Source organism: Labeo rohita, unplaced genomic scaffold (genome assembly GCF_022985175.1).
Source record: "Labeo rohita strain BAU-BD-2019 unplaced genomic scaffold, IGBB_LRoh.1.0 scaffold_54, whole genome shotgun sequence".
In the NCBI taxonomy this organism is placed as follows: Eukaryota; Metazoa; Chordata; class Actinopteri; order Cypriniformes; family Cyprinidae; genus Labeo; species Labeo rohita.
The window spans coordinates 666,742-731,930 of NW_026129462.1; the positions used below are offsets into that span (position 1 = coordinate 666,742).

Genomic DNA, 65,189 nt, shown 5'->3' on the forward strand with positions numbered 1-65,189 from the left:
AAGAAAGTAAATCAAATGCAATGATTTTAATAATAACATTCTGCCAAACAGTGTAGTTCCTCAGAAACAGTTGTGGCTGCAACAAAGTAGAGCAACACAAATGTAGAAACAAAGAGGTGTATGCTGTAATTTACAACAGCTCTGAATGAGGCTCAACCAGTCAGAATCAAGGACTGGAACTGTTCGTTCTATAATTTAGCTTTTAGCTGAGTTTTACATCACTTTACTCCAGATCAGCCTCACATCAGCTCATCTGTCATTTCAATACTCAACCAGTTTTGAAGAGTTTGTCTTTTCATATTTGTGCACTGAAACCGCTGAAGATGTTTGACAGATTTTGGGTCTGTTTGTGGCTTCTGGCTGGTGAGTTCAAATGTGTTTTTATATGTTTGTTTTTTCTAGTTGTGTTTTACATAAAACACTGAAGCTCAAACAGCTTTATTTTCAGTTGTGATGTGATTGTCATCTGAAGTAAATATAGTGTTTTCTGTGTTTGATGTGTGGATTTACTGATCATGCGGGATCACTAAATATGTTTTATTTAAAATCACAGTAAAGATGCAGTTTTGTTGTTTGGATATTTTTGGTCGCAAATGTACATTTTGGAGGATTGGACGATTCTCAAATGCAAACTGTGTGTTTTGCCTTGAGAGCAACCATACATTTGTGTTGTGTTTTGCTTTCTTTTTATATATTCTTCATTTATTCTTCATTCATTTATTCATGTTTAATCATATAATAATTTATAATAGTAATTATACTCATTTATATATTAATTTTATTGATTCATTAATTGATTAGTTATTTATATTATATTACTGTAATGTTGTTTTTTATATATTTTTTTTTTCCATTGTTCTTTAGTCTTATGACTGGTTTCAAGGGCTGTTTGTCTTCATGAAGAAGAGATACAGGGGAATGTTTAAAGAAACTCAAGGTTTATGGGATGTTGTTGTGAATCAGTTTGGTATAACAATACTTGTTGGTTTTGTGTTCTTCAGACGAAGTCTGAGCATTGAGACATACGCAACTAAGACTATTCAATAAACTCTGCTCCTTTTTATCATCATTACTTCGTCTCCTGCTTCTGCTCTTCACTTTCACTGGTTTTTCCTCAGTCAACTTCTTGGCTGATAGAAGACTGTTAATAGTGTTTTGGGTATTTTTGGGTACCACACAAGACCTTCTGTTAACAGGCTTTGGGTATTAGACTACTCTGCTGACGAGTTGTTCTGATACCGGACAAACTGATATTTTCTGACGGGATCTGGTGTCCGGGGCTGGATCTTAATTGTCTAGGCATGGAGACAGTGATCTAACAATTTCAAACAGTTTACTTCAGTAAACCATTGTAAAGTTATTTAAAAGTTTTAATCTATTTCTATTTGTTCTTCAGGTGTGTTTGTTGATTCAGATGCAGTGAAGTCAGTGTCAGTGATGGAGGGAGATTCAGTCACTCTGCAGGCTAACACTGAACTACAGACAGATTATGTGATTGCATGGACATTTGGACAGACTCTTATAGCTCAAATAGATAAAAAGGATGGAATCTTCTCCACATTTGATGTTCTTGATGGGAGATTCAGAGACAGACTGAAGCTGGATCATCAGACTGGATCTCTGACCATCACAAACACTAGAACCATAGACTCTGGCCTTTATGAAGTGGAGATCATCATTGGGGAAAGAAGAGACACCACATATAGATTCAATGTCACTGTCTCTGGTGAGTCATAATTACACTCTTATTTTATGCTGCTTCATAATAATTTAAAGTATTTTCATGAATTAAAGTCAACAAAAACCAGATATTTCCAACTTAAACCAGCTGATTTTAGCTGGTTTTTAGCAAGGTTTTCTGTCTCCCATCCTGACCAGCTAAGGAAGTTGCTAAAGCCCTTCTAAAACCAACCAGCTGACCAGCTAAAACCAGCCAACCAGCTTACGCTGGTTTTATCTGTTTTTTGTTGTTGTTTTATTTCTGTTTTTCAGCAGGAAAGCCTGAACACAATCTCTGTTGTTTATACCTTTGTTTGAAAACATTTATTCAGAGGCCATAAAGATGCCAAATCTTTAGTATTATTTTATTTAAATATTTGTACATTTTGTTGCATTTAACACTTTCCACTTAAAAATAAGCTTGGACGTTTTTGTTCACTAGTACCTATGTGTCTATTTAAAAGTGGTGTTTCTAATTAAGTGATTAAAAGCAGTTGCAAATGTTTTTTTTTTTTTTTAAATGTAGTCATACCACTAAAATGTGCAACATTTTATGTGATATGTGATGTATGTGTTCTAAATACAATAAGCTGAATAAATAATCTTTCTGTTGATGTATGGTTTTTTAAGATATAGGATAATATTTGGCTGAGATTCAGCTATGTGAATATCTGGAATCTGAGAGTGCAACAAAGTTCTTAGCAATGCATATTACTAATCAGAAATTAAGTTTTATTATATTTACTGTAGAAAATCTACAAATTACCTTCATGGAACATGATCTTTACTTAATTTTTGACATAAAAGAAAAAGGAATCATTTTGACCCATACAATGTATTTTTGGCTATTGCTACAAATATACCTGTGCTACTTAAGACTTTTGTGGTCCAGGGTCACATGTAAATATAATTAAATTAACTTACACTGCAGAGTTTTTGGGGCACACAAGTTCCTGAACACGATGCATGATGGGATATGCTTTAAATACCACTCTTGAAGTGCTATTTGAGATAGTTCAGTTTTGAAACATCAGAATTTAATTTGCTAATGTTTGTGAATGATATATAAGCATATAACTATTTACTTCAATTTAAAATAATAAACATAATAATAATAAATTAAAGTCTGTAAGGAAACCTGTTTGTTCTTCAGGTGTGTTTGCTGATTTAGATGCAGTGAAGTCAGTGATGGAGGGAGATTCAGTCACTCTACAGACTAACGCTGAAATAAAGACAAATGATGTGATTACATGGACATTTGGACTTTCAGAGACTCGTATAGCTGAAATTGATAAAAAGACCAGAATGTTCTCCATGTATGATGTTCTTGATGGGAGATTCAGAGACAGACTGAAGCTGGATCATCAGACTGGATCTCTGACCATCACAAACACCAGAACCACAGACTCTGGACTTTATCAAGTGATCATCAGGAGCAGAAAGGCCACATACAGATTCAGTGTTACTGTCTCTGGTGAGTCACAACTATACTGTCATTTGTGCTGCCAGCCTTTATAAAACTATTCTGTTCTATAATAAACATCTGATTACAGCAGTGTTTTCCCTTCTAGCACAGATATTCAACATTCTGGTATGTTTATATTCATCGATTGTGTTTATCAGAGAATGTTTTTTCTACACACAGTTCTAGCAGGTGATCTGTTCCTGCTCCATTAATCTGAAATCTGTCTAAGAGGAACAACAATTGACACATTTGATCAGATTTGATGAGAGCAGAGCCAAACACTCTTAGGATCTCATGATCACATGGCTGCTTCAAAACACTTTTAACCTCTCTATAGTCACTGATCATGTTATGATCAGTTTATTTCTGTAGAAAATTGCAGAACTGAACAGAACAGGAAGATGTGGCTTACTTGAATTTAAAGCAGTCAGGTTAATGTTGTGAAATGAGCAAAAAAAAAAAAAAAGAGAGAGAGAGAGAGAGAGAGAGAACACTGAAAAAATATGCAGCTATTTTAGTTGACACGAGTTTCACATGACTTTACTACAAAGCAGACTCACATCAACACATCTGTCATTTCATTAATCAGTTTTGTGGGTTTCGGAGAAATTGTCTTTTCAATTTTGTGAACTTAAATATCTGAAGATTTTTTACAGATTTTGGTTCCGTTTGTGGCATCTGGTTGGTGAGTTTGAAATGAGTTTTTATATGTTTGTTTTTTTCTAAATGTCCTTTATGCACAAACACTGAAGCTCAAACAGCAGCAGCTTTAGTTTCAGTCGTGATACTCATCTGAAATCAAAGTGTTTTGTGTATTTGTTTTTGTACACAAAGACTCAGTTATTCATCAGTTTTGTTGTTTGGATATTATTGTTCTCAGATTTCAAAACATTTGCTTTCCTAAACCATCATGAAAAAAAGTCTGTGACAAACCTTGTTTCTGTTTGTTCTTCAGGTGTGTTTACTGATTCATATGCTGTGAAGTCAGTGATGGAGGGAGATTCAGTCACTCTTGTGTTACTGAAATACAGAGGATTTTGATTCATACAAACGCATCTGGCGCCATCTTGTGTCTCAGTTATTACTTAAGTATTAATATTAAATATTGTTTCTGCATGTAATTGTAATCGTGTTCTTATTGTTAAGCCTATTGTTTGACATTGCACTTAACTGTTAGTGGCGCAATCAGTGTTTTATCATAACATCTCTTCATCTCTCGGCCTGTTTGTTGGAAATCAAGGCTTGGATGAAACACAACTTTCGTAAGCTTTGGATGGTGGTGAGTTTACAATGTGTTGATGGTGGATAGTGAGTTTAAAATGTGGTTTTATGACCTCAGTTACTTTTGTTCCAGTACCATGTAATAAATTACAGATTAAATTTGTCAGAGTAGATTATTATTATTCTCATATTCCCATGTGCAGGTACACCAGCGCTGATATTAATGTTGGTATTAGCGTTTATTGACTGAGCTGAACTCATGTTTAATGTTTTTATTCCTTTTTATTCCTTTTTATTACTCTGTCAACACTGTGGGTTCTACTGAAGCTGTGATCCGATTGGTCCTCTCTGCTCTGGTGGGCGTGGCCACGGTCGTTATTCTGGTTCATGACATCAGATCCAGAAGAGCTGAACAGGATTGAGCACATATTTATTTCAAGGTACTTAATTGTGGTTATTTTTTATATAACTTGGGGACTGTCTTTGGTGAGTCACAATTACAGTGTACTGCTAGTCTTCATAATAATTTTATTCACATAATTAAGCAAACCTAGTATTATACATATTTATTGATGTAACCTTACTGCTTTTTTAAAATAGTTATTCATTTGCTCATTATTGTGTGAAGCTGCATTAAAACTCTCACTATACCAATATGATTATTAGCACAAAAACAAATATTAAATAGAGCATTTAATAGAGCATATAGAGCATTAAATAGAGCACAACTGCTAACTTGAAAAAAAAAAAAAAAACTGACTGGAGCTCAAAATGGTCATGTTAACATGTTGCGAAATGAGGGAAAAAAACATGCATCATCAGTGAAACAGAATTGTGTCATCAAGGTCACAAACATTATCAGTGCCAAAGTTTACAGTGAACTATGGGCATTGGCTGTTATTAATTCACTGTAAACCATGGCTTATTGCTTTTATTAAATGGTTAATCCATATATGTAGGAAGGTTTCAGAAAAAACAAAGTAAATCAAATGTAATGATTTTAAGAAGAGCATTCTTCCGCCAAACAATGTAGTTCCTCAGAGGTTGCAACAAAGTGACTGCCGAGCAACTAAATGTTGTGTATGTGTATGTTGTAATTTAAAACAAACCAATCAGAATCAAGGACTGGAACTATCCAATCTATATTTTAGCTTTTAGCTGAGTTTCACATCACTTTACTACAGATCAGCCTCACATGAGCTCATGTGTCATTTCAATACTGAACTAGTTTTAAAGAGTTTGTCTTTTTGTATTTGTGGACTGAAACAGTTGAAGATGTTTGACAGATTTTGGTTCTGTTTGTTTTTGTGGCTTCTGGTTGGTGAGCTTGAAATGTGTTTTTATATGTTTGTTTTTTTCTAGTTGTGTTTTACATTTTAGTTATGTGTTTTCCGGCGGTTTCTGCTTGTTCTTCAGGTGTGTTTGCTGATTCAGATGCAGTGAAGTCAGGGTCAGTGATGGAGGGAGATTCAGTCACTCTACAGACTAACACTGAACTACAGTCAGATTATGTGATTTTATGGGCATTTGGACAGCAACAGACTCTTATAGGTCAAATAATTAAACAGGCTGGAATCTTCTCCACATTTGATGTCCTTGATGGGAGATTCAGAGACAGACTAAAGATGGATCATCAGACTGGATCTCTGACCATCACAAACACCAGAACCACAGACTCTGGCCTTTATGAAGTGGGGGTCATCGTTGGGAGAAGAAGAGACACCACATACAGATTCAATGTCACTGTCTCTGGTGAGTCATAATTGCACTGTTATTTTATGCTGAGGGTCTTCATAATAATTTCAAGTATTTTCATGAATTAAAACCAACAAAGCAGAAACACCTGCTAACAAAAACAGCTAAATCCAGCCTAAGCTGATTGGCTGGTCTTGGCTTAAGCTGGAAATAGCTGGTTTTAGCTGGTAATTTTAACTGGTCTCCCAGCCTGACCAGTTAAGGAAGTGGCCAAAACCCCTCTAAAACCAGCCTGCTGACCAGCTATGAATAGCCAAAACCAGTCAACCATCTTAGGCTGGTTTTAGCTGTTTTGTTTCAGTAGGGAAGCCTGAACACAATTCTCTGTCTCTCCCAGGGTTTCCAGGTTTTCACAACAAACCCCACCCAACTGCTATTCAAAACTAGCCCAAAAGTAGCCCAATTGCGTTTTGTCCCCCATTAAAAATCGCGTTCCGGGGGGTAAAATACAAGTTTTTTGGCAGAGTTTCGCCTTGTAAAATTACTATTTCAGGGGCTAAATAACACGTTAATGGGATCGCTTCAACCCGCCGACGTGAAAGACAACCAGCGGCAACAGTGTTAAATTCACCTTTGAAGTGTCCAGCTCTGTAGTGCCAGTGTCACATGTCTAAACAAAGAGCACGTGCTGTCAGTTATTTCTGCCACTAGAGGCAGCTCTCAGGCTGTATAACTGTAACGAAGTCACGGAAGAATCCGGAGGCGTTGGATCCATTTGCAACAGCTTTATTAAACACTCAGACGTAAACAACAAGCTCAGGTCAACAACGGCGGACAGGTGTGGTGAAGGTAAATCCAATCGGGTAGTCAAAGTCCATGCAAGAGGTCGGGGCTGGCGGCGATCAAAGGGAATAATCCAAGGGGAGCGCGAGGGTCGATAAAAGGCAGGCAGCAAAGGATCACACACACGATAAACAGTCCGGTTGGCAACGAGTAGGCAGTCCGAGAAAAGAACGCTTAGGATTGATAGCATGACTAACAAAACTTCGCGAAGCGCCAGCCCGCGCAACGCTGTAAAATGGCCGACAAAGGGGAAGTGAACCGGGAGACCCGGAACCGGAAGTGGCAGTCCCAGGCACGGAATTATGGGAAAGGTAGTCTCTAGAACTCCGGTGAGGGTTCCCGTTGGTGGGGGATAGAGGGAGCCACAGAGACCGTCCGTGTAACAATAACAAAGCCTTTGGGGACTTTGCTGTATAATGACGATCTTCTCAGCCGCTCCAGCAACGGACCCAACCTAGAAACAACTATCGGCATGGATTTTTGCGGTAACCAATGGTTCCGCCAATCAACTATAGGTGCACCTGTAAAAACAAATAAACTAAACAAAACATTGTTTATGTCTTTGTTTGAAAACATTTAAAGGATATATAAGGGTCAATTTATATGTCCAATTTATACCTCATATAAGAATTATATTTAAGTATCCAGTAGTAATATATTTCAGTCATAATTTCTTCAAGTTAAACCAGACTTTTATTTTGGCCGATTGTCCTGAAGGTCTTTCAGTTTCAGTTTTAGTTTGTATTTGAGAGTAGTTTTTTCTCTAATGAAATGACTCTCAGAGCAGCTCTACAGATTGAAGTTCATATGTTTTTGTCATCATATAGTTCTTTGAAAGCTGAATAAATAAGCTTAAGGTTTGTCAACTACTTCAATATATGGAATCTGAGGGTGCAAAAGTTGTCCAAAAGTTCTTAGTTCAATAGTTCTCTAATCAGAAATTAAGTTTTGATATATTCACTGTATGGGAAATTTACAAAATTACAGAATTTCATTTGATAATGTTTGTGAATGATATACTGTATGAGCTGATAACTATTTACTTCGATTTTAAATAATAATAATAAATTAAAGTCTGTAAGAAACACCTGTTTCTGTTTGTTCTCTAGGTGTGTTTGCTGATTTAGATGCAGTGAAGTCAGTGTCAGTAATGGAGGGAGATTCAGTCACTCTACAGACTAACACTGAACTACAGACAGAGGATCGGATAATGTGGACATTTGGAATTTCAGAGACTCGTATAGCTGACATTGATAAAAAGACCAGAATGTTCTCCATGTATGATGTTCTTGATGGGAGATTCAGAGACAGACTGAAGCTGGATCATCAGACTGGATCTCTGACCATCACAAACACCAGAACCACAGACTCTGGACTTTATCAAGTGATCATCAGTAGCAGAAAGGCCAGATACAGATTCAATGTTACTGTCTCTGGTGAGTCACGATTATACTGTCATTTGTGATGCCAGTTTTATAATAGTTTCACACAAACAATTAATATCCATAAACAAACCAATTCATCATTTAAGATCACATTGATGCACTTATTTTTCACCTTTTTGCTTAATTCAATCTACTCTAAACTGATGAAAAATAAAACAGCTGTAACCAATATTTAACATTAGGTAACACTTTAGAATACATTTACGTCATTAGTGAATAACTACACAGAAACAAATGACTAATGTACTATTAACATTCTAGTAACTACTGTTGACTAACAAGAAACTCTGATTAGCGAATCAGTAAGTAATAGTGCTCATTTGAACATGGTAGTTCACTATTAGCTAATCAGTAACTACTATTTTTTCATATCTCCCAGAGAACTACTAAGAACTACTATAACCATGTTCATCATTAATGTGAATGATGCAAAGTTGTTGTGGCGTCACACCGACAGAGGCCGCTCCCATGATAGTTGATTGACATGAGCTCTTACATCAGATCAGCTGTAACAGTCCACCCACTTTGTTTCGATGCCGGAGCAGGGATGTAAATTAGTCAAGAATATCTCCGATTGAGCAATTGAGGTGTTGTGTTGCTGGATGTAATAATGAACATAGTGGTCATCATTTACTCCTGACATCTGAGCCACTGAAGATGCAGTGGATTACGTTTGTTTGTGAAGGGAATGTGTCTCCCGATCTACATATATCCGTCTATGTTCGCGCAAATCATTCGTGATCCGGCTTCACTTACAGCAGAAGTGAGTATAAGCGTTTTTTATGAATCTTTGCGATCGCCTTTCCTAATAATGTGCTAGTTAACAAGTTTAGTGGCTAAACGCGGCTAAAGTAAACAGGCTAGTCTCTCCACAGAGAGAAGAGAGGGGCGGGGTGAGCAGAGATCATTTGCATTTAAAGCAGCCTCGACCAGAAAGAGATGATTTTTGCAGAGCTGATTTTGGCAAGGTAAAAAGGGTGTTGTTTTACACTACCATTGAGAATTTTTAACCAAAGTATATTATATACTTTTTTTATTAAGACCCTAAAGAATCATATCAACTTGTGGAAAATGGGCATCCGATGACCCCTTTAATAGTACATTAGTCACTTGTTCCTGTGTAGTTATTCATTAATGAAGGATCTGTATTCTAAAGTGTTACCTAACATTTATTAACTGCGCTGAACTCATGTTTGATGTTTTAATTCCCCAGACTCCCTCCGCAGTTGTGATTCTGCTGAAGCTGTGATCCGATTGGTCATCACTGCTCTGGTGGGCGTGGCTGCTGTCACCGCTGTTGTTGTTCTGGTTTATGACATCAGATCCAGGAGAGCTGAAGAGGATGTTTGATTACTGTTTTTTTCTTAAGTCTTTCTAAATTCCCATTCCTCAAATATTTAAATCTGAACTTTCTTTGTTAGTTTAAATCTTAATTTAATTGAATGTTCATGTCCACTCTAGATATTCTAGTCTAGTTTTTTTTTTTTTGTTTGTTTGTTTGTTTTTTAATTAATTTATTATTATTATTATTATTGTTTTTTTTTTGTTTTTTTTAATCTATTCTGTAATTAAAAAATGATATGATTACAACAGTATTTGCTGTTCCTGGCACAGATATTCAACAATATCCTTGTATGTTTGTGTTCATATTATTATATGAAAATATAAGGGAACACGTTTTTACACAGTTCTAACAAGTGATCTGTTTCTGGAACATAAAGACTTTAGAGCAGTGTTTTCAGCTCTGGCCTTCGAGGTCCACTTTCCTCCAGAGTTTAGCTCCAAACCTAATCAAACACACCCGAACAAGCTAATCAAGGTCTTCATGATTACTAGAAGGTTAGAGGCAGGTGTTAATGGACAGAGTTGAGAATTGCTACATTAGAGAAACACTGAAATCAGTCTGAGAGGAGAAATAACTGAGAGATTTGATAAGAAATGAACAACAAACGGGCTGAAGACAGGCAGCTTGAAAACATTTTTGACTTCTCTACTCAGTAATCATGTTATGGGTTGTGTTTCTTGTTACCAAGTCATATGGACTTAAATTATACTTTTGGGCATAATCCCAAAGCATAAACCCACGATTAATCAAACATCAAATAAAGCAAAATCACAGGAAACAAAAGATGGTAAATTACCCATCAGGTGCCATGTTCAACACAGCGTCATCTCAAGAGATCTCGGGCCTCATTTATCAATCTAACGTAGAAAGAGAGCAGATCTGAGAGGAAAAATACAACAGAGTTCACGTGTGATTTATGAAACATTCGTATGCCACCAATCCTTTCGTACGAAAGACCGTACGTTGATAAATGTGATGGGTTAGACGGCCCTAAAAACACCCCGGTTTAGAAGCCTTGCCCCTGGAGTTTTTGAACAGGAGAAACGTAACCTGGTCCAAAAGAGGAAGTACTCTCATGAAAAAGAAATTGGTCTTACTTTAAAAATACCCTTTAACTATATAATTGCAAACATTCCAGTAAATATAAGGAAACATTTACATAAATTATAAACAGTATACAGCCCTAGTAGTTCCCCTTAATCCACAACAAACCCTTTAAATGTAATGTTATTATAGAACAAGAATGAAAAAAATGAGTAGCTATAAAATTGTATATTAATCTATAATGGAAAACACAAATTTTGCTATGTTGGCATTCATTATAAACAGAATACAAACGTCAAGCTAAAATGAGTTTATTAAGCGAAACTAAACACACTGGGCTCAGAAGTCTCTCTCTGACTGCCAAATGTTTCCATTTTTGACATGCAACATTTGGTTGCTAAACTATTATCTGTGATGTAAACAAGACTTTGTAATTCACTTGATTTCCAATATCCACACAAAACATCATCCTTCACATGCGCAAAAAATGTTTATCTCGGCGCTGCACACGGATTTTACAGCGGACCTTTTACATTGAGCAGTGTAACATTTATGTTCGGTTGACTGCATTTTAGTTTGATTAATGGCTGGAATGTAAAGTTAGCAACGCTGAAATGTGTGTGTGTGTGTGTGTGTGTGTGTGTGTGTGTGTGTGTGCGTGCGTGAGGTGTCTAGGTGATCAGTTAAATTTAATAAAATAAAGATATAAAGAAAACAAATCGAATGCATTAAGAGTGTCACAAAAACGAAAAGTGGCCTATACTTGGTGCACACTTTTTTCCCCTCTCCATTTTATTGATCTGTTAATTATTTAAAAGAAACATATTTCAAAAATCCAGGCTAACTCAAAAACTTGCTTGCACGAGCCCAGACCTGACGTGAAATTTGATCGCAGCCACCGCTTACGTCCATATTGATATATTCCAAGTTTTGCGTAGAAACGACCGTACGCCCAATTTTCTGACATACGTTCGTTTTATAAATGAGGCCCATCGAATCAACTAACAACGGGCCTATTATTGAACTAATGTTGTTCAAACGGGAGATGCGACCGTGTTTTTGAAACAGTCATGACTACCTTAGTTTCCACAACATTGCATCGTACTATGGTGGTTAATCAGCGAGTTAGGTCGTACGGGAAACGCACCCCTGATCTGCAGGAAGTTGAAGCGTACTGGAGCTCAAAGCAGGTAAAGTTCGCATGTTGTGAAATGAGCAAAAAAAATAGGTAGACGGTCGCACTCATCAACAAAGAATAAACAGGCATTTATTTTAGCCGAGATGAGTTTCACATCACTTTACCACAGAGCAGCCTCACATCAACGCATTTGTCAATGTATTACTGAAACTGTTTTAAGAGTTTGTCTTTCATATTTGTGGTCTGAAACATCATTCACATTTCGTTTAATTTGATTTCCTACCGTATTGGAGAGAAACTAGAGGCACGTAATTGTTTTCTGTGTATGATGACTTCCTGCATCAGTGAGTGAGTTTTATTAAAAATCACCACAAAAGACTTTGATTATTAAGAATTTTAAAACGTGCATTTCAAGCCGTTTAGTTTAGTAAACCATCATAAAATTATTTAGTCTTCATCCGTGCCAAACTCTGTTTCTGTTTGTTCTTCAGGTGTGTTTGCTGATTCAGATGCAGTGAAGTCAGTGTCAGTGATGGAGGGAGATTCAGTCACTCTAGAATCTGGTGTTACTGAAATACAGACAGACGAATTGTTAATGTGGACATTTGGTCATCCAGAGACTCGCATAGCTCAAATCTATAAAGAGACTGGAATCTTTTCCACATATGATGGTGTTGATGGGAAATTCAGAGACAGACTGGAGCTGGATCGTCAAAATGGATCTCTGACCATCAGAAACACCAAAACCACAGACACTGGACTTTATCAAATATTCACCAGAAGCAGGAAAGAGACCACATACCGATTTAATTTTACTGTCTATGGTGAGTCACAGTTACAATGTTATTTGTAATTTTATGCAAATGATTAATATTATAAAACAAACCAATTAGTTATTTAAGATCATACGCAGTCACTGATGGACTTTATTTTTCATATTATTAGTATATGCCATTTTCCTCTCTCCTGGTGTAAATCCATTAGAAATTTTGAGAAAATTACTTATCGTTCATTCTTATGTTTTTTCAGCTCATCTGCCTGTTCCTGTCATCAGCAAAGACTGTTCATCATCATCATATTGTTCATTGTTGTGTTCAGTGTTTAATGTGAGTCAGGTGACTCTCTCTTGGTACAAAGAAAACTATTTATTGTCCAGCATCATTGTGTCTGATCTCAGCATCAGTCTCTCTCTACCTCTGGAGGTGGAATATGAGGATAAAAACATCTACAGCTGTGTGATCAACAATCCCATCAGAAACCAGACTCAACGTCTGAACATCAGCAAACTCTGTAACACATGTCCAGGTACAGCAGTGCTGATATTAGAGTGTATATTAGTGTTTATTGACCATGCTGATCTCAGTTTGATGCTTTTTGATCTTCAGGCTCAGTTCACTGTTGCTCTACTGAAGCTATGATCCGATTGGTCCTCTCTGCCTTGGTCGGCGTGGCTACTGTAATTATTCTGGTTTATGACATCAGATGCAGTAGAGCTGAACAGGATGGAGCACATATTCACACCAGGTACGTAATTGATATAACTTCTCACAGACCATTTTTGCACATACAAATACTTGAGGGTTTTTTTATTATTTATGGCTTTATATATTTTCATCTTTTTCAGAAACAATTGAAATCTAAGTCAGAATGCAGAATTTTAAAGGTTCTTCAAAAGTAATTTTGTTCCTCAATTGTTTTTGTCATAACTACTGGTGATTGCTTGACGTTGTTTCGCCTTTTTCTAATCCATTTTAAAAGGTCTTATTGTTTATATTCTCCTCAGATAGGATATGCAGGTCTCACTTTACCATTACTGCTATCTACATGCCTTATGCATCTGCCTGCAATTATCAATAAAGTTTTCTCTAAGGTTAAAGAGGCTCTCCGTGTTTTATTACATTATGTCAGGCGCTACCTGGAGGAATACCAATAAGTTCAGAGATCAGTAGAGCGCCACATATAAAGCTTTACATTATTTAACCCTTTGAGCGGTACGGTCCCACATATGGGATTTAGAACGTTCGGTGACGTCATGCAACTGCCAAATTCAAACTGTGTTTTGGCGCGTTGTCTGACGCTGAGCCAGAGAGAGACGCTTGCTGCGCTTGTCATATAAACACAATTGAGCAGTGTTTTCAACGACTTAATGTTTATTTTAGGTTTCAGGAATTTAAATAGACAGAAGTACTAGTAAAATAATACATTTAGAGTTTGTAAAATACACACGGATGTCTATGGAAGCAGCTATAACAATCCATTCAAGTACAATTTGCCGACGTGTTTGATTTATATCAGATACACATAATGTAAGTAATGATATAATTCACTCCATTCCTTTCCCACTTCACCAGCTACTTACTTGCATTTATGTCGGGAGAAATTGGTGAATTTACTGCTGTAAATCCGGCTGACAGGAGTCTCTGAACAGCAGCGCGAACAAACATGGCGGCGCCCATCTCACGTTATGGATCACGATCCAGATCATTTATAAAGGTTTTAAAACGGCAAAATACACTCACTTACACGTATTCGTGAATCGGAATATCAGATAGTTGAAGACATGGTAAGCAAGTGTGTGAATATTTTGAATAAAAAAGGAAAAACGAAATAAAAGCGATACGTCTGTGGCACAGCGCTATAGTGGCTGCGGTGTCAATCATGACGCGTCGCCATGGAAACAATAAAGTGAACGTTCTAAAACAGAGGTTCTCAACCTTTTGGAACTAAATCCCCCCAAAACCTCCCCTATCAGGTCTGGGGGCTCTATAAAGTCTGTAAGATTGTACATTTTACATGCTAGTCTACATTTTAATATTAAAACAATATTAATAGTATAGTTATTAGTTACATTTTTTTATTTAATTTTATAAATTAGTCCATTTATAAATGTCTAAAATGTTATAAATAAGTCCGGGCTTCGAGACAATTTTCAAGTTATAGTTCAGACTCAGGACGGGCCTCGGGTCTGTTTTAGGCTTTTCCTTATTTTGATATTTTATACATACACCAATTATGGTGATGAACACAAATTTCCGCGCTGGTGGAAACACCACGAGACTTCACTTTTGCTTTAGGCCAGACCTAAAGCGTTTAGCTCGGCCTGTAGCAGCAAATCAGCGCAGCTGGAAGAGATCCGCGTTCAAACGCACGCAATAGGCTGAAAATGCCACAAAGCACAATCAAACATAATTACAATGAATGTTCGGGGGGAAATAAGAGGATATTTGAATTATTTATTAATAAACCAGTGTTAAGTAATAATTTCAAGCTTTCTATAGATATATGTATCATGTCTGTGAGGTATGTATTTGCTGAGTTTCTGTATGTATTTGCTCCTGTTGAGGCAGCAGAAAGCGCATCATGTTTGTTTTCTTTATTTAATAAAAGCACCTTTTGCAACGTTTTGTTGATGCTGTGAATGCACACAAATAAAAGTTGACCCTTAACAGTTGCAAAAGATGTATTATGAGCAAAAATGACAGAATATTTTTAAATTGTTTCCACTGAAAAAATAAAATGCAAGTCATCGTGCTGGCGCCTCAATGTCCTGCAATGCGCCTTTAGCTTTCACTCTCCGCACAAATTTGGGTATGTGTCTAATAGCGCACATTTCTCTAAGTTAAACGTTGCAACTAACATTGTTTTATACTTGAAATCTTTTGGGCCTATATCTATAGATTTTATTTTAAACAAGTCGTGATGATTTGAGAAGGCAAAATTGATCAAACAGTCCTTACTTTAAAAAAAACAAAAACTTTAGCTTATATTAAATGAACAAAAATGCTCCAAACGTTTTTCTAAATTAACTTAACAAAAGAATGAAACAAAATAAAATCACTTTGTCATCACGCCATTGCGCGAAAGCATGTTTAAATATTCCGATGTGATTGCGATTTCAAAGGTTTTATAGGCATGGCGAAATCATCATCATAGCAGTCTATAGCCTATGTATTTTTGTATGTCATAATTTGCACCAGACCTCAAAAGTTACCCGCGCCCAGGCCCGGGCGGCCCCCCGGTTCCGCGATCCATGATTTGCGCCCCCCTTCCGATGTCTGTGGAAGCGCGTCATCACAGTCAGTAAATGTTTCTCTGTTCTTCCAGCAGGGGGCGCTCGGTGTTATATACCGTTATATAGTAAATGTTTAAACACGTGAATTATTGTCTCATTATAACGTAACTTAATCTGAAAACATGGATCAAGGCTTCTACACTTCTTCAGAAGGACAGACCAAGGTTAACTCACATGGTCTTCAAAAAGTTATACCCAAGTTTACAGAAAGCCAGAAATCCAGAAATCTAAAAATGAATTCAAGCATTTCTCATCATGACTAAATCTCACAGGCAGACCAATGCAAATCTCAATTCTTGTTTAGGTTTAAAATAATAAACGAGATCTATAGTGGCTATTTGTCCATAAACTTAAGCAAAACTAATAATATCAAACTTCAAGCAAGCTCACAGACATTTCTGCTGCCTCTCTTTCGCTGGTAAAAAACCATATGCCCTCGCAGCCTCCGGTCCCTCCCACCTTGACCTACTTATGTAAATTAACATAGCACCATGTGACCAATAAACAACAATGTAAATAAACAAGAAAATAAGCATAAATGCAAAATAAAGCAAATTAACTTTAACAAAAAAGAAAAAGAAATAAATCAGCTATAACTTAACTTAAACCTAAAATAAACAAAGTGCAAAATAGCTCCAACAACCCAGCCCCTAATTGTGGCGGTACTTTACCCACAATTAACTTTAGCTTTAGCACAAAGGAGCTATTTTCTGATTATAGCCTAAGCACTAAGCTAGAATCTTTGCATCTTCAGTTTCTCCATGCCTGAAAGAAACAAATAGATGTAGAAAAGAGATAGAAGAAAGATAGAAGAGATAGAAGAGAGAATGAACTGCACAGTCAATTGTTGGCCTCCAAGAGAAGACAGAGCTTGATTATTGGTCTGTCCAGGATGCTGGTCTTCTTTTGTACCTTCACAGAGCGGACCAGTCCTCTTGAATCAGCTGTGGTGCTTAAGACTCTGCCCATCATCCATGAGCCTCTTGGAGCTGTAGCATCAGCGATTACAACAATATCTCCTGGGATGATGTTTCTCTTTTGCTTTGTCTATTTTTGTCTTTCTTGCAATACAAGCAAATACTCCGATGTCCACCTTTTCCAGAACAGCTCTGCAACATACTGCGCCTGCCTCCATCTCCTCTTAATGTACAGGTCAGATTTTTCAAACAGGCCTGATGGCAGAATGGGCTTGCCTTTTAGCAGGAGAATGTGATTTGGAGTGAGTGCTTCCAAGTCATTGGGATCTTCTGAGACCTTAGTTATTGGCCGGTCATTGAGTATTGCTTCTACCTCACAAAACAGTGTCTGCAGGCCTTCCTCGTCCAGCAGTTGATGTCCAACAACAGAGGTAAGTACGCTACGCACAGAGCGAATCAGACACTTCCAAACGCCACCTTGGTGAGATGCAGCTGGGGTGTTAAAACTCCACGTCACTCCTTCCTGCACAAAAGTCCTTTCAATTTTAGAGTGATTTAAAGCAGCCAGAGCCTGCCTCAGCTCCTTCTTTGCACCAACAAAATTTGTGCCGTTATCTGACCTTATACTTCTCACAGGTCCTCTTCTGCAGATAAATCTTCGCACAGCATTGATGCAGGAGTCTGTGTCAAGGGAGTGTGCCACCTCCAGGTGTATTGCACGGCTACTCAAACAGGTAAATATCACTCCATATCGCTTCAACATAGTTCTCCCTCTCTTCACATCCAGTGGTCCAAAATGGTCCACTCCCACATTTGTAAAGGGTGTGTTATCAGGCACAACTCTTTCCAGAGGGCTGTCTTTGGAAACAGCCTTTGGGTCATGTTTTAATGAGGAAATTTCAGTGCTGAATCTTTGATTTTGTACAAACTGAATTATTGCCTTTTCGGCTTCCTCCAAGCGCTCTGGTGTCAAGCTGGATTTTCCAAGTGCGGCTTTAAATTTTTTAAGCTCCTTTTCCACATTTTCATTCTGCTTGACCACATATTCTTTTCTCTTGCGGCTCAAAAGTAAAAGTCTTTCTTTCAGCTCCAACAACCAGGCCACTGATGTTTTAAGCTTTCTCCAGGATGAGAAATAGTGAATGAGCTGACTGAGGGGATTGTTACTGTGTGTTGTAATAACATTCACTTTAAGTTCCCTTTTCACCTCTGGATCATCAGATGGGATGGAGGAGGAGTCCAAATCAAGTTTCGGCCATTTGGCGGCAGGCAAGTACAAAAAGTCTGGTCTTTTTAGCCATTTTCCTTTTCCAAACTCCTGAGCTCTTAATCCTCGAGATGCTTCATCTGCAGGATTATCTTTGGTATTTACATACCTCCACTGATCTTTATCTGTGGCTTCTCTTATAATGCTGACACGGTTAGCAACATATGTGTGAAAACGCTTCGTTTCATTGAAGATATACTTGAGAACAGTAGTGCTATAGGTCCAGAAAAATGACCTTTGCAATGGCAAATGTAGCTCCTTCAACAGCATTGTGTTCACTCGAACAGCAAGCACAGCTGCAGCAAGCTCAAGGCGTGGGATGGTTAGTTGCTTTAGAGGAGCGACACGAGCCTTGCCTGTGATGAATGAAACATGCACACTGTCAGTGCTCTCCAATCTCAAGTATAAAACAGTACCATATCCTGTTTGACTAGCATCTGAAAAATGATGCAGCTCTGCTTTCAATTGTGTTCCAAAGTCCTTGGGTTTGATGCACCGTTCCACTTTAAATCCACTCATATGCTGGAGTTCAGAGAGCCACTCAGACCAATATCTGGAAAAGGCGCTAGGGACTGGCTCATCCCATTTGAGGTTTATTCTGCACAGCTCCTGTAACAGTAACTTAGCAGGGATTATGAAAGGAGACAGAAAACCCAGTGGGTCATAGAGAGAGCTTACCACAGAAAGGATGCCCCTCCTGGTGTGTGGACGTTCCCGCACTGCAGTCCTGAAGCTCAACGTATCTCCTTGAACACACCATTGCATCCCCAGAGCTCTTTCCACAGGGAGTTGGTCCCTGTCCAAATCCATATTCTCCAAACCCACTGCTCTGATGTTACTGGGAATCAGTGCAAACACCTTTGGGCTATTTGTGACCCACTTTTGAAGATGGAAACCGCCCTTTTTACAAAGAGATGTTAGTCCATGTTTGAGCTTCACTGCATCTTCCTCTGTCACAGTGGACTTGAGACAGTCATCCACATAGAAATTTGTTTTGACTGTGCTGAGGACATCGGGTGAATATTGTAATGCATTATCCTCAGAAGTTCTTCTCAGTGCATAGTTTGAACAGCTTGGAGAGGATACGGCTCCAAACAAATGCACGCACATCCTGTTTATGACCCAGCCAACTCTGGTCCTCACCGCATACGGTCCACCACATTGACTGTTTATTAATTCCCATGGCTCCAAAACTTTGGGAAAATCAGTTTCAATGAGCAAGTCCACATCTGCATCTACCTCATGTAGCCTAATGCTGCTCAAATACGACCACTTGGCAACATCATCCTGACATGGCACATTGACTCTGGATACAGGCATTGTTGTTTGTGTCAGAACAAATGGCAGCTCAATAAAGTCCTCGGTGTCAAAACCAGACACCTCCAGACCAGTTAGTACAGTGGTATTAATGGTTTTAGTCTGTCCCATTGTCCTTAATAGTATATTACAGTTTTTACCTGATACTCCCAGCCTTTCAGCCAGACTTGCAGTGCAAAAGGTACCAGAGCTCCCAGAGTCCAGGAAAGCATAAGTGTGCACAACTTTATTATCTTTCTGACTTTTCACCCGCACAGCCACAATGGAGAAAACAGCAGTATCCTCTTCACCAGCCCCAATATGACCACACGTCTGCTGCTGCTCAGGTACAGTGCTCACAGTTTCTTTAGAGGTTATCCTTGTAATATCCTCCTTCTCCACATGCAGGACAGATGGGTGTTTCCTGTGACACAGTTCACAATCCAAACGACTCCTACAGTCTTTGCTTGTGTGTCCATATTTCAAGCACCCAAAACAAACACCTTTCTCCTTTAGAAAGTGAATCTTATCCTGTTGTGTCTTTCTTTTAAACTGAAAGCATTTTTCCAGAGTGTGATTGCTGAGATGACAGAACAGACATTTGAGCTGGTTACTGTGAGCTGTTAAATTTTCCTTATTTCCTTATGTCCATTCTTTATTGCATTGACGCTGGTGGCAAAGGTACCACTTTTCCTTTTCTGTTTAGCTTGAGTAGATAGCTTTGTGTGGCTGGCTGGGGGAACATCATTAATATATCCAAACAGCGGGTCTGAAACAATTTTCACTTGTTTTTCAATAAAATTTACAAAATCAACAAACACTGCTCTGCTTCCAGTTTGTTCCAATATGTCACATGCCACATTCCTCCACTTTTCCCTTAGCTTGTATGGGAGTTTCATTAGGATTGTCCTGAGGTTGGCTGGCATGTCCAACTCCTTCATGTACTTTATATGATATACTATATTGGAGCAACCTCAAAGGAACAAAGCAAATGACTGCAGAACGTTAACATCCTCAGATTTTATTGAGGGCCAGTTGTTGATTTTGTCCATATAAGCAGAGGAGATTTTGTGTTCACTGTCAAAATGTTCAATCAAAAGTGCTTTTGCTCTTTGGTAACCAGATTCAGAGGGCAGATGCTGACAGCTTCTTACAATGTCTCTTGGTTGTCCCCTAGTGTACTGTTCTAGGAAGTACAAACAATCACTAAAATTTTTTGTTTTATCCTCAATACAGTTTTCAAAAGCTCTAAGAAAAGATTTGAAATGCAGGGGATCACCTTCACCTACAGGTATACTTCTCATAGGCAGAGCAGAGGCTGTGTTTTGTTAAACCAACAGGGCAGTAATTTCATTTTGACGCTGCATAATGTTCAAAATGTCCAAAGAGTTGGTAGATTGATTATTGTCATGAGCATTTTGCAAAACCAGTGCTTGTATATGGCTTTGTCCTTGAGAAACAGGAATAACATTAGGTATAGGTGGTTGTATTACAACATGTTTGAGTTTAACACCGGCAGGGACAGAATTTAATAAGCGACTGGAGGGAGGTTCAGAATTTTTATTGGTGGGCATGAAACGTTCAGCATTTGGATTTAGTTCATATGTTTCTTGAGTTTCTGACCTTTCCAAGTAAAAGTTCATGCCATCTGGCGTTTTAGATGCACATTTTGACACTTTAGAGCCACACTTTGAATTTATTTCCAGAACCTCCAATTTTGCATTTGTCACCTTTAATTCTGCCTCCAGAGCAAGTTGTTCCTTTTCTCTCCTTAAATGTTCCCATTTCTTCCATAATTCCTCTTGGTCAAGTCTTATTTGTTTCTCCTGCACCTCCAAAATATGCTTTTGTTTTAGAGCAGCCATGCGCTCCTGTAATGCTGCTTTCTGTGCTTGTGCTAATATTTTTGCAGATGCACTGGATGAAGTCTTTGACAGTTTAGAGCCAGCTTTAGAACGCGCTGCAGAACCTTTATTGGATACACTGTCCTCAGGCCCTATATCAATTTGATTATCAGAAGATTTGATTGGAAGTTCATATGAATGGCCTGCATTTAATAACCACCCTTTGACATCAGCAATAAAGTTTGAAAACCGAATTTCCTTTTGCTCAAAATATTTATTTTGTTTTTCCTTTTCGTCCTGAGGTATGTTCAGTGACACAAATGACAAATGATGTTGTTTTGCCTCATCAACACATGTTATCATTTGATCCAAAAGAGACTTGACTGCATCAATATTGTCTGCAGAATGCATCAATTTATCCATTTCATTCATGTACGATTTGGCTTGTCTACATTTCGTCGATCTCTTTTCCTGACACGTTTGCATGAAAAACATCATTCCTTTAGCGGTGAAACTTATGCGCCTTCTTGTGGAAAGCGCCGTGTCACTTGTGGCTTTGGATGCTACGTCAGACATTTTTACCCCCTTTTTTAATTAATATTGGCCAGGTGCACACACAGTTATTTGCAAAGGTTAAATGGAACACATACCTTGCAGAACTTTGTTTGCAGCGGTGGTTGCCTTTGCGCACGGAGTTAGATGCGCGCAGTGATTTTTGTTGCGCGCAGCCGTGCGCGTCACCTGTGAGGGCTTTAGGCCTTTGTGAATCCAAACTGCGACAAATATTAATCCTCCACTCCGTAAATGCAGCTCCAATGCTACAATAGCGTCACCGTTATCCAATACGGTGTCCAGGGAAGCTTTACACTGTCGGATGGATGGATAGGATTATTTGATGTTTGCCGCGCCGCCGCCACTCCTAGGCCCAGCCTCGTCTTTATCTCCAGCATCCAGGTGAGTAATCCACTTTCAAAAAGGTAATCCAACAAACAACGAGTCCAATTTCCAGGTAAACCAACGATATACATCCAGGGACAGGGTTTTTTACTTAGTATAGTGGCTATTTGTCCATAAACTTAAGCAAAACTAATAATATCAAACTTCTCAAATGGCCACTGAGGCTACGTCATAGGTCAGGCTTTACGCAGGTTTAGAGGTACCAAAGATAGACTAATGTCCATAACAAAAGATGAGTTTGAGGAGGTTTATTTACACAAGGAAAGCAAGCTCACAGACATTTCTGCTGCCTCTCTTATGCTGGTAAAAAACCATATGCCCTCGCAGCCTCCGGTCCCTCCCACCTTGACCTACTTATGTAAATTAACATAGCACCGTGTGACCAATAAAACAACAATGTAAATAAACAAGAAAATAAGCATAAATGCAAAATAAAGCAAATTAACTTTAACAAAAAAGAAAAAGAAATAAATCAGCTATAACTTAACTTAAACCTAAAATAAACAAAGTGCAAAATAGCTCCAACAAGATCTACAGGCTATACTTCTAATGAACATTCACTGTTTAACTAGTAGTAGCAACACTGATAAATGCAATGAATGTAGTGTGACAAATGTTAAAACAGTTGTGTTCTGATATATATTTGTAACTTATGCTACACTGCAGTCAATGTATCTGTCAGTAGTTTGTAGGCTTATTTTTCTCTCTTGATTATATGAACCAAACATTTTTCCACTCTATACAAAACGTCATATGAAAATATGACAGAACAATTTTATACACACAGTTCTAGCAGGTGATCTGTTCCTGCTCCATAAAGCCGTTAGAGAAACTTTCAGATCAGTCTAAGAGGAGAAACAATTCAGACATTTGATAAGAAATGAACAATAAATGAGGCGAAGACAGTTACAGGAAAGACCAGAGACAAACACACACGGGATCTCATGAGATCAAACGGCTGCTTTAAGACACTTAACTTCTGTAGTCGCTGATCATGTTATGGGTCAGTTTATTTCTGTTGAAAACGAAACAACTGAGCCAAACAGGAAGCTGCGGCCAGGAAGTGTCGATTTTCAGAATGTGAATTAATCAGCAAAAGGAGCTGGATGGTCATACTGTCATTTTAACTGAGAGTAGAGTTTAACATCACTTTACCACAGATCAACTCATCTGTCATTTCATTACTTAACCAGTTTACAAGACTTTGTCTTTTCACATTTGTGCACTGAAACTGCTGAAGATGTTTGACAGATTTTGGTTCTGGTTCTGTTTGTGGCATCTATTTGGTGAGTTTGAAATGTGTTTTTTATGTTTGTTTTTTCTAAATGTCCTTCATGTAAAAATACTGAAGCTTAAACAGCAGCAGCTTTAGTTTCAGTTTGTGACATGATTCTCATCTGAAATAGACGTGTTTTGTGTATGATGTTGGGGAGCTCAAACTTTCTGCATCAGTACTTTTTTTTTTTTTTTTAGAGTTTTATTTAAAATCACCACAAAGATGCAGTTATTAATCAGTTTTTTGTTTGGATACTAATCATTTCAAATGTAAACCATTTACTTTAGTAAACCTTCATGAAGTTATTTAAAAGTCTTTCTGTTTGTTCTTGAGGTGTGTTTGCTGGTTCAGATGCAGTGAAGTCAGTGTCAGTGATGGAGGGAGATTCAGTCACTCTAGAAACTGGTGTTACTGAAATACAGACACGTGACCTGATAACCTGGACATTTGGACATCCAGAGACTCACATAGCTCAAATCATTAAAGAGGATGGAATCTTCTCCGTATCTGATGGTCCCGATGGGAGATTCAGAGACAGACTGAAGCTGGATCATCAGACTGGATCTCTGACCATCACAAACACCAGAACCACACACTCTGGACTTTATACACTAAACATCAAAAGCACAAAACAGACCATATACAGATTTAATGTTAGTGTCTATGGTGAGTCACAATTACAGTGTCATTTGTGCGGTCAGTCTTTATAATTAGTATACACAAATAATTAAACAATCCTAGTCTTTTACATATTTATTAATGCATTATACTTCTGGCTCATTTGAAATAGTCTTCCATTTGCTGATTATTGTATGACATTTTCCTCTTTTCAGTGAAGCCGGTTCCTGATTACTTAACCTTAGTGTCAAATTTCCCCATTGTTTCAACATTCAAATTTTCTCTCTCTACTGTGCTCTGCTCTGTCAAATAAAGCAGGGTGTGAATTACGACATTCAGGAGTCATTACTGCAGTGTTACCAATTCATGAAATAAACCGCAATCAATAATACAACACTTCCATGATTGGACTGCATAATGACTGAAATTCTAACTTTATTTTTTAAACCGAACATTGTATTGCATTCTGCATTTCAGTTTCTGTCATTAATATTGTAGTTAATTCAGCAAAGAGCTGGCTTCGTACATGCAGTTAAAAAGGTTGCATTAAGTTTAAATGGACAAACTTTATAATTCAGGGGGATCCAAAATTACAATTTTGAGGGTTTGAGAAAATAATTAAAATGAAGATTAACAGAATCTACATGAAACACTCACTGGCTTATTCTCTTGTTTTCCAGCTCCACATTTTTCAGTTCCTGTCTTTAGCAGAATCTCCTCCTCCTCTTTATATTGTTCATTGTTGTGTTCAGTGTTTAATGTGAGTCATGTGACTCTCTCCTGGTACAAAGGAAACAGTTTATTGTCCAGCGTCAGCGCGTCTGATCTCAGCATCAGTCTCTCTCTACCTCTGGAGGTGGAATATCAGGATAAAAACACCTACAGCTGTGTGATCAACAATCCCATCAGAAACCAGACTCAACATCTGGACATCAGCAAACTCTGTAACACATGTTCAGGTACGTTCAGGAATCTCTTGATTCATACAAACGCATCTGGCGCCATCTTGTGTTTCAGTTATTACTTCAGTATAAATATTGAGTATTGTTTATTAGTGTAGCCATGTTTTTATTGCTTAGCCGATTGTTTTGACATTTCAGCGTTCGCGGAATATATACAGGTATTAAGTCAATATAAATAATCGCGCTCTGTATTCGGGTTTCGATCAGCTGAATGGCTTTATAAATTGTTATTTTTTAAAAAACTATTAAAATGTTAAGAAATCTCAACAAATTTACAGCATTTTACAAAGAACCAGACAGAGAAAGTTAAAAGTATATAATGTAATCATGATTTTTTACTATAATTATTTTTTTTATATATAAATTGCCATACTTAAGCCTACTTTATTCGATCTACTTAAAACCGATGACTAGGAAAACAGCTGTAACCGTTATTTAACGTTAATGAAGCTAAACTCATGTGTAATGTTTTTATTCCTCAGACTCTTTCCGCGGTTGTGATTCTACGGAAGCTGTGATCCGATTGGTCGTCACTGCTTTGGTGGGCGTGGCTGCTGTAGCTGCTGTTGTTCTGTTTTATGACATCAGATCCAGGAGAGCTGAACAGCATTCTTGATTAGCCTATACTGATTTTTAATATTTTTCTATATTCTACAAGATGTTTGATGTTCATCTCCTCTATATTCACTCTAGAAGATGTTCTATTCTATTCTATTCTATTCTATGTTATTCTACTCTATAATAAACATTTGATATGATTATAGCAGTATTTCCTGTTCCTGGCACAGATAAGCAGTATCCTGGTATGTCTGTATTCACTGACTATGTGCATGTGAATAATAATCATGTTTTCATATCAGAGATAACTTTTATACAGGCAGTTCTAGCAGGTGATCTGTTTCTGCTCCATAAAGCCATTAGAGAAACTCTGAAATCATCCTGAGAGGTAAAAACAATTAAGAAATTATCAACAAACAAGCTGAAGACAGTTACAGGAGAGAGCAGAGCCAAACACTCTCAGGATCTTATGATATTATGTTATGGGTCAGTTTATTTCTGTTAAAAATGACGACACTGAAACAGATCTGCAGAAATTGAAGTTTAAGAGAGCAAAGCAGGTAAGGGTGCATGTTGTGAAACCACAAAATAGGTAGACGGTCACACTCATCAGCACAGAATAAATAGACTGTCGTTTTAGCTGAGAGTAGAGTTTCACATCACTTTACTACAGATCAGCCTCACATCAGCTCATCTGTCATTTCAATACTGAACCAGTTTAGAAGAGTTTGTCTTTTCATATTTGCGGATTGAAACCATTGAAGATGTTTGACAGATTGTTGTTCTGTTTGTGTTTGTGGCGTCTGGCTGGTGAGTTTGAATTATGATTTTATTTCTGTCATTTGCTTCAGATGAGGTTATTAATAAGTTTTGTTACTTGGATATTATTATTCATTTTGTTTACTTAAGTAAACCATCATAAAGTTGTTTAAGAGTCTTAATCTCACTTTATGTTCTTCAGGTGTGTTTGCTGATTCAGATGCAGTGAAGTCAGTGTCAGTAATGGAGGGAGATTCAATCACTCTACAGACTAACACTGAAATAAAGACAGATGATCTGTTAACATGGACATCTGGACTTTCAAAGACTCTTCTTGCTCAAATTATTAAACAGGATGGACAGTTCTTCACTTATGATATTCCTGATGGGAAATTTAGAGACAGACTGAAGCTGGATCATCAGACTGGATCTCTGACCATCACAAACACCAGAACCACAGACTCTGGACTTTATCAAGTAACCATCAGCGGCAGGAGACAGATCAGACACAGATTCAATGTTACTGTCCATGGTGAGTCACAGTGTCATTTCTGCTGCAAGTTATCATAATAAAATATGTTAAAAAATATTTCCTTAATCAAAAAAAAAAAAAAAAAAAAAAAAACAGAAAAGCCTAAACAAAATGTACTTAAAAAAAAAAAAAAAAAAATATATATATATATATATATATATATATATATATATATATATATATATATATATTAAAAAAAAACTTTTATTCAGAGACCATAAAAATGTCAAAGGTGCTCAGAGACAAAATTATTTTGACATTACATCATTTTCTGTCATTTGAAATATTTTTACTCATTGTTTTATGGAGTCCCAGTAAGTGGCGTGCAAACATGTTAAACTTTTTCTGATAACAATACGAAAATTATGAGAATGAACATATTATAATAACACATGAATTTGTTCTTGTGTCTGTCCAGTATCTACAAATGCAGTCTTTGGACTTGACTTCTTGTCTACTTACACATATACGTGACCCTGGACTACAAAAGAAGTCATAAGGGTCAATTTATCTGCTATAATTTATCAGATTATCTGAATAAATAAGCTTTCCGTTGATGTATGGTTTGTTAGGATAGGACAATATTTGGCAGAGATACAACTATTTGAATATCTGGAATCTGAGAGTGCAAAAAATCAAAATATTGAGAAAATCGCCTTTAAAGTTGTCCAAATTAAGTTTTTAGCAATATATATTACTTATCAAAAATTAAGTTTTTATATATTTATGGTTGCAAATTTACAAAATATGCTTAATATCCTCATGATTTTTGGCATAAAAGAAAAATCAATAATTTTGACCCATACAATGTATAGTTGGCTATTGCTACAAATATACCTCTGCTACTTAAGACCTGTGCTACTTAAGACTGGTTTTATGGTCCAGGGTCACATATTTCCTACATTTGGCCCAAGTGTTCAAGTGGTTGTGAAGACTACAAGTGTGCATAGAACTTTTTTTTATTAACCAATGGGACACACTAGCCATCCTAAGTGAATATGACTTTCTTGTTTCAGATGAATACATTCAGAGTTACATAAAAAAATGTCCTTGCTCTTCCAGGCTTTATAATGGCAGTGAATGGTGTTCCAGATTTGTAAGCACAAAAAAGTGTGTCCATCCATCATAAAAAGTGCTCCACATTGCTCCGGGGGTTAATAAAGCCCTCCTGAAATAAATCGATGTGTTTGTGTAAGAAACATTTATATATTTATAACTTTATGAACCGTAATCTCTAGCTTCCACAACTGAGTAAAGCTATCAAATAAGATAATAGTAATAAATGTGCCTACGATTGCCATTATGTAGAGAACTGAGGAAAAATACCTTTAAAGGGGTCATCGGATGCCCATTTTCCACAAGCTGATATGATTCTTTAGGGTCTTAATGAAAAGTCCCTAATATACTTTGGTTAAAAATTCTCAGTGGTTGTGTAAAACAACACCCTTTTTACCATATCAAAATGAGCTCTGCAAGAATCATCCCGTTCTGGTTGAGGCTGCTTTAAAACCAAATGAGCTCTGCTCGCCCCGCCCCTCTTTTCTCTCTGTTTAGCCGCTAAACTTGCTAACTAGCACATTATTAGTAAAGACGATCGCAAAGATTCATAAAAAAAAAAAAAAAAAATACTCACTTCTGCTGTAAGTAAAGCTGGATCACGAATGATTTGCGTGAACATAGAAGGATATATGTAGATTGGGAGGTGCATTCCCTTCACAAACAAATGTAATCTACTGCATCTTCAGCGGCTCAGATGTCGGGAGTAAATGACAACCACTATGTTCATTATTACATCCAGCAACACGACACCTCAATCGCTCAATCAGAAATAATCTTGTCTAACTTACATCCCTGCTCCGGCATCGAAACAAAGAAGGTGGACAACTGTTACACAACTGATCTAAGGTAAGAGCTCATGTCAATTAACTTACGTGGGAGCGGCCTCTGTCAGTGTGATGCCACAACGTCAGGCATCTGAGAATGGCTCGATTTGAAAAAGGGGATATTATTTTTACAGATTAATTAAAAACCACTGCATGGTTTTTTATCATTTTAGGGCAGATTTGTACATACACTGACAACACACATTAATGTTCAAACAACATGTAAAAGTGAACTTAGCATCTGATGACCCCTTTAAGGATTGACTAAAATTATGTCACTATGACCTTCTACATCTTGTTTTTATCATATCTTACAGTTTGATAATTAAAAATCGCCCATTAATTGGCCTGATTTAAATTCCATAGATAATTATATTACTTTAAAAATGTATGTATGTTAAAAACCAAAGCAAAAATGTAAAACGTAATGCAAAAGTTTGTTTCTTTCCAGTCATGCATATAAAATGCATTAACAATATAGCTTGTCTTATGACAACAGCATAAAATGTCTGAGATCTCTTTCATAGCTCAGAACGTATCAGTTCTTGAAATGTCTCAGTAGTCTGTTCTTGAAATGTCTCAGTAGTCTGTTCTTCCTGATTAACCTTATTAAGGTTTCTTGTCTCTCTCTAAAGTTCCTGTTATTCTTTTTTGTCAGTGTTTGTCGACAGAGTGTCCTCTCTATGAGGTGTTGGGGAAAGTTACTTAAAAAGTAATGCGTTACAATGTTGTGTTACTCCATAAAAAGTAACCAATTACGTTACCTTTTTTATATGAAAAATAATGCATTATGTTACTTTTGTGTAATTTTTTCTTACTTGTATTTTTTTAACATAAAAGTTAGAATTTTGGCAAATGTACAAGCCCTTTCACACCAAAAGTGAAATGAATAAGCCTAAAGTAATGTTTTATGTTACTTTTGTGTAATTTTTTCTTCCTGATCTCCTGGAGCACCAAAGGGTCCTAAGATCTGGAACACACAGGTGTGGCCCTGGAGTAGGTGCTGAAAGTCTTTAGTTTGGACTTGGAGTGTGAAATGTCTGCATCTGTTTTCTAGACAGTAGACTCAGAACATTGGTCTTTCTGCTGTGTCTCACCTTGACAGGCAGGAGACTGAGACTCAGAACTTTGTTGATCTGCTATTGTTTTACCCTTGTGGGGCTCAGACTCAGAACTTGGTATTGGTTTTTGCCTCCCCTGTAGTGGGCCGCAGGCTCTGAATGGTTGTGTCTTTTATTATCTCCTGCCATGTAGGCTGGAGACTCAGAACAGTGTATCAGTTACTGTCTCACCCTTGCAGGGCTGAGACTCAGAACTAGGTGTTTCTTTTGGAAGGGTACAGGATTTTTGGCATTTTTCAGTTTCCATGCTGTGATTGTCTGTTTCCATCAATGTGTGGGACATGGTGCGGTCCACCCTTCTTTCCTCCTGTGGAACTTATTTGCATAGTCCAAACACAAAGATAGAAAACTGTCACTAAAGTTTCAATGGTGCATTTCTCGCTTTCCAAACCACAACCATATTACATTTGGCAATGTTACGAACACATTAATTCCAAACATAAAACATTGAACTGTCATGCATGCATTCATTTGTCCATTAGCAGCTGAGTTTGTGTAAGATGTTGCATTACACATCACTGTCACTAAGAATACTTATTTCTCTGAAGAAGTACATGTGTGTGTTGTAGTGTGCATCAGTTTTAAGATTTGAAAACATTTTTAGGAACAGATTTGGATGGATCTTGAGAGACTTAGCGGATCAGAGAGGGGCCATGCTACTGGGCCCTGGAATGTGCTGTGCACTACAGGTGTGATGTAAACACCCAATAATTGTAACATTTGCTCATTTTTTTATTAGGGCCTGAGCATTGGTGGTGCGAGGACCCTATTCGAATTGCTCAGTTTCTTCTTCTTGTCCAAAATGAATTCCATTTTTGAAGGCCTAAACATGATCAAAAACTCATGAATCTTTGCACAAACGCCAAAAGTGATGGAAATTTACATCTGATATGGGTTTCAGAAGTAAGTAAAATGGCTAGATAGCGCCACCTATAAAATTTCAGTGAGGTGCCCCTTGAGCTCTATTTCACATACATTTACGAAATTCGGTACACACATGTAACACAACAATACCTACTGTACAAAAAAAAGTCTGGTACCCTGGTACAAAGTCTTGTGGGCACTCCAACTGGAGATTGTGACAGACATTGAACTATTTACATATAAGGAAAAAGTCATGAATGTATCATAAATAGTCTTTATCTGTTTCTGTTTGTTCTTCAGGTGTGTTTGCTGATTCAGATGCAGTGAAGTCAGTGTCAGTGATGGAGAGAGATTCAGTCACTCTAGTATCTGGTCTTACTGAAATACAGACAAAAAATGGGATAATGTGGACATTTGGACTTTCAGAGACTCGCATAGCTCAAATCTATACAGAGGCTGGAATCTTCTCCACATTTGATGTTCTTGATGGGAAATTCAGAGACAGACTGAAGCTGGATCATCAGACTGGATCACTGACCATCACAAACACCAGAACCACAGACTCTGGACTTTATGAAGTAACCATCAGCGGCACGACAGACACCACATACAGATTCAATGTTACGGTCTCTGGTGAGTCACAGCCACAGTGTCATTTCTGCTGCCAGTTCATAATAACATTTAAAATATTTTGCTTAACCAAAAAAAAAAAAAAAAAAAAAGCAGAAGAGCGTGAAACAAAATGAACAAAAGTTTAAAACAGTTTGTTACATTCCAGTCATGAATATAAAATACATTAACAATATAGACTGTTCCATGACAACTTAAAATATATGATATCTCTTTTGTAGCTCAGAATGTCTCTTTTCTTTAAATGTCTCAGTAGTCTGTTCTTCCAGATTGACCTTATTAAGGTTGAGGTTTCTTGTCTCTCTCTAAAGTTTCTGTTATTCTTTTTGCCAGTGTTTGTCGACATGAGTGTCCGCTCTATGACCAGTGTTTGGGAAAGTTACTTAAAGTAATGCATTACAATATTGTTGTCACGTAACGTGGAAGGAAAGGGTGAATGAAGATGACGGTTCAAAATAAAGTCTTTATTATAATTCACAGGTAGTTTCCAAAACAGGTAAATCCACAGGCAGGGTAGCTTACATAAGTATCACGTTGATGAGACCGGAAGACAAACACAGAACTGAATTCAACTTATAAAGGGTGGCTAATAATACACAAACAGGTGAAGCGAGTTAACTAATTAGGACACAACAAGGGCAGGAAGAACCAAATATCGGCACAGCAGGAAGAAACCAACATAAACAGTCCAAGGGGTGTTACATTACTCCCCCCTCCTGGAAGGCGTAACTTCGCGCCGTGGAAAAAATGAAAACAAAGGAGTGGACGTGGGATGGCAACAAAGTCATGGTCGGAGGAGGCTTAGGTGGTGGACGGACTCCCAGGAGGAGGACAACAAACAAAGTCCATGGTGGAGACGACGGAGGGAGGAGCCAAGGAGGAGACAGAAGTGTCAAGGGTGGATCAGACGGAAGGAGGAGCCAAGGAGGAGACAGAAGGGACCCGGAGCAGCAGGTGCCAAGTGAGACCCAGGCCGCAGCCATGATGGTAGCCCACAGCGGAGCCGACGGAGGGAGGAGCCATGGTGGAGGAAGGGCTGACGACTCCAGGGGGCCGACTGACGGCGGTGGAGCAGGTGGAGATGGAGAGCCGATGATCCTGGGCGACATCGAGGATCCGGAGGGCCAAGGCGGAGCCCAAGGCTCTGGCGACCGAGGCAGAGACGAAGCTCCAGAGGACTGAGGTGGAGCTGGAGGGAGGCGAAGCCGGAGGAGCTGAGGCGATGGCGGGACGACGACTGACCAAGGCGAAGCCGGAGGGACGAGGGAGCCCGGTGGAGCTGGTGGGCCAACGGGTGACAGTGGAGACGAGGGAGCTGAGAGCCGGGATGGAGCCACAGGGTCAGAGGGCCGAGGCGGAGTCCAGGACTCTGAGGCTGGAAGTGAAGATGAGGGATCCTCCAGCCCTGACGCCGATGGAGACTGGCAGACCCATGGCGAGCCCACCGCACAGATGGTGGGCTGAGGGTGAGCTGAGGGGCTGTCAGGAAACAGCGGTGGCAGAGCTAAAGCAGCAAGGGTGCTTGATGGAGATAACAGAGGGAGGGTGGGAGGGAAATTCAGGCAGGTAGACAGTTCAAGGCAGACAGATTGTTCAGGGTAGGCAGGAAGTTCCATTTCTATATCCTCAGAGAAAATCAAATCTACTTCTGTCGCTCTCGGCTCTGGCTCTCCATCCGTGGTGGGCTTGGGCTCTGGCTCCATGAGTCGGGGTGATGTTTGGCTGGGCTCGGGGTCAAGAGTGGGGCTCGTGTCGTCATCCGCTAAGTCCACGGTCTGCAAAGAGTTGCAGGACACCAGCACCCACTCAACATAGGCGGCGAGGCTCTCTGACCATCCCCGGACAGCTGCGCTCGTGTTGTGGTGTTAAGTCTAATTCGATAAAAGGAGAGAAGGCTGCTGTCCGGGTAGTGTGTCAAGGGGGCGAGAAACACAAGGTCTTTGGTGTGGTCCTCAAGAGAGTGATTCCCGTGCTCCAGGAGGAGAAGGCGGAAGGCAGGATGATCCATGACGGGAAAAACAGAAAATAAAACACTGAATGAAAATTTAAAAAAAACGTGGGGTAAATGCCGCTTAACTTTTTGTAGGTCCAGTCTTCTGTCATGTAACATGGAAGGAAAGGGCAAACGAAGATGATGGTTCAAGATAAAGTCTTATTATAATCCACAGGTAGTTTCCAAAACAGGTAAATCCACAGGCAGGGTAGCATACATACACATCACGTTGATGTTGACGAGACCGGAAGACAAGCTCAGAACTGAATTCAACTTATAAAGGGTGGCTAATGATACACAAACAGGTGAAGCGAGTTAGGACACATCGAGGGCAGAAAGAACCAAATATGGGCACAGCAGGGAGGAACCAACATAAACAGTTCAACAGGGGTGTGACAATGGGTAAAACCAACACAAACACTCCAAGGGTTGTTACATTTGTGTTACTCCATAAAAAAGTAACTAATTACGTTACTTTTTATGTAAAGTAATGCATTATATTACTTTTGTGTAATTTTTTCTTACTTGTATGTTTTTAACATAAAAGTTATAATTTTGGCAAATGTACAAGCCCTTTCACACCAAAAATGAATACGCCTTAAGCCAAAGGAAATGTAAATGAAAATGGTATCAAGTAAACACCCAATAATTATAACATTTGCTAATACTTTTTTATTAGGGCCCGAGTGTCAGGGTTTGGACTTTGAACTTTGTGTTTCATGTTTTCCCTCTAGCCTTAATTCCTGTTTTCCTTATTTGGTCATTTTCCTGTTCTTGTTTAGTGTGATTTGTCAATTAGCCCCGAACCTGTTATTAATTATCTTGTGTATATTAGTTCCTTCCTGTTCAGTTGCTCTTCGTCTGATCAACAAGTTACATACATTTGTTTTGCCTGCTCCTGGATTTTGGTTTCATTTGTGTCTTTATTAAATTCTATTTTTCATTTATCTCCACGTCTCCTGCGTCCCTCTTCCAACAACGTAACATGGCACAGAGTACCACTGGTGCGAGGACCCTATTGGAATTGCTCAGTTTCTTCTTCTTGTCCCTTTTTTAGGCTTTTTGAGAGCCTCATCATGCACAAATAATCATAAAACTTTGCACACATGCCAAAAGTGGTGAAAATGTATATCTGTTATGGGTTTCAGTGAGTGTGTCAAAATGACTCAATAGCACCACCTATAAAATTTCAACGAGGTGCCCCTCAAGCTATATTTCACATACATGTACAAAATTTGGTAGACACATGTAACACACCAATACCTACAAGAAAAAGTCCCCTGGTACAAATTCTCATGGGCACTCCAGCTGAAGATCGTGACAGACATTTAAAGGGGTCATCGGATGCCCATTTTCCACAAGTTGATATGATTCTTTAGGGTCTTAATGAAAAGTCTCTAATATACTTTGATTGAAAATTCTCAATGGTTTTGTAAAACAACACCCTTTTTACCTTGCCAAAATCATCTCTGCAAAAATCATCTCATTCTAAGGGGTTATTCCTTTAATTGCAAATGAGCTCTGCTCTCCCCGCCCCTCTATATGTAGAGCAGAAGGCGCATTCCTTTCACAAACAAACGTAATCTACTGCATCTTCAGCGGCTCAGATGTCGGGAGTAAATGGTGACCACTATGTTCATTATTACATCCAGCAACACAACACCTCAATCGCTCAATCGGAGATATTCTTGTCTAACTTACATCCCTGCTCTGGCATCAAAACATGGAAAGTTACTGGACTGTGACAGCTGGTCTAAGGTAAGAGCTCATGTCAATCAACTATCATGGGAGCGGCCTCTGTGGGTGTGACGGCACAACGACAGGCATCTGAGAAAGGCTCTATTTGAAAAAGGGGATATTATTTTTTACAGATTCATTAAAAAAATGCATGGATTTTTATCATTATAGGGTAGATTTGTACATACACTGCCAACACACATTAATGTTCAAACAACATGAAAAAGTGAACATAGCATCCGATGACCCCTTTAACTATTTACATATAAGGAAAAAGTCATGAATGTATCGTAAAAAGTCTTAATCTGTGACAAACCCTGCTTCTGTTTGTTCTTCAGGTGTGTTTGTTGATTCAGATGCCGTGAAGTCAGTGTCAGTGATGGAGGGAGATTTAGTCACTCTAGAATCTGGTCTTACTGAACTACAGACAAAAGATGGGATAATGTGGACATTTGGATTTTTAGAGACTCGTATAGCTCAAATCAATAAAGACACTGGAAGATTCTCCACATTTAATGTTCTTAATGGGAAATTCAGAGACAGACTGAAGCTGGATCATCAGACTGGATCGCTGACCATCACAAACACCAGAACCACAGACTCTGGGCTTTATCAAGTAACCATCAGCGGCAGGAGACAGATCACATACAGATTCAATGTTACTGTCTCTGGTGAGTCACAGTGTAATTTCTGCTGCCAGTTATCATAATAACATTTAAAATATTTTGCTTAACCAAAAAAATCAGAAAAGCGTGAACAAAATAAACAAAAGTTTGTTTCATTCCAGTCATGGATGTGAAATACATTAACAGTATAGCTTGTCTCATGACAGCAACTTGACATGACAACTGATATCTCCTTCGTAGCTCAGAATGTTTCTTTTAATGAAATGTCTCAGTGGTCTGTTCTTCCAGGTTAACCTTATTAAAGGTTCATTAAACCCCAGACTACTTTTTCCGAGATTTTAGCAGAGGTGTTTGTGTTGCACATCATAGATGACAATGTTAGCATCCGTTCATTTTAATTGTTCAAGAAAACAGTTAATTTTTCAGTTTTCTTGCACTATTTTCATCTTCCGGGTTTAAAATCTACATTGTGCTAACGTCACAGTTTGTGACGTGGCAATGTACTACAGTACATCGATGACATGTTGGTGTGTCATATTTATTCATGAGACTGTGTGTTCTTATGCTGCCTTCACGTCATGTCATAATTACAGTAATTCCGAGATGACAACACATGACATTTTACTCATAGCTTTCCATGTTGTCGGACTCAGAGGTAGCGCCTAAATGGCGCCAAAATGAGCCTAGCGGCGGTCACGTGGTACATCTGTCACTGGTCCAAGTCCTAACTCTCAGAACTTTCCGAGTTTACAAGTTGTACTTACTAGTTCAGGAGCACATGAGGGCTTTGGCGTTGATAGTGTTGCCACAGAAACTCATAATTCCAGATAGAGTAGAATGTCACGTGTTTTCATCTCGGAATTTTACGAGATGACGTGAGTGCAGCATCATTCTATGAGAAGACGCTTCGTCTAATTATTCACGACAGCGTGTGTTGATTTGCTATGACAGACAACTGTGAGATTGCGTATAATAACTTAGAGAAACGGTCATGGATTGAAGGAGAGTGTTTGTTTTTGTTTGCTTTGTAATAGTTTAGCACAAACGCGATTCATTCATAGAGTGAGTTTAATAGCGTTTTTTACAAATGCATGATGCAACCCATCAAAAGGATTATAAAAGCTGCAAAATTAGCCTTAAAAGTTAATAGAGATGCAACAGCGCATTCAAATATATGTTTTTGATGAGTGCAAATGGCTGTGCATTTATTTGTGTTGTTAACTCAGTGGGAGCGAAATGAAACTGTCTTAACCGTCTGAAACCGAGGTTGACTCTTCCCTCTTCCCCTTCCGCTCCGCAGCACACCACGCCCACGTTTGCAGCATTTTTTAAAACTGTTGTTCTTCTGCCCCCAGCTTGCGTTTCTAAGCAGTGCTTCGGCAGCGAGCTAAACAAAGCCCCACAGTAACGGTCGTAGGCAGTTTGCGTTTTATACTTTCTTTACTGTAGACCAACTTGTGAAACTGTAACATAAAGTAACAAAAATAATGTAAAGATATTTTGTTTAACAGAGGCGCTGTTATTTCGCACAGCATTATATTCAAAATCACTGTATTTCACATTCAAGTACTTAAATCGTGCATCTAAACAAAATGTAAAACATAGACATGTTATTATAATTAAGTTAATACAATCTATTGGCAAGATTTTAAACCTCTAAATGGTATTTCTAACATGGCATATGTACATTGTTAGAATAAGCCTCAAGCCAAAGGAAATGTAAATGAAAATAGTATCATGTAAACAACCAATAATTATAACATTTGATAATAATTTTTTTTTATTAGGGCCAGAGTACCAGTGGTGCGATGACCCTGTTGTAATTGCTCATTTTCTTCTTCTTGTCCAAAATGAATTGCTTTTTTGAGAGCCTGAACATGCTCAAAAACTAAATGAAACTTTACACACCTGCCAAAAGTGGTGAAAATGTACATCTGACATGGGTTTCAGAAGTGAGTGTGGGAAAATGGCTCAATAGCACCACCTATAAAATAACAAAATTCTTTTTAAGCTATGTTTCACATACATCTATACGAAATTGGGTAGACACATGTAACACACCAGTACCTACAAAAAAAGTCCCCCAGGAAGTCTGTTATTTTGAATTTTCTCGCCATGTTTTGTGCCGTTTTTTTCCCATTTTCAAGTGTTGTATTTAAACTCCTCTTAGAGATCAACACCAAATTTGGTCAGTGTAATCTAAATCCCTTTGTGACGTTAAATGGTGAAGATCTTGAGTTTTCATTGAAGGGCGTGTCCGTGGCGGCCTGACAAACTTCGATGTTTCGCCATGAAAAAGGAAGTTGTTATAATTCAGGTATACAATGTCTGATCTGCACCAAAATTCACATTTGATAAGAGTCCTGTCCTCAACACATGTCCATGTCCTAGGGCTGCATGACAAATCACATGCAATTGTCGTGCGCATCTCTTCAGTAAAGCCGGTTCTGTGATTAGTAGTAAATCTCCATCATGTGCGTTCGGCCAGCTTTACTGAGAAGATGTGCACAACAATTGCATGGAATTTATCGTACAGTCCTACCATGTCCATATTCAGTTATAGCCATAACGCCACCTGCTGGCAATAGGAAGTGACATGTTTTACACTCTAACGAACTCCTCCTAGAAATTTAATGACATCAACATTATATTATAATATTAATATTTTATATTAAAATATTAAAATATTTTATATTATAATCTGCTCTAAAGGCCTTTGTCATGTCAAACTTCAAAGATTTTGAGTTTTCGTTAAAGGGCGTGTCCGTGGCAGCCTGACAAAGTTTCGCCGTGGAAAAAGAAGTCGTTGTAACTGAGCGTCTGATTGGCCCCAAACTTCACATGTTCGATAAGAGTCCTGTCCTGAACACATCCAAAGGCCAATATTCCATTATACTCATAGCGCCACCTGTTGGCACTAAATAATACACTAAATAAAAGATGAAATTAAATTTCTTGTTTGATAAACAGTTCTGCCCTAAAGACATCTACAGGCCAATGTTCAGTTATAATCACAGCGCAACCTGCTGGCAATCGGAAATTACTTGTTTTACAGTAACTTACACATGTAATGTCCGATCTGCACCAGATTTCATATGTAAAAGTCCTGGCCTGAACACGTCTACATGACAATATCCAGTTATAGTCATAGCACCACCAGGTGGCTGCAGAAAGTTTGGCACATATATGACTTTTAAATATTCCTCCTATATTTACCACTTTAAATGCATATTGCTCACTGTTCTCTGTTTTCTTAAAGCCACCACGTGGCGGCGAGCCAAAGTGCGAGGGTCCTTTTAATGCTGCTTGCAGATTTAAATTAAAAATTGTGATTTCTTATTTTAAAACAAACAAAAAAAAATAATACTCAGAATCTGTGCTCTGCATTTCACCCATCTATGTGCACACACACAGCAGTGAATACTGAACAGCAGTGGGCAGCCATTTTTTGCTGTGGGTAACAGTTAGTGGTTTGGTTTCTGTTCAAGGGTCCCACCTCTGTCATAGTATAGAGGATGGAAGAGAGCGCTGGACATTCGCTCCCCCCACCTACAATCCCTGCTGGTATAGAGACTCGAATCCAGAACCTTTGGGTTACAAGTCCAGCTCTCTAACGATAGGCCATTACTGCCCCCTTATGTTATATAATATATTAATAAAGTTAATACAAATTCCTAGGCAGGGGGTTAATGGAAAAAGAATCTGGGATGAGTGGTATTGGATAAAGTGCCCTCTTGAGGAGATCATGGGCACTCCAGCTGGAAATATGACAGACATTTAACTGTTTACCTAAGGAAAAAGTTATGAACATATTAAAAAGTCTTAATCTGTGACAAACCCTGTTTCTGTTTGTTCTTCAGGTGTGTTTGCTGATTTAGATGCAGTGAAGTCAGTGTCAGTGATGGAGGGAGATTCAGTCACTCTAGAATCTGGTCTTACTGAACTACAGACAAAAGATCGGATAATGTGGACATTTGGTCTTTCAGAGACTCGCATAGCTCAAATTAATAAACAGGCTGGAAGATTCTCCACTTATGATGGTCCTGATGGGAGATTCAGAGACAGACTGAAGCTGGATCATCAGACTGGATCGCTGACCATCACAAACACCAGAACCACACACTCTGGACTTTATCAAATAACCATCAGCAGCACGACAGACACCAAATACAGATTCAATGTTACTGTCTCTGGTGAGTTACAGTTAGTGTCATTTCTGCTGCCAGTTATCATAATAACATTTAAAATATTTTCCCTAACTAAAAACAAAACAAAAAATCCAAAGTACACTTTGTTTAAAACATCTTTAAAAACATTTATTAAGAGGACATAAAACTGTCAAAAGTGCTCCGTGCAGAGACAAAATGATTTTGATATTGCATTATCTTCTGTGTCATTTATAATATTTTTACTCATCGTTTCATGGAGTCCCAGTAAGTGACGTGCAAACAGCATGAGCATGTGAAACTATGGGGTAAAAAAAGACCCTGGTTTAATTGCATTAAAGTGTTTAACATTTTTCCGATAACAATAACAAAATTATGAGAACTAACATATTAAAAACGCATGAATTTGATCTTAGTGTCTGTCCATTATCCACAAATGCAGTCTTTGTACTTCACTTCTTGTCTACTTACATGAAGTATTCCCTATATTTGGCCCAAGTGTTCAAGTGGTTGTGAAGACCACAAGTCTCTGCATAGAACTTCTTTATTAACACTAGCCATCCTAGGTGGATATGACTTTCTTGATTCAGATGAATACAATCGGAGTTATATTAAAAAGTCCTGGCTCTTCCAAGATTTTTAATGGCAGTGAATGGTGTTCCAGATTTGGAAGCCCAAAAAAGAGTGTCTGTCCATCTTAAAAAGTGCTCCATACGACTGAAATGAATCAATGTGTTTGTATAAGAAACATATGTATATTTACATTATAAACTGTAATCTCTATCTTAATCTAGCGTAATCTCTAACTACCCATTAACTGGCCTGATTTGAATATGACTTAAAAAAAATAACAAAGCAAAAATTTGAAACAGTTTGTTTCTTTCCAGTCATGCATATAAAATGCATTAACAATATAGCTTGTCTTATGACAGCATAAAATGTCTGAGATCTCTTTCGTAGCGCAGAATGTCTCTGTTCATGAAATGTCTCAGTAGTCTGTTCTTGAAATGTCTCAGTAGTCTGTTCTTGAAATGTCTCAGTAGTCTGCTCCTGATTAACCTTATTAAGGTTGTGGTTCCTTGTCTCTCTCTCTAAAGTTCCTGTTATTCTTTTAGCTAGTGTTTGTCGACACAGAGTGTCCGCTCTATGACCGGTGTTGGGGAAAGTTACTTAAGGTTACTTAAAATGTAATGCATTACAATACTGTACAATATAATTACATTACTTTTTTATGTAAAGTAATATGTTATATTACTTTTGTTTTTAACATACGCATTACATTTTACTATACTATACTTTATATTTTATTATATGTTTGGTGTCCAACAAAACAGAACATCTACTCAGCAAACTGCCTAATACGCAAAACCCATTAACAGCAAGTCTTGTTTGGTACCCAAAACCAGTGTTTTGTCTGGTACCCAAAACTGTATTAACAAACTTCTATCAGTCAAGAAGTTACATTACATGATTTGACTGATTTTTGTGCAGAAAGGGCGACAGCACACTGCATTAAAAAAAATAAACATTAATGTTTTGATAACCGACAACAAAATTAAAAATAAATCATATTTAAGAGCAAGGGGGCCCCCTGGTGTTTCGGGGGCCCTACGCAGCTTCTGTATTTTGCGTATAGGGAGGATAGTCTCTGCTAACAGCTAAACAAGACTCAGGCATGTTCGAGTGTGAGAGTGCAACTTAAATAGTCCTCCTGATTGGAAACAGGTGTTGGTGATCAGTTCTTAGGCAGGGGGTTATGGGAAACAGAGTCCAGAATGAGGTATGAAAATGCCCTCTAGAGGAGCTCATGGGCACTCCAGCTGGAGATCATAACAGACATTTAACTGTTTAGCTAAAGAAAAAGTCATAAACGTATTAAAAAGTCTTAATCTGTGACAAACCCTGTTTCTGTTTGTTCTTCAGGTGTGTTTGCTGATTCAAATGCAGTGAAGTCAGTGTCAGTGATGGAGGGAGATTCAGTCACTCTACAGACTAACACTGAACTACAGACAGAGGATCTGATAACGTGGACATTTGGTCTTTCAGAGACTCGCATTGTTCAAATCAATAAAGACACTGGAAGATTCTCCACATATGATGTTCTTGATGGGAGATTCAGGGACAGACTGAAGGTGGATCATCAGACTGGATCTCTGACCATCACAAACACCAGAACCACACACTCTGGACTTTATCAAGTAACCATCAGCGGCACAATAGACATAACATACAGATTCAATGTTTTTGTCTCTGGTGAGTCACAGTTACAGTGTCATTTGTGCTTCCAGTATTCATAATAATGTATACAAATAATCAAATGATATTTAGAAAACAAACCACTTAGTAACTTAAGAATACATACACATTAATTGATGCAGTTTATTTTTGTCCCTTTCACTTGATTTGATCCACTTCAAAACGATGACAAATAAAACAGCGGCAACTGATATTTAAAGTTATTGAAGCTGAACTCATGTTTGATGTGTTTATTGCTCAGACTCTATCTGCGGGTGTGATTCTGCTGAAGCTGTGATCCGATTGGTCGTCTCTGCTCTGGTGGGCGTGGCTGCTGTCATTGCGGTTGTTGTTCTGGTTTATGACATCAGATCCAGAAGAGCTGAACAGGATTAGCCTACTGATTTTAATATGTTATCTATATTCCTCATCCTCAAGTACTGAACTTTGTTTGTTTAAATCTTAATGTAGTTTTTTTTAGCCTGAATCTCAACATGTTATATGTTCATCACCCATATTCACCCTAGACGATGTTCTATTCTATTTAATTTTTTTTTCTATAATAAACATTTAGTAACACTTTAGTAAAGGGAACAATTCTCACTATTAACTAGTTGCTTATTAGCATATTCATAATGTCACGAATCCTGTCTGTGGTCTTTCATCTGTTCACCAGTAGAGGTTGCCTTCCAATTATGGACTTCATTTCCCATGTTCCATTGCACTGATTATACACTCACCAGCAGCACACACTGGTTCCCGTTCAGGGCCGAGTATTGTTAGCGCTTATAGCTAGTTTTGCCAATAGCTGCATTAGGGAACCATTGCAAGTTTTCTTTAGTCTATTTCTTTTCTTCTTCTTTTTTTCTTTTCTTTATTTATTAAGCACTTTCACACAACCGACCATTGACCAAAGTGCTGTACAATAGATTGCCTCGCCCTCCGGATTACATTTGCTGTCAATGACCCTTGTCTGTTTATTAGACTATTCTTGTGTCTTGTCCTCAATATACCTGTTTGCTAGTGTTGACCCTTGCCTGTGTTTGACTAATAATAAAAGCTTTGCAAATGGTAACATATTGGCCATTTATTAGTACTTACAAAGCACATATTCTGCATGACCATATTCTACATCCCTTATCCTACCCAATACCTAAACTTACCAACTACTTTACTAACTACTAACAAAGACTATAGAATATCCAAGACTTGTCACTAGTTTTGAATGGGAAAACTCCATTATGGCCGCAAAGCTCCGACTTCTTAATGAAAGAGCCAATCGTTGATTAGTAAAGTCATAGCATCACTGCAGAGCCATTAGAAGTCTCGGTTGCTATAGAAACAGTTAGCGTTCTGAGATGTGCGCTCAGTACTGTGGATGCTCACTGGCTGATCTAGCCGGAAAAGTAAACTTTTTTAACACTATTGGAGCATAAGGAACAATATTTATGAGGCAGTTGTTGTCAGATTTCATTGGTGACTTCAAATATGAAATTTAATCGTAAATTTGGTGAACAGCTTTGGAGAATTTGATGTTTCCCCATTCAAAGAGATAGGAGCTGCATTTGAAATGACTAATAAGCAGCAAATTAGTAGTTTACTGGGAGAAAAGTGATAGTTAATGGTTTGTTAATAGCGAGAATTGGCCCTTAAAATAAAACATGACCAAACATTTGATATGATTAGAGCAATGTTTCCCATTCTGGCACAGATATTCAATATTCTGATATGGTTGTATTAATTGATTGTGTTTATATGAAAATCATATTAAAATATAAGAGAACACTTATAACACAGTTATAGCAGGCAATCTGTTTATGATCCATGGAGCCATAGAGACACACTGAAATCAGTCTGAGAAACAACTGAGACGTTTGATAAGAAATTAACAACAAATGAGCTGAAGACAGTTATAGGAGAGAGCAGAGACAAACACTCTCAGGATCTCACGATCAAACAGCTGCTTTAAGATGCTTTTATAACATGTTATGGGTTTAGATTATACCAGATTATACCTGTTACTGAACAGAACAAGAAGCTGCGGCCGATTTTATGTCGATTTTCAGAGTGTGAATTAATCAGCAAAAAGGGATGGTCATACGCAATAACACAATAAACAGTCATTTTAGCTGAGAGTAGGCAGAGTTTCACATCACTTTACTACCAGACTCACATGAGCTCATCTGTCATTTCAGTACTAAAGCAGTTTAGAAGAGTTTGTCTTTTTACATTTGTGCACTGAAACCTTTGAAGATGTTACATAGATTTTGTTTTTTTGGTTTTGTTTGTGGCATCTATATGGTGAGTTTGAAATGTGTTTTTTATGTTTTTTTTTTCTAAATGTCTTTCATGTAAAAAAAAAATACTGTAAAAAATGAATGTAAAAAACAGCAGCAGCTTTAGTTTCAGTTTGTGACGTGATTCTCATTTAAACTAAAAGTGTTTTGTGTATGATGTTGTGGAGCTCACAACAAATTGCATTAATCAGTTTTTTTTTTTTTTTTTTTTTTTTTTTTTTTTTTTTTTTTTTGCTAATAATAATTTCAAATGGAAAACTTCATGAAGTTTTTTAAAAGTCTGACTTTCTGTTTGTCCTTCAGGTGTGTTTGCTGATTCAGATGAGGTGAAGATTGTGATGGAGGGAGATTCAGTCACTCTAGAATCTGGTGTTTCTGAAATAAAGACACATGACCTGATAACCTGGACATTTGGACATCCAGAGACTCGTATAGGTCAAATCAATAAAGAGGATGGATTTTTTTTCCACATTTGATGGTTCTGATGGGAGATTCAGAGACAGACTGAAGCTGGATCATCAGACTGGCTCTCTGACCATCACAGACACCAGAACCACAGACTCTGGACTTTATCGAATATACAGCAAAACCACGATATCAACCATATACATATTCAATGTTACTATTTATGGTGAGTCACAATTATAGTGTCATTTGTGCTGCCAGTCTTCATAATAATTAAACACACATAATTAGGCAAATCTAGTCTTTTGCATATTTATCGATGCACTATATTTTTTGCCTTTTAAAAATAATCTTTTATTTGCACATTATTGTATGACATTTTCTTCTTTTCAGTGAAGCCAGTTCCTCATTAATTAACATTAACGTCAAATTTTCCCATTGCTTCGACATTTAAGTTTTCTCTCCCTACTGTGCTCTGTTCTGTCAATCAAAGCACGGTGTGAATTGCAGCATTCAGGGGGTCATTATTGTAGTGTTACCAAGACATGATATAAACATCAATAATACAACGATTCCTGTATATCCTGTATATCCCAAATAATGCTATAATGCTAATGCTGTATAATCCTGTATATCCCAAATCTAACTTTTCTTCCTTGAATAGTAAAAAACCTTTTACGAGTCGGTGCGATAATCTTGTGGGCAGTGCAGGACATACAGCGCCGTTGCGCTACGGGCGTCCCGTGTTCGAATCCCGACTCGAGGACCTTTCCCAGTCGCTCCCACGATCTTTCTTCCACTTCGCTTCCTGTCCATACTGATCTGTCTTGTCACAATAAAGGCTAAAAATGCCATAAAATAATAATAAAAAAAAACTTTCATGTTTGTTATTTTTTTCTGGCTCATGGTGCCTTCACTGCATGACGATTAAAATTTTAACTGTATTTATTTATACTGAATATTTTACGGCACACCTCTGCATGACAACAGGTCTTCAGCCGACCTTTTTTCGTCTCACGTGCATGATTGACAGATAAACTGCGTTCTTATTTCTAGTTTTGTCATTAATGTTGTATAACTCAACATAGATTTGGCTTAATACATTCAGTTAAAAAGGTTACATCAAGTTAAAAAGGACAAACTTGGTCATTCGACTGAGCTGTGCACATGTATTTTCAGAATCAGAATTAGTTCTTTCTTGCTCCGGTCTATGCAATAAATGATCGTCCTGAATGAATGAGTGTATTTGCTCAGGTAATGTCAATTATGTGGCCCATTTCAGGGGCAGTCAAAATTATAATTTAAAATCAGTGAGCACCAGGGCTTGACATTAAATTTTTTTGTGGAGGGTTGGAGGGGAGTGTAATCCTGGTAAATCTGAATCCATTAAAATTTTTGAGAGAATCTACATTAAGCGCTCACTGGCTTATTCTCTCATGTTTTCTAGCTCGTCTGCCGGTTCCTGTCATCAGCAGAGACTGTTCTTCATCATCATCATCATCATCATATTGTTCATTGTTGTGTTCAGTGGTAAATGTGAATAATGTGACTCTCTCCTGGTTCAAAGGAAACAGTTTATTGTCCAGCATCATCAGTGTGTCTGATCTCAGCATCAGTGTCTCTCTACCTCTGGAGGTGGAATATGAGGATAAAAACACCTACAGCTGTGTGCTCAACAATCCCATCAGAAACCAGACTCAACATCTGGACATCAGCAAACTCTGTCACACATGTTCAGGTACACCAGCGCTGATATTAACGTTGATATTAACATTTATTGACTGAGCTGATCTCAGTTTGATGTTTTTATTCCTCAGACTCTGTTCACTGTTGTGGTTCTACTGAAACTGTGATCCGATTGGTCCTCTCTGTTGTGGTGGGCGTGGCTACTGTCGTTATTCTGATTTATGACGCCAGATCCAGAAGAGCTGAACAGGATTGAGCACATATTCACACACCAGTATGTAATTGATGTAACTTCTCACAGACAGTTTTGCATATATAAATACTTGAGAGATTTTTTTTTAATTTATGGCTTTATATATTTTCATCTTTTTCAGAAACAGTTAAAGTATAAAGCAGAATTCAGAAATTCAAAGATTCTTTCGTTTTCATTTTTTTTTAATCCAGTTTAAAAGGCCTTATTGTTTATATTTTCCTCAGATAGGATATACAGATCTCACTGCACCATTACTGTTATCGACATGCCTTATGTATCTGCCTGCAATTATCAATAAACATTTCTCTAAGGTTAAAAGAGGCTCTCCGTGTTTTGTTACATTTATGTCAAGCGCCCTCTGGAGGAATACAAAGAAGTTCAGCAGAGCGCCACATATAAAGCTTTACATTATTTTAAACCTTATTTGTAGATGTTTACATTATTATTCTCATACCTCTAAAACAGTGTTTATTATTATTATTATTTTATTGTTGTTTTTGTATATCTGCAAGGCAGCTAAAAAATATTTTGATCATTGATCTGCTGAATAGATCGAGACTGTCGCAAATATGATTTTTTTTCGTTGCGGTTAGCTCGAATAGCAAAGAAAACCCCGCGACAGATCGATACGATCACAAGACAGAAATATGTCAAATTTACCGTGGCTCCCTCAGTAGATGTTTAACAAACACCCTCGCAACAGTGCTTACTTTTTTTTTTTTTTGGTAATGTAACGTCATGTAACACAATGTGTAAATGTACTTTTTAAATGAAAATATTAAGAGGAAGAAAAAAACTTTGGTACGTACGATTGAAGCGCGTCATCACAGTCTGTCAGTGTTTCTCCTTTCGATTCTTCCAGCAGGGGGCGCTCGGTGTTATATACCGTTATATAGGTAGTAAACAGTTTAAACACGAGAATTATTGTCTAAGCTCATTATAACGTAAGTTAAAAATCTGAAAACATGGATCTAGGCTTCTACACTTCTACAGAAGAAAAGACCAAGGTGAACTCACATGTGCTTCAAAGAGTTATTTTGCTTAAATTTGCCAAAATACCAAAGTCTACAATCAAAAGCCAGAAAAAAACCCAATAACCAGGCGAAAGGGGCTGTGGGGTGGCTTTTGTCAACAAGTACATTTTTATTCAGACACGTCAAAAACATTAAAACATCACATCACAGATCTTTAATGCAAATACTGTCAGACCCCTTGGACTGTTTGTGTTGGTTTTGCCCCATGTCACACCCCCATTTGGACTGTTTTGTTGGTTTCTCCCTCTTGTGTCCATATATGGTCTTTCCTGTTCCGTTTCTTAAGTAATTATTGGTTAATCACTCACACCTGTTGTTGTATTGTTAACACTCCTTTATATGTTGGATTCTGTTCATTGTTTAGTTGTCGGATGTTGAAGTTATGTTGGCGTGTGTGGTTTCCGTCTGTGTCTGCCTGGAGTTACCGTTTGTGGATTATTATTAAAGACTTTTCGTTATATTCCATCGTTGCTCGTCTTCCTCTACACAGCCGTGACAAATACCCACATGAAAAGAAAATAAACATCAAAAAAAAAAATAAAAATAAAAATAACAAAAAAGAAAACCAACCATAGATGGCCACAGGTTACCTAGAAAGTGAAGACAGAAATGGCACAGGAGCAAGAGTGTTCTCACAGCAGTCAAGCTCACAGCAATCACACAGCAAGCCTAAAAAAATAACCAAAAAATAAAGTGATCAACCCACCACACAAACCCAGCCACCTCACCACCGCCATCCACAAAGTGAGGTCAACTCAGTGGCCACTGCTGGCTTAAGAAACCAAACCAAACCTACAAAAGAAAAAAACAAACAACTTAATTAACAGGGGGCAATGCAGATGACAAACACAAGTCAGCATCAGATCACAATCACAATAAACCCAGTTTCTTTGGAGCCTAACGTCTCCTCTGTCACTCTGGGTCCCCAAATTCACGTAGCAAAAGTGATGAACAAACAATATATTAAATCTAAAGTAAACAGTAACCGTGCATTCCTGAAAGGGAAAACACAGTCTATTGCAACAAAACATAAAAATATAAAAACACATCAATTAAACAAGACACACCCACTATAATTACTATACAATTTAAAAACATAAAAAATACTCCCTTTATGAAAATACAATACCTCTAACATGCACTATTTCGACTGGGACGGTCAGACAACAAACAGTCAGGAAATAATTCAGCTACAACACTAAAACAGAAAAATAAATAATATTAAAACAAACTCCTAAAAAACTAAATCATCAGTATTGTAACACTACCTCCTTGATTGGTGCACCATATGTTCAGTTCTTGATGAAGCTCCGGCAGTATTTGACGTAAATGCTTATCTGCTGTCTTTCCTTTGAAGTGCTATATCTGCCCCGACATCAAGTCATACATAAACTACAATCAATAAAAATAGTGAAGTAACGAGAGAACACCTCTTACAAACGAGTCTTGTTACCTACCCTTCTTTACAAAGTTCAAAATCCGCTACGATGTCCCCAAAATTAAAAGCAGAAGTGAAAAAGAACAAACAACCTTCACTACCTCCTTTATAACAATCAAAAGCCATAAATCTGAAAATGAATTCAAACATTTCTCATCATGACTAAACCACACAGACACACCAATGCAAATCTCAATTCTTGTTTAGATTCAAAATAAATAATAAATGAGATTTACAGACTACTCTTCTCATGAACATTCATTTTTAACTAGTAGGAGCAACACTGATAAATGCAATACATGTCATCCACTGAATGTAGTGTGATCAAAGTTAAACATGTTGTGCTCTGATATATTTACAACTAGTGTGGTTTAATCTGTTGCCTTGACAAACAGCTTCGACAATAGCATGTTTATTATTATATGAATGTGGTCAGTGTATCTGTCAGTAGTTTTGAAGGCTTAATTTTTTCTCCTGTTTATATGAACCAAACATTCTGACCTCCACTCCATAAACTGTCATATGAAATATAAGAGAACACTTTTAAACACAGTTATAGCTGGTGATCTGTTCATGTTCCATAAAGCCATTGGAGAAACACTAAAAACAGTCTGAGAGGAGAAACATTTGATGAGAAATTGATAAGAAACAAACAAGCTAAAGACAGTTACTGATGAGAGCAGAGCCAAAAACTATCAGTATCTCTTGTGCAGATCCAAATGGCTGCTTTAAGACACTTTTAACTTCTATAGTCAATGATCATGTTATAAGTCAGTTTACTTCTGTCAAAAATTACACAACTGAGCAGAATAAGAAGAGGAAGCTGTGGCTGACTGGAGCTCAATATGGTCACGTTAAGATGTTGTGAAATAAGCAAAGAGCTACATTCACATACATGAATATTTAAAGAGGAGCATTTATTTTAGCTGAGAGTAGATTTTCTCATCACTTTAGCAGAGCAGCCTCACGTCAGCTCATCTGTCATTTCATTACTGAGCCAGTTGTGAAGATGAAAACTGGACTGAAACCGCTGAAAATGTTTAACAGGTTTTGGTTATGTATGTGGAGTCTTTTTGGTGAGTTTTTTTTTTTTTCTTTCTTTCCTTCTTTGAATGTGTTCTATATAAAAACACTGAAGCTCAGACAGCAGCAGCTTTAGTTGTGACGTGATTTTTATCTGAAATAAAAGCGTTTTGATGATTTCAGTCCCTGCATTAGTAAATAAGTTAATTCAAGTTATTAATCTGTTTTGTTGTTTGGATACTAATCATTTCACATGTAAACTTCAAATCAATTACTTTAGTAAACCTTCATGAAGTTATTTAAAAGTCTTAATCTGACTGTTTCTGTTTGTTATTCAGGTGCGTTTGCTGATTCAGATGTAGTGAACTCAGTGTCAGTGATGGAGGGAGATTCAGTCACTCTAGAATCTGGTGTTACTGAAATACAGACACGTGATGTGATAACCTGGACATTTGGACATCCAGAGACTCTTATAGCTCAAATCATTAAAGAGGATGGAATCTTCTCCACATATGATGGTCCTGATGGGAGATTCAGAGACAGACTGAAGCTGGATCATCAGACTGGATCTCTGACCATCACAAACACCAGAACCACACACTCTGGACTTTATCTAATATCCATCAAAGGCACAATACTAACCATAAATAGATTAAATTTTAGTGTCTGTGGTGAGTCACAACTACAGTCTAATTTGTGCTGCCAGTCTTTATAATTAGTATGCACAAATAATTTAGCAAACCTCTTTTATATATTTTCAGTGAAGGCAGTTCAGTTAATTTTTCTCTCCCTTGTGAATTCTGTTTTGTCAAATAAAGCAGTGTGGATTACAGCATTCAGGTGTCCTTACTGCAGTGTTACCAATACATTCTATGAATAAGCATATTTGCTCAGGCAGTGTCAATAGCATGGCTCATTTCAGTACAAAAGTACAATATTGGGGGTTTGAGAAAATAATTAAGATGAAGACTAATAGAATATACTTTAAATACTCACTGACTTATTCTCTCATGTTTTCCAGCTCGTCTGCCAGTTCCTGTCATCAGCAGTGACTGTTCTTCATCATCATCATCAGCATCATTAAACTGTTCATTGCTGTGTTCAGTGTTTAATGTGAGTAATGTGACTCTCTCCTGGTTCAAAGGAATTAGTTTATTGTCCAGCATCATCAGTGTGTCTGATCTCAGCATCAGTCTCTCTCTACCTCTGGAGGTGGAATATGAGGATAAAAACATCTACAGTTGTGTGCTCAACAATCCCATCAGAAATCAGACTCAACATCTGGACATCAACAAACTCTGTCACACATGTTCAGGTGCGCCAGCGCTGATATTAGAGTTGATATTAGCGTTTATTGACTGAGCTGGTCTCAGTTTAATGTTTTTATTCCTCAGACTCTGTTCACTGTTGTGGTTCTACTGAAGCTGTGATCCGATTGGTCCTCTCTGCTCTGGTGGGTGTGGCTACTGTTATTATTCTGGTTTATGACATCAGATCCAGAAGAGCTGAACAGGATCAAGCACATATTCACACATCAGGTATGTAATTTATGTCATTTCTCACAAAGCGTTTTTGGATATATATAAATATTTGTGAGATTATAAATTTATGGCTTTATATATATATATTCATCTTTTTCAGAAACAAGTGAAATCTAAAGCTGGATGCTGAACTTTAAAAGTCATTTTTGATCTTGTAGTGTTTTTGTCATAGTAACTATTTTTAAAAATTAAAATCCAATTTAAAAGACCTTATTATTTCTATTTTCATCGAATAAGACACAACTTACTTCATTACTGCTATCTGTGTATCTGCCTGCAATTATTAATAAAGGTTTCTCTAAGGTTCAAGTCTCTCAATGTTTTATTACTTTTATTAGGTCGAGCGCCCTCTGGAGGAAAACAAACGAAGTATATTTTAAAGTGCTCCTATATGCCTTTTCAAATATGATCTTTCATATGGTTTGTCATGTAGCTGTATGTGAACATAAACTATCTGAAAAGTTGTGAAGCCGACAGTGCACAATAAATAAAGTTACTGTCTATCAAAAAAAAAAAAAAAAGTGTGTCGGCTCACATTTGCCTGAACGAGTCGTCAGGAATTCGAATCTTTTTCTGTTACGGCTATATATATATATATATTACAATATTTATCTACTAAATAATGTACATTAATGTAGTGAAAGCGTTACAGTTAGGTGAACGGGATCGAGACTGCAGAAAATATGATTTTTGCGTTAAGTTTAGCTCAGATTGCAAAGAAACTCCCACGGCTTTCCATACAAGGAAAAGAATATCCAGAGAGTGATTGCTGAAGATAGAAAAATGTCAAATTCACCGTCACTCCCTCAGCAGCTGTTTTACAAACATTCTCGCAGCAGTGCTTACTAGTTTTTATTTGTAATGCAATGCCATATAACACAAAGTGTAAATGTATTTAAAAGAAAATATTAAGAAGAAAAAACTTGTGCGATGTAGGGTGGCAGTGGAAGAGCGTCATCCCAGTCTGTAAATGTTTCTCCTCTCGGTTCTTCCAGCAGGGGGCGCTCGGCGTTATATACCGTTATACAGGTAGTAAACCGTTGAAACACGTGAATACGATTGGGGCATACGAGGTTGAATAGTTAATTCCTTTTAATAAGCAAACATCCAACAGGGCTGTGTGAGGTATGTGACGTTAATGAAACAGTTATAAAACATGTTATAATGTACTCTAGGAAATATACTGTTGAAAGAAATGAGTTGAAGGACAAACTAGAGAATAAGGGAGAGCAGTTTTCAATTAAGAATAGAGCCGGATGAAGCTCTATGAAGACTCTGAACGGGTATAAGAATCAAGTAGGGTTGTATGTGGGTTGGTAGGATAATCAGGAATTTTGTAGTTATAGTGTCAATAGTCCATTTGAGAGATAGGTGGCGGTAATGCACTTATAAGTCTGTGATCCGCCATAAAACAAGCAGAAGAAGAAGAAGAAGAAGCAGAAGAAGGGAGGAGTTGCACGGAAAGGGGCGGTTTTTGGCAACAGCTGATCTGTGACTGGAGTGTGCATGGTAAGAAGTGACGTAGAGTCCGGAAAGGATCCAGAAATGGAGGATGAAATGTTTGGCGCGGACAAAGGAGGGAGTAAGAATAATGAATGGAGTTTAGTAGAAAATCGGAAAAGAAAGAAAATCTGGAGTAATTATTCTGAAACAGACAGTGAAAATGAAAGTCATCTGGTAAGAAGAAGGAAAGAAGAGTTTAAGGTAATGTTGAAATTTGCTGATGAGTCAGTTAAGATGATTAATCCACTGAAACTGTCTAAGGTAATTAAAGAATCGATTGGAATAATAGAGAGTGTCAAGAAATTGAGGGATGGCAGACTAATCCTATACTGTAAGGACAGTAGGCAACAAAAAGCGGCACTAGGAATAAAATCGATTAGTGGACAAAAAGTGATCTGCTTGATCCCGGAAGAAAAGAAATGGGTTAAGGGAGTAATAACCGGTATCCCAACTGATGTAACAGTAGAAAAGATCAAGAAAAGTCTGACTGGGGCTGCAGTAATTGATGTTAAAAGACTGAAATTCATCAGAAATAAAGAAAAGGTTGATAGCCTTTCAGTAATGATTCACTTTGATGAGGAAAAATTACCGGACAAAGTATTTCTAGGATTTATTAGTTACTCGGTCAGACCTTATGTGCCTCCTCCGTTAAGATGCTTCAAATGCCAAAAGTATGGTCATGTTGCGGCTGTATGTAGGGGTAAACAACGATGTGCTAGGTGTGGTGGGGAGCATGAATACGGCAAGTGCGGACAAGGAGTTAACCCAAAGTGTTGCAATTGTGGAGAAGAACATAGTGTGGGTTATGGAGGGTGTAGAGTAAGGAAGCATGCAGCACAAGTTCAGACTGTCAGAGTAGAGGAGGGACTGTCATATTCTGAGGCACTAAAGAAAGTGGGAAAACCCCCAGAGCAAGAAGGAAGCAGAAAGGTAACATCTAAGCAAAGAATTGATAAAGTGCAAGAAACATCCAAAGAGAATATAAGGATTTATGATAAAGTGGCATTTGTTGCGTTTATGGCTGAAGTCGTGAATTGCTCTGCTCAAACGGAGAGCCGGACAGAGAGAATCAAAATTATAGTCAAAGCGGCTGAAAAGTACCTAGAGATAGAGGGCATTTCAGTGGAAATGATTAATGACAAGTTAAAGATGCAAACATCAAATTCTCAAACAGGATGTGGTGGCTCATGATGGTGCTTACAATATTTCAATGGAATGCAAGAAGTTTAATTGCTAATGGGCAAGAATTCAAAAAGTATATTTCTAATCTTGAAAATAAACCGGATATAATTTGTATTCAGGAAACTTGGTTAAAACCTCAGATGAATTTTAATTTACAAGGGTATGTGGTGATTAGAAGAGATAGGGAACAAGGGAATGGTGGAGGAGTTGCAACATTTATCAAACAAGGGATTGGATACAGAAATGTTGGGGAGGTTGCTGATCATGAGGTGGTGATGATTGAAGTTTGGGAAGGGAAGTATAGTATAGAAATAATTAATTTCTATAACCCTTGTGGAAAATTAAGTAAGAGTGTGCTGGAAAATATACAAGGAACTAGTAGTAATAAAGTGGTTTGGTGTAGGGACTTCAATGCACATAACACCCTGTGGGGGAGTAGTAAGAATGATTATAATGGGTTAGTTGTGGAAGAATTGCTTGATTGGGGCCAGTTGGTATGCATCAATGACGGAAGCATTACTAGATTAGACATCTCTAATGGGCGTCACTCAGCTTTGGATATTACTTTAGTGTCTGATAGCTTAGCTGGTAAAACTGTATGGAAGGTGATTAGGCAAAGTACCACTGGAAGTGATCATTATCCTATATGGTGTCAAATAGGTGTGGAAATAATTCAAACAAAGGTAGAAAGAAACCCTCGGTGGAAATTCAAGTCCGCTAACTGGGAACTTTTCACTAAATTATGTCATAATAAAATGGTAGTTGTTAACGTAACAAGTGAAGATATTGAAGATCTAAGTAAGAAAGTTAGTGGAATATTGAGAAGTACAGCAGAGGAAGTAATAGGTAAAAAGAAGTATACAAGCAGTAGGAAAGCAGTACCATGGTGGAATGAAGTATGTAGTAAAGCAGTTGTCCATAGAAACAGGGCGATTAAGAAAGCAAGAAAATCGCTACAGTTTGAGGATTATATTAATTACAAGAGAGCTCAAGCAGTGGTGAGGAGAGAAATTAGAACAGCAAAAAGAATATACTGGAGAAAGTTTTGTAACAGAGTTGGGGAAGAAATGGATATTAATGAGTTATGGGGTATGATCAGGAAAATGGGAGGCATTCAGAGAAACAATAATATTCCAGTGTTAGTAAATACTGATAAAATTGCAGTTTCTGATAAAGACAAAGCTGAGATGCTAGCGAAAGCATTTGTAATGGTACATAGTAGTTCGAATATCTCGGATAATATGAGGAAGTATAGGGAGGAAAAGGTGAGAGAAAACATTCATATATTAGAGAAAAAGAGTGTTACAGGTAGCACACTAGACTTAGACTTCACGTTGTACAAACTGAAGAGAGCTATTGCGGGAGTAAAACAGACAACTCCAGGCAAGGATGAAATATGTTATGAGATGATTAAACATTTATCAGACGTCTCGTTAAATGTGGTGTTAAGTCTTTTTAATAAAGTTTGGAAAACAGGAACCCTACCGGTGGATTGGAAGCATGGAATAATTGTGCCGATTACAAAGCCAGGAAAAGATCACTCTAAGGCCAGTAATTATAGACCTATTGCTCTAACATCCAATCTATGCAAACTAATGGAGCGTATGGTCATGAATAGATTAGTATATGTAATAGAGAGCAGGAATATTTTTTCAGCATATCAAAGTGGATTTCGAAAGGGACGAAGTACTATGGATTCTATAGTGTATCTGGAAAACGAAATAAGAAAAGCTCAAATCAAGAAGGAAGTGTTAGTGGGGGTCTTTTTTGACGTAGAAAAAGCTTATGATATGTTGTGGAAAAAGGGGCTACTAATGAAATTAGAAAAAATGGGAATTAATGGAAGAATGTATAATTGGATTTTAAATTTTTTGTTTGGAAGAACAATTCAAGTTAGAGTAGGAACGGAGTATTCTCAAACATATCCGATAGAGAATGGAACTCCGCAAGGGAGTGTAAGTAGCCCTATTTTATTCAACTTGATGATCAATGATGTTTTTTCCGGAATTGATAGTGGAATTGGTAGATCACTATATGCAGATGATGGTGCACTTTGGAAAAAGGGACAGAACGTTTCATTTGTTGAAAACAAAATGCAAAGTGCGGTGAATGGGGTAGAGGGCTGGGCTAAGATGTGGGGGTTTCGGTTTTCAGTGGAAAAAACTCAGGTAATTTGTTTCTCAAATAAGAAGAATAATCCAAGTTTGAGCATTAGAATGTATGGTCATCAGTTAGAGCAAGTGAATGTAGTCAGATTCTTGGGTATGTGGATGGATTCAAAACTAAATTTTCGAATTAATATTCAGAAATTAATTGAAAAATGCAAAAAAGGGATTAATGTGTTAAGATGTTTAGCGGGTGTTGACTGGGGAGCAAGTTCACAATCACTGAAAAGAGTATATAGTGCAGTAATAAGAGCAAGTATAGACTATGGCAGTATAGTATATTGTTCTGCGAGTAAAACCTTGCTTAAAAAAGTTGAAATAGTACAATCACAGGCTCTGCGTTTATGTAGTGGAGCTTTTAGAACCTCTCCAGTATCTGCTTCACAGGTAGAGATGGGAGAAATGCCTTTAGAACTTCGCAGGATACAGTTGAGGATGAGGTACTGGGCAGGAGGAAAGGGTCACTCAGAACACCATCCAGTTAAAAATCTTTTGAAAAACTGCTGGGAATATGAGTATAAAGAGTTAGTGAGCTTTGGTTGGACAGTAAAGAAGGAGGCCGATAGATTGGGGTTGAATAAATGTGAAATTACTTCATCTGTAGCTATCCCAGTGGTACCCCCTTGGATGTTTCCGATGCCTTTGGTTGACTTACAAATCCAAAAAGAAATAAGCAATAAGGAGAAAACCATTCCAATAAATATAGTAGTTCAACAGTATTTAAGTCAAACATATTACTCAAAGCTACAGATATTTACAGACGGGTCAAAGGATCCTGAATCAGGTAGAACAGCAGCAGCAGTATATATTCCTGAATTTATGACAAAGATAGCCAAAAGAGTGTCAGATCATATATCTGTATTTACGACAGAATTATTAGCAATTATTTTAGTGTTGCAATGGATTGAGGAAATACAGCCCTCTTATAGTGTAATATGTACAGATTCAATGTCTGCACTAACAAGTCTGTTGAGTGGAAAATCTGTAGCTCGGCAAGATTTGTTATATGAGGTATTACAATGCCTGTATAGAATACGGCAGCTAGGGATAATGGTAAACTTCTTATGGGTTCCGGCTCATGCTGGGGTGGAGGGAAATGAGGAAGTGGATTGTCTGGCTAAGATAGCTTTGAAGCATTCATTTATTGAAATTAAGACAGCAATTAGCAAATCTGAAATCAAGAGGATAATATCAATTGAAGTAAGAAAGATATGGCAAAAGTTATGGGATAGTGGAACAAAAGGAAGGCATCTTCATCAGATTCAGGAGTGCGTTGGAGAGGAGAGAATGAGATGTGGCAGCAGGAAGAAAGATGTTGTCATAACAAGAATGAGAATTGGACATTCAGCGTTAAATTACAATTTGCACAAAATAGGGAAACATGAAACTGGCAGATGTGATAAATGTGGGAATCCAGAAACAGTTAAGCATATTTTAATAGAATGTGAAGCATATGATAGAGAAAGGCATCAACTTGAACAAAAATTAGGACTGTTGGGATTTGATAAAGTATCTCTCAAGACTTTATTAGGAAATAGACAATTACGTTCAATAATTAATGAGGAATTGTTTAATTATTTAAAAAAGACAGGTAATATGGCAAGAATATGAGTTTGTGGTAATTAGTGGTATTTATTTATTTATTTATTTATTTTTAATTCTCTTCCCCATCCTTTCTTCTTTCTAATCCATGTACACTCCACACTCCTGATCAGTAGGTGGCGGTAATGCACCTTTTACGTTGGTTTGCCAAAACCGCCATAAAACATTAGAAGAAGAAGAAGAAGAAGAAGAAGAAGAAGAGGAAGAGGAGGAAGCACATGAATTATTGTGTAAACGAGTTACTGTGCCCCCCCTTTTCCATCCTCTCCTCTCCTTGCTGAACGGGATCAATTTAAGTAAAACCGGAAAAACAGGGCGCATAAGCTTTTGCACGCTTTCGTGAGCATCAGCTACTGCACGCAACTAAGGTTACAGATTGCATGCTCACCACCCGAATAGTGATGGGTCGTTCTTGAACGATTTGTTCACTTTAAATAGTAAATATAGAAATAAAACAATACAAAGGGCTTAATCACCAAAAAATACCTTCAAAAGATTACATAGTTTAAGGGCTTTTTTTATGACGCATAAGTTTTAAAAATAAAATAATTTGCCAAAATCACAATATTATTCACCAAAAATTCAACAGAATTCCGACAAAAGGACAAATATTTTACAATTTTAAAATCAAAGTCAGGTATCACATATTTCAGACTTAACCAAGTAGAGATGTCATCCCAGAGTTTCTTAGAGAATTTACATAAATAAAATAAATGTTCCAATGACTCTATGTCTGCTTCACAAAAAGTGCATTCATTACAATCCATATTAAATCTATGTCTGAGAAACTCATTACAGGGATAAATATCATTAATAATTTTAAAATGAACTTCTTTTACCTTCGGTAAAAGTGGAAAAGAGAGAAATCTTGTTCTAATTTGAACTACTTTATCTTCTGGAAAATCAAAAACAAGAGTTCTCTTCTTTACTTTAGAAGGGAAAGTCTGTGTATTTACTAGTGTTCATAAAACCTTATTTTTACAGCTCTGGTCTGTAAAATTTACACCTGAGATAATCATATTACCTAATCTTGGTATGACAGGAAAATAACACAATGCACCTTTAATTAACTGCACCAAACCAGCAGGGACAGCTTTCAACAAAGATGCATATAACGATTTGTTCACTTTGAACGAATCTTTAATGTGACTCGGGACGAACGAGTCATCTCGCGGAGTGATTCGTTCAGTCGCGCATGCGCAACATCCTATTAGGTTCTGTACTGGAATTAGTTCAGCTGTTTCGAATCTTCGGGTTTTTAGAGTTGTTTGTTCACCTTATGGGGCTGTCACGTGATGAACGAACGACTCTAACCCAAAGACTCCAGAGATTAACTAATCAGTTCTCTTTCCGGCTCAGACTGCATAGGTTAAGCTTATGGGGCTGTCACGTGATGAACGAACGACTCAAACCCGAAGACTCGAGAGATGAACTAATCAATTCTCTTTCCGGCTCAGACTGCGTTGGTTAGCTAATTGAGCTGTCAGGTGATGAACGAACGACTCAAACCCGAAAACTTGTCAGATAAGAGGCGAGGTGAGCGAATCATAGACTAAAGACCCAGCTAAACATTGAATTAATATTTTCTGTTTCTTATAGCATTATAGTTTTGTTATGTTTTAAGTGTGTTTGTGTAAACAGTAGATGTGTTAGGGAGGTAACAGGTAACATTTTAATTATATTTTGCTAAAATGAACGAAATGACTCGAAAAAAGATTCAAAGGTCTGAGTCGGTAAAATGATCCGAACTTCCCATCACTACACCCGAGCCCCCGATGAAACCCGACAATAGAGAATGGATGTTTGACGTCAGCAACGCACGGTATTCTGGGACATTCGGACACGGACGCTACAGTCATAGTGGAGGTAGATGTTAAAATTTATATTGTTTATTTAAAAACACATTAGAATGGAGAACGCTTGCTGTGACATGAACTGCCATGTCTGCTGTCATGACCGGAGTGAAGAACGGATCTAAAATGAAGCGCAATTTTATGCTTTTCAGCTTAAAACAACACAATGGCGAAAGCAGCTCAATGAAAATAAACAACTTAAAAATCTGGCTTTGTCGTTTGTATTTATTATTTATTACAGTTTTACAATTTCCGATCCACTTGAATTTGTAAGTGCTTACGCTATGAATAACACGTTTGGAAATGTAATTTAATTTGTGATATGGCTCGTTGTGATCACTGTCCTTGTTCATAAAGCAACTCATGTGATTAAACGTTACTGTTCAGCAGCTCTTTGTAAGAAATTGTGTATTTGTTCAATTTAAGTCCAGTAAAACTTATTGAACTTTATCCCTCAATGAAATTAGGACGATATGACATATGATTAAATACATCAGCGTTTCTCAATTCCATTCCTCACATACTGTCACTCTGCATATATCGCATGGCTCTCTTATTTAACCTGATTCAGACAACCAGCTAGTCCATGACTGAACTGTGTTGCGATTAACATGGTCCCTGAACAATGTTAATTGCTCCCCACTCCCTGAGCAGTGGAAATCGGTTTAAGTTTACTTAGGAATATTCATTCTTGGATTTGCGGTACGCCACCACCTGCATAGTCTTCACACACAGACGAAACTTAGACATGTGTGACACAATATACCCCTGTAAATAAATGCCATTTAAATTCATGTCTTGTACACTTTAATGCTCATTGAAGGAAACATATCCGCTGTCTTCGAACTGTAATCAGGGTGGAATATTTCGAGTTCGCAGGGCACTTACTGTATGTGGTACAATAGAAGGGGGCGGTATGATTTCTGTGAGTGTGTATGTGTCGTGTTCTGGCCACACGACTGAGTGCTCGAATGAACGCAATGGATTCAAATATTAGTACATTTATTCTAAGCAAGTGCAAGCAGCTCTTAAAATTATTAACGCAAATACAGTCGTTTTTTCCTCTAGTGATTTGTATGTATTGTCATTGTACGCTATTTAGCGTGTCCTATAACATGGCAGCGACTACCCAGAATGCAATGCGCAGTGACGTAAACTCCCGAGCTCTATACTATCGTCTATCGGCACAACCCTAAACATAAATATCAGAAAACATGAATCTAGGCTTCCACACTTGTTCAGAAGAAAAGACCAAGGTGAACTCACAAATTTACAGAATAGGCTTCTCATGAACATTCACCTTTTAACTAGTAGTAGCAACACTGATAAATGCAATACATTGTAGTGTGCTCAAAGTTAAACATGCCGTGTTCTGATATATTTATAACCAATGTGGTTTGATCTGTTGGCTTGACAAACAACACTGACGTTAGCGTGTTTATTAGATGAATGAGGTCAAGGTATCTGTCAGCAGGTTGTAGGATTAATTTTCTCTCCTGTTTGTATGAACCAAACATTCTGACTTGCACTCCACACAAACACCTGAATATGAGAGAACTACTTTAAAAACACAGTTATAGTTGGTGATCTGTTCATGATCCATAAAGCCATTAGAGAAACTATGAAATCAGTCTGAGAGGAGAAACATTTGAGACATTTGATAAAAAAATGAACTATAATGAGCTGAAGACAGTTACAGGAGTGAGCAGAGCCAAACACTCTCAGGATCAAACGGCTGCTTTAATACCTTTAACATGTTATGGGTAAGTTTATTTCTGTTGAAAATGACGCCATTTGTCTACAGGAAGCTGTGGCCTACTCTAGCTCAAAAGAGCAGTATGGGCACACACATCAACACTGAATACATAGGCAGTTATATAGCTGGAGTTCACATCACTTTACTACAGATCAGCCTTACATCAGCTCATCTGTCTTTTCATTACTGAATCAGTTTACAAGAGCTTGTCTCTTCACATTTGCGGATTGAAACTGTGTTGAAGATGTTTCACCGATTTGGGTTCTGTTTGTGTTTGTGGCATCTGGTTGGTGAGTTTGAAATATGTTTTTTAAATGTTTATGTCTTTCTAAATGTCCTTTGTATAAAAACACTGAAGCTCCAACAGCAGCAAAACAGTTTTAGTTTCAGTGACGTGATTCTCATCTGAAGTGTTTTTTTTGTATGATCAACTTCAGTTCCTGCATTGGCAAATGATTTTTATTCAAAATCACCACAAAGATACAGTTTTTTAAAAAGTCTTAATCTGTGACAAACCCTGTTTTTATTTGTTTTTCACGTGTGTTTGCTGATTCAGATGCAGAGAAGTCAGTGCCAGTGATGGAGGGAGATTGAGTCACTCTACAGACTAACACTGAACTACAGACAAAAGATGTGATTACATGGACATTTGGGCATCCACTCTAATAGCTCAAATTGATAAAATGTCTGAAAGATTCTCAACATATGATGTTCTTGATGGGAGATTCAGAGACAGACTGAAGCTGGATCATCAGACTGGATCGCTGACCATCACAAACACCAGAACCACAGACTCTGGACTTTTATAAAGCAACCAGCAGCGACACGACACACACCACATACAGATTCAATGTTACTGTCTCCGGTGAGTCACAATTGTAATGTGTAATGTGGGGTTTGGGGTCTGTGTACATTTTGATCATTTGTTTTTCAATTTGAAATGAAATAATCAGAAACAAGAAAATGGCTCCCTTATTCATTTTTTTTTTTTTTTCGTTTGTTCAGTTTCGTTTTTTGATTCAGTGGTAGAAAACCGACAAACGACTTCAAAATTCGCTTTCCACATGTGGGTGGTCACGAGACGCCCCTTTCCGCCGATTGGTCAACCAAGCTGAACCAGTGACGTCACTTCTCCACTACTGGCCTGCATAAGGGAATGAGGTTAATAACAGCCATTGCATACAAGCGAAACAATCAGGCTTAATTAAGTATACACTTGGCTTGTTTTCTTAACAACAAAATGGTAAACAACAAAATCCACCCGGGTTACAAAAAGAAACATCATGCAAACGAATATTTCCCACAACATGACATGCATCAGTCTTTTTTTTTTTTTTTTTGAACAACAGTGGAACAATAACAAATTGTCAACAAAGCGTTCTTTCTTTTTTTTTTAAGTCCTTAGTCAATTAGTCCAGTCTCCAAACCTCCTTGGAGGTCTCCTGGCTCGTTGCGGCCTACCCCTCATTTGGCCGTTAACAGTCCCTGTTAAATCCTGTTGCACCGTGCTACCTTCTCTCCACTGAACATTCTCTGTTTCCTGCTCTGTCATTGGCACACTGGTATCATCCATGAGAGGCATGCTGTCTGGGTCACCGGAATTTCCGGTTTCCTCCGTGAAGAGACAAGACAGATCCATGTCAAGTTCAGCTCCATCGGCTTCCAGGTTTGGGGCAGGAACTTCCTGAGGTTGCCAAACTTCTGAGTCTTTAAACACCCAGCTGTTCTCCAGGGGTTGCCGAGAATGGTAAGGTTTGAGTTTGTCATGGTGAACGACTTTTACTTTGGTCCTTGGGTTTCTCTGGATCCGGTACACTAAATCATCCAGATGTCCCAGGATAAAGTAAAGACCATCGTAGTTGGGGAGAAACTTCCTGATTTTGTTTTTCACTCGCTTGGTTCCCTTGACAAGGTACCACACCGCATCACCGACCTTGTAGCGTGTCCTGGCTGCTCTCTTGTCGTACTGCTTTTTAGCACGCTCCACTGATTGGCCTAGCGCGTCCCTTGCAACCTGATGTGCCAACTCCAGCCTTTCTCTCATCTGCACCACATATTGTGGGATTGATTGAGTCAGTGTGTCGTCGGGGGGCATTCCTGCGACCAGGTCAATAGGCTCTGTTATCTCTCGCCCAAAGAGCATCATGTTTGGGGTAAATCCAGTCGAACTGTGCTTGGTTGCTCGGTAAGCCATCACAGCGTAGGGAACCATAAGGTCCCATTCCCAATGACATCGCTCAGAGGTCGTGGCTAGGATTTTCTGTAGAGTGGCATTGAATCTCTCGACCTGGCCATCTGACTGTGGCCGGAAAGGTGTTGTACGGGTCTTGTCAATGTCAAGCAGCTCACACATTGTTTGGAAGACCTCCGATTCAAAATTGGTGCCCTGGTCACTATGGAGGGTAAGTGGTGCCCCATAACGGCAGACCCATTCAGATACTATAATCTCTGCCACAGTAACAGCCTGGTCATTGGGCAGGGGGTATGCTTCCACCCATTTGGTGAAATAATCTTGTACTACGAGAATGTAACGATTGAAGCGTTCTGTTTCATTCATGGGGCCCATCAGATCAACAGCAATCCTTTCCATGGGGGCACCCACTCGCACGGTACCCATGGGTGCTTGAGGCCTTTTTAATGGTCGAGCCTTTGCAGCACAGCTGGTGCATGTGCGACACCAAAGTGAAACATCTTCTCGCATTTTGTACCAGTAATATCTGGTCTGCAGCCGGGACAGCGTTCGCTCCACCCCAAAATGTCCACCCACTGGCCCCTCGTGCATCTGGTGCATGACACTTTTCCTGAAAACTTGCGGCAGGACAATCTGGGGGTAAAACTCAGGGCCCTCATTCAGGTAGTAACGTCGTACTAGAATGTCATCCTTTAGGTAAAGTCTTTGCCACTGACTCCAGTAAGCTTTCGTTGCTGGGCCGCAGGGTGACACATCTTCCCAGGAGAGTCGTTCCTCGCTTTCCTTCATCCACCTCTTGATGGGAGCAATATCAGGATCAGCTGCTTGGGCAGCACACAGTTCTTTAGTAGTCCACCCAGAGAATGAAGAAGTACTGGCGGTGATGGCAGGTTGTACTACCCCCACTTGACAAGACTCCAGGGAAATGGCTGCAGATCCGATATTTACAAGTGTTTCGTCAAAGTTGCACTGGACTGCCTGGTGGCAGAGCTGGGGGCTACTTAAGATGGGATTAAGGTTGCAGGGGCAAGT

The 65,189-nt window shown here is 38.0% G+C and overlaps 4 protein-coding genes and 1 long non-coding RNA gene across 9 annotated transcripts; 4 read left to right on the forward strand and 1 right to left on the reverse strand.

Annotated features, from left to right (window-relative positions):
- Nucleotides 1–244: 244 nt before the first annotated feature.
- LOC127161070 (uncharacterized) lies at nucleotides 245–13,791 on the forward strand. Its single transcript, XM_051103709.1, has 10 exons — nucleotides 245–363; nucleotides 1,397–1,726; nucleotides 2,873–3,035; nucleotides 5,590–5,726; nucleotides 5,822–6,157; nucleotides 8,053–8,379; nucleotides 12,407–12,739; nucleotides 12,945–13,220; nucleotides 13,301–13,439; nucleotides 13,540–13,791. The coding sequence occupies exons 1-10, from the start codon at nucleotides 324–326 to the stop codon at nucleotides 13,547–13,549; spliced, it is 2,091 nt and encodes a 696-aa protein (XP_050959666.1). The 5' UTR covers nucleotides 245–323; the 3' UTR covers nucleotides 13,550–13,791.
- Nucleotides 13,792–23,372: 9,581 nt separating this feature from the next.
- Nucleotides 23,373–25,752, forward strand: LOC127161083 (uncharacterized). Its single transcript, XM_051103724.1, has 4 exons — nucleotides 23,373–23,554; nucleotides 23,878–24,210; nucleotides 24,843–25,121; nucleotides 25,607–25,752. The coding sequence occupies exons 1-4, from the start codon at nucleotides 23,509–23,511 to the stop codon at nucleotides 25,738–25,740; spliced, it is 792 nt and encodes a 263-aa protein (XP_050959681.1). The 5' UTR covers nucleotides 23,373–23,508; the 3' UTR covers nucleotides 25,741–25,752.
- A 607-nt stretch (nucleotides 25,753–26,359) lies between these two features.
- LOC127161081 (uncharacterized) lies at nucleotides 26,360–44,983 on the forward strand. 5 transcript variants are annotated; one of them, XR_007826925.1, is made up of 8 exons: nucleotides 26,360–26,492; nucleotides 26,644–26,973; nucleotides 31,142–31,474; nucleotides 35,540–35,872; nucleotides 39,688–40,020; nucleotides 41,917–42,246; nucleotides 42,491–44,529; nucleotides 44,829–44,971. XR_007826925.1 is itself a non-coding variant. In XM_051103722.1 (8 exons), the coding sequence occupies exons 1-8, from the start codon at nucleotides 26,447–26,449 to the stop codon at nucleotides 44,853–44,855; spliced, it is 1,791 nt and encodes a 596-aa protein (XP_050959679.1). In that variant the 5' UTR covers nucleotides 26,360–26,446; the 3' UTR covers nucleotides 44,856–44,983. The 5 variants fall into 5 exon arrangements, 1 of the variants encoding a protein (XP_050959679.1); XM_051103722.1 differs by having other exon boundaries at nucleotides 42,491–42,549; nucleotides 44,829–44,983; XR_007826928.1 differs by lacking the exon at nucleotides 26,360–26,492 and adding an exon at nucleotides 30,717–30,880 and having other exon boundaries at nucleotides 26,846–26,973.
- A 3,547-nt stretch (nucleotides 44,984–48,530) lies between these two features.
- On the reverse strand, nucleotides 48,531–49,278 carry LOC127161086 (uncharacterized). The gene is made up of 3 exons (XR_007826932.1): nucleotides 49,172–49,278; nucleotides 49,033–49,101; nucleotides 48,531–48,695 (listed from the first exon to the last, which is right to left on the reverse strand). It is a non-coding gene; the product is annotated as an uncharacterized LOC127161086 (long non-coding RNA).
- Nucleotides 49,279–50,293: 1,015 nt separating this feature from the next.
- Nucleotides 50,294–52,132, forward strand: LOC127161082 (uncharacterized). Its single transcript, XM_051103723.1, has 5 exons — nucleotides 50,294–50,417; nucleotides 50,703–51,035; nucleotides 51,386–51,679; nucleotides 51,759–51,902; nucleotides 52,006–52,132. Exons 1-5 carry the CDS (start codon nucleotides 50,351–50,353, stop codon nucleotides 52,020–52,022), a joined length of 855 nt encoding a protein of 284 aa, XP_050959680.1. The 5' UTR covers nucleotides 50,294–50,350; the 3' UTR covers nucleotides 52,023–52,132.
- Nucleotides 52,133–65,189: the final 13,057 nt, after the last annotated feature.

Bases quoted from the DNA above. Each gene is read 5' to 3' on its own strand.
- LOC127161070 (XM_051103709.1), top strand. From the start codon at position 324: ATGTTTGACAGATTTTGGGTCTGTTTGTGGCTTCTGGCTG. The intron at 5,727-5,821 runs GTGAGCTTGAAA...CTTGTTCTTCAG, and splicing joins GTTTTTGTGGCTTCTGGTTG to GTGTGTTTGCTGATTCAGAT. The intron at 8,380-12,406 runs GTGAGTCACGAT...TTTGTTCTTCAG, and splicing joins ATTCAATGTTACTGTCTCTG to GTGTGTTTGCTGATTCAGAT.
- LOC127161083 (XM_051103724.1), top strand. From the start codon at position 23,509: ATGTTTGACAGATTTTGGTTCTGGTTCTGTTTGTGGCATCTATTTG. The intron at 23,555-23,877 runs GTGAGTTTGAAA...TTTGTTCTTGAG, and splicing joins CTGTTTGTGGCATCTATTTG to GTGTGTTTGCTGGTTCAGAT. The intron at 24,211-24,842 runs GTGAGTCACAAT...CTTGTTTTCCAG, and splicing joins ATTTAATGTTAGTGTCTATG to CTCCACATTTTTCAGTTCCT.
- LOC127161081 (XM_051103722.1), top strand. From the start codon at position 26,447: ATGTTTGACAGATTGTTGTTCTGTTTGTGTTTGTGGCGTCTGGCTG. The intron at 42,247-42,490 runs GTGAGTCACAGT...TTTATTGCTCAG, and splicing joins ATTCAATGTTTTTGTCTCTG to ACTCTATCTGCGGGTGTGAT. The intron at 42,550-44,828 runs GTGGGCGTGGCT...TTTGTCCTTCAG, and splicing joins GATTGGTCGTCTCTGCTCTG to GTGTGTTTGCTGATTCAGAT.
- LOC127161082 (XM_051103723.1), top strand. From the start codon at position 50,351: ATGAAAACTGGACTGAAACCGCTGAAAATGTTTAACAGGTTTTGGTTA. The intron at 51,036-51,385 runs GTGAGTCACAAC...CATGTTTTCCAG, and splicing joins ATTAAATTTTAGTGTCTGTG to CTCGTCTGCCAGTTCCTGTC. The intron at 51,680-51,758 runs GTGCGCCAGCGC...TTTATTCCTCAG, and splicing joins ACTCTGTCACACATGTTCAG to ACTCTGTTCACTGTTGTGGT.